The sequence below is a fragment of the Schistosoma mansoni genome, chromosome W (assembly GCF_000237925.1).
Source record: "Schistosoma mansoni strain Puerto Rico chromosome W, complete genome".
In the NCBI taxonomy this organism is placed as follows: domain Eukaryota; kingdom Metazoa; phylum Platyhelminthes; class Trematoda; order Strigeidida; family Schistosomatidae; genus Schistosoma; species Schistosoma mansoni.
In genome coordinates, this window is record NC_031502.1 from 39,692,026 (window position 1) to 39,764,114 (window position 72,089).

Below are 72,089 nucleotides of genomic sequence, written 5' to 3' on the forward strand. Positions count from 1 at the left end.
ATTAACATTCTAATACACTATAGACCGGGCTTTGGTTATTGAGTCGTTGAAAACTTCCTTACAGCAAGTAATGTCTATGAATGAAGCCAAAGGATAAAAAAAGATAGGTTAATTTCATTCATTGAAAACCAACTCCAAACATTAGTAAATAAAAGTTATGCATTCTTAAGTTGAACTTCAAATAATGTAACTGGAATTTTCAATAAATATAACTGTGGTTACTTTTTCTCAATTGTTCAAGTTCAAAAGTATAAATATTCTGGAGATATAGGAAGTAGTTAGGAAGTCAGTAACAGGAAAGTTCTATATCGCAACAGAGATAATTACTCAATACTTGATTTAAAAAATCAAGCTTTGTAACCAAAACTAACAATTTCTTATTAAAATGGGAAATATGATAAAGTTACTTACGCGCTGATGTTCCAGATTCTTGAGCATTAGAATTACAGTTTGGTGTAACCAAATCTTGTATAAGACGATTAACAAGTTTAACTAATTGTACAATACATCGATCAACAAATGCATGTGGATTAGATTGAACTTGTGTTGATGTGAACAGAAGAAATGCCGACTGTAATCGTGTTAGTAATGTTGCTTTAGAAACACTAGAAAAGTAATTAGTAGATAATATGATTTGAAGGTGAAATTGTATAAAAGTTAGTGAAAATAGCTAATTTATTCATAACCATAGCCTACAGCCATACATCTAGTCGATTTTCTTTCTATATAAGCTTAGCATACATATACAAACGTTACTCTTCGTAAAAGAATTTAAACACAATTCATATAAAATGACTAATTCATACTTTTGAAAAATCCGTACTTAACATCGTAACATAACTGAAACACTGTTTACTCCGTAGTTGCTTTGTGAATCCTATTTATAATTGATAACACTGGTTTTTAGTTATTTCACTTAGTGAGTCAGTGATGCGCTATGTAGAAGCTGACAAATATGAGCATCGATCCAGGGAGATAAAATTATTTGAACACAAGTAATAACAGTATTTACAGTGGTAGAACGGACCACGTGTACCACAAAAGGATAGGATGTCAGGACTCAGGTTATAAAGGACAACAAAGATTGAATGCCCCAAAGCCACTATGAACAAGTTTAAGTCCAATCGTCAGTTACTCCATGGATTGACTCCACATTTTGGTTAGGCCAATTCTAGATTTCTTCAAACCTACTCATACACTAGACAACATCATCCGTTCAGGTATGTGGTGATTTGATACATGTAACACGTGTCCCAGACATCTTAGTCGATTTGCTATCTTTCTTTACCTAGTACACATGCTCACTCGGTGATTCCAAAATATATAAGCACTGCTTCAAAGACACCTATGATCGAGTACTAGTAATCTGCGAATATCCTATCAACCCAGTCAAATGCTTCATTTCTTATCATTAATTCGGAAAAATTTCTAGAGATACAATTTTCTTTATTATATTTTTCATTTAAATTTGAACAAAATCGTTTTTGTAGTATGTAGCTTTATTACGATTTAAGTTTGTATGTCAGTTTTCGACTCTACTCTATTTAATAGACATATTTGTACTCCTGAAGTTCCAGAAAACAACTTAGCAACTGAATACGTAAAACTATATGGAAAAATAGTTAAGAATAAATTTAATAACTTACTTTTCACTAAACATCGTAAATGAATCTTGTATTACTTTTAAAACTGTGGAATAAATATCAAATAACTCAGGATAAGCAGTAACTTTCTGACGATGTGATGCTTCGGCTGGATAACGTTCAAGCATAGCACGTAAAAGACCAGCACAAGAACGAATTAAACGAACATTAGTCAATTGTCGTGTTAATACATTACATAACCCAACACTGAAATGTTTTACATTGATTAATAAAGTTGGGCTTTCCTATAATAAAAAAGATAACATTTGACAAATGTAGTTGGTGATTTATTAAACTTGGAAGGTTTTTAGAACAATCAGAAAGTCTGTATAAGTAAATTTATCTCCTTGAATATAGGAAATTGAAAAACTAATATCATGATTAAAAACATGTAAATAACGTACCAAAGTTGAGAACAAGACACGAAGAACCTCCAAAGTCATTAATAAACTGGTGGCTTGTGTTGCACCAAGAGCACCAGCAGATGATGCATTTGTGTGGGGTCCAGACGGAGTAGATGTCGGTGTAGTGTTTGATGTTCCACTCATGTGTATTCCGTGTGTATTGAGACTATTAGCTGGAACTCCTCCAGATGAAGTACTCAACGTCGAGTGTGAAGACGATGAATCATCCGGAGTGAAATAACGGTCAATAAATGCAAGTCTAAGTTCACAGGTTTCACCACCCCATACATCAGAGCGAAGAGCGAATTCTAGTTGAGCTAGTGTTCGGGATACAGACTGTTCAGATAAGCTTCCACTTTGACTAGCGTCAATAGCCTAAAAAATTGCGAAAATTAACGGATGTATATCACTGGCATCTATTAGTATATACTTTAGTTAGAAAATGATTCCATTTCTTTGGAATACGCTTACTAAGATCCACATTTGCAGAGAATGCTATGATCTACCGATTTCGCACATCATTAAAAAGCTTTTTACCGTCAACTATTTACTGAGTCCACAATTTCCATTTAAGGGAATGCTAATTAAGAGATCTAATATTTATCATTTCAAACTAATCAGGAGCTAAAAGTACGAAACATTGGTGTTTGAAGCGATAGATATTGGGTTCAAGTCTTCGTGTAAAAATCCGCACTCAGATACATGTATATCTAACTGATGAGTTCAAAATATGACGAAAGGCTCTTCCGCAGTTTATCCATTCTAATACATTTATTGTTGCATTGTAAAATCAGTATAATAACATTGATATATTACAGAAACAATATAATAAAACTTACTTGACAGGCGAAGCGAATTAAGAGATTCACAAGTTGATCACGCTGGGGCTTATCCATAGGAGAGTTAGTTGGTTCAGTCTACAATGAATTTTTAGGAAATACACGATCGAATATTAGTAATAAACATACAGTAATGAAGTTTACGTACACCTTAGATGGACATGTGTTTCTGTGGTTAATATCATACTACTGAATTTTAATACAGTAATATGTTGTTTTTCACTAATCAGCCATCCTGAGATGAGTTTTTCGATCAAGACAGATATCTATATAAGCGTAACAAACCGAAACTTTTAACACTAAGCTAACAAGCGGTCCATTGAAACTTACGTCTTAACAACCTGTTTACCAATGCAAACTTTGACAAACTAGATTGTAGGTTTGGAAACAAACATTCCATAAACTTTCCGATACATAACAGGACTTAGATTTATCAAATTAATGACAATAAATAAATACTCTGTAATTCGTAAAGCAGAAGTGTAAACCTAATAATCTATAAAAGAATATTTTTCTTCATGTTGATTTAGGCAAATTTAAGAATTATTGAATGCAAATCAACACATGCAAACAACATATATATATACTTACTTTAGCTGACGTTTGGATATTCGAATTTTCTGTTAATGACAGATTATTATTATTATTATCTACTGGATTTGAATCATCAGTTATCTCCTTTGAATGATTCTCAGTTATTTCACGGCGACACCGCACATCCCATTGAGCTGTAGTATAGATCATATCTAAAGCTAATCGTCGTTGTTCAACGGGTAACTAAAGAAGAATGTGAAACGAATAGCTCTTCATAATTAAATATAGTATGTTATTGCAATCAGTAATACAAACATTTGCATATTTTTACGTTGATGTGAATCAGTAACTTGAGACGATGGACATCCGAACCAGGTCCCAAGTATATTTTTCACTTACTGACTGTATATCAAAAAGTTAGAACAACTACAAAATGGAACTAGGGTTGATTTACTAAACTTCGAAATATTTATTTTGTTAACTAATGTTACTGTTCGACTGTCTAAATCACAGCAGTTATGAAATTGTTTTAGCCTAGAATATAATGTTATAAAATCAATCACCTTATTAATCGGAGATTTCCATTTGTCATAGTACAACTAATAAATAAATAAACAAATCACATTTTCAATATCAATACTCCAATACCTCTATATGAGTTGTGTGAATTATTAAAATAAAATAATCAGTAAAGGAACTTATAGAACAGATATTTCATAAATTTTGAAATAACCAGTTAAAACGTATTAAGTTTAAAAACAAAGAAGAAAACTGTAAACCTAATTTACTCACCTGTTGAACAGATAGTCGAGATATAATGAGAATAATATGAGGTAATATTTGATGGCGTATTGGATAATACAAATCTGAATGTCGAACAATTATTCCTCTTTAACAAAGAAAAATAACAATAAAAAAGTTAATTGAGTAGCAAAAAGACAATTGATATTTACAAATAAACTACTCATAATGTGACAATTAAAAAAAGAATGAAAGAATACGTTAAGATAAATAACTAATACCAAAACTCTATGATTTCCATAGCATAAAATTGTAATCAGTAGTACAGCTAAATAAAAAAAACATGTGTATGTGACTATGTGACAAAGGAAAACAAGCTGGTTAACCAGTCACAGGATTCTAAGAACCTGACCAAATGTATACTGATCCATTACTCTACCGCATAGTATCACTATTAAGCGATGAAATTATCACAATGAACACCAAAATAATACAGATTATGGTAGTAACAGTGAAAGTAACAAAAAAACAATAAAGATAGAGGATATGATTCAATCAAGTAAAAATGGAGTTGTGGAATAAGTAATTGACCGTCAACAACCAATCATAGGTAACAAAGAACCTGGCACATATTCGCATCACTCCACATCGTTACATTGAAATTGTCAAGACAAACAACAAACATAGACGAGCAATGCTTTGAAGGCACATATGTCAATCAATCGTCTCAGACTTGATTGTTCCTTTGTTTCGGCAGCAACTATTCTCGGTTCTCGTTCTCTTTTCTTTGATCTTCTTAGCCTTCCGCCATCAGGAATTTTACTATCGATTGATGATACATACCAATTAAACCTGTCGAAATCAGTAGCACACACCACAATTGTATTCTATGAATACCATTTATTTTCACAATTATAAGTAATTGAGGATCTATGCAATTTATAGACTAGAAAAGTAACCACAAAGCATTAAAATCGTTACGGATATCCGTGGGATAAGGTAAGGTGTGCATTTCTAGGGTCGACCTCTACTAATTCCACCTCTCCTTGTTGGAAGGCAACATCGCTGTTATGCTGGTTGTCTGAGGTAAACACCATACTGCCGACACACCTCTGTTTAGTCGGCAGTACGACTTCTTCCTTAGACCTTGGGTTTGCTGCTTTTAGTCTTACCGCTCTTCAACCGATCTGCCTGGCATGGTAGGACCTTGAGTATAGCTTGATTGGTTTATCACGATAGGCAAGCCTGACCATAACGTCAAGGTAGCATCAGCGGTCGGGGCCATGAATATGCCGTCCTAGGAGTACCGAACAATCAAAAAACAGCAATCCAGTAATCTTTAAGTTTGATGATATGCTAGTTTGTGGTTACAAATTATTTCTCTACAAAAACCGTCTACAAACTATACAACTACTCCTACAAAACACCAGAGTAAATAAACCAGCGAAAGCTGGCACTAGGAAGAAGGGTATAAGAAAACAACTTACAGAATATGAACACATGATTGAATACCATGATCTTCTAGCATAATTTTTTTAGTTGCCAACGCAAGTGCTTTCTGGAATACAAAAAACAACCAAAAACATTGTATTTCTTCTGAAAATGATTATTTCACAGTTGTGACTATATATCAAGTTTCAAGACTCTACGGCAATTCATAAATACGAATGACTGGGATATTCTTTTGACATGTAAGTGGATCTACACGGAGTTAACAAACCTAGTGACTGCCACACGGTACTTCAACAATAATAACCAAAGCGATGGAAGATAGATACAAGTCAGGAAAAGAGAAAAAGCGAGATATTTAAGACGGTGAACTTGAAGTAGAACAATTCTGTATATATAGAAGTAGAAAATGATCTTGGAACACAATAAAATTAGTAAACTAAGCGTGAGGAAAATCAATCAAATAACAGCAGAGGTCATTGCAAAAATATGAATCAACGCTTGAAATCGAGTTAATTAATGAAAATAAACAATCGTGATGCACCTTCAGAAAGTTGTTACTCTAAGCGTATCTCAGTGTTCATTATGTAGAAAATTTTCAAAGTAAGCAACAGCAGGAATATATATATATATAAGACTGAAAAATAGTACTTCAGTAAAGATCATTCTTACTATTAATTAAAAACTACGGAAAATGAGGAATTATGAAAAGTAGTTTATTAATCCCTCTCCTCACCTCTTCCCCGATCTCGAAGAAGCTCCTCAATAGTATAAACAGATAATCAATTTCTGTATTACATTCAACATTCTATTAGTCTATGCAAAGGACTGTATAGCTCTGGAATTTAACAAATGTTACTTTCAATTATGCTTAAATCTTACATGGACATAATATCGTCTTCACCTAGTTGAAATGGTTTGTTTTTATTATAATATAAAAATTTACGTTATTATAACTACTTATCAAGAGGAAATAAAGATTGAAAACGAACGCTATACAAAAGTATTCCTCCCATCTGTTTTTTACCTGGTCGTCAGGTCCCTGTATCCAGGCTGGAATTAAAATATCTAATGCAGGATTAACAATTTTCTTTGTTTCTGTATGTGCGCCTTTTGCTAAACATTGAAACACTTGTACAGTAGCTGTACGTAACACATTGAATTTTGCAATTAAATGAGATAATAATTGAAGACCAGTATATTTTTCTTGAAGATCCACAGCAGTTAAACTACTTGTTAAACAAGGACGGGAGAACTCAGTGAATTTACGAAGGCGATAACTTTGTTCACTGAAAGACGTACGAAGATAAAAAGATACTAATCATATACTACGTTATTGGTTCAATTACAAAAAAAATAGAGTACACGTACCCATGGAATGCATTTCTGATACATATTTCATGAAGTTTTTGAATTATTTCATTAGTTTAATAATTAATGGATAGGTATTAATAATTATTTGACGTTAACGGTCGTTAAAAATCTAATAATCTAGTGACATTATATTTTAGGTATGATAATCATGTACTTGCATCGAATCTACCCCTCCGAATATCTGGCTTTTTAACAAATTACTTTATTAACAGAGGTAAAAACTACAGTGCCTTTTTTGTTCTGTTCAGATAACGTAGAAAAAAGAGACAACACAAAATAAATAACATTGCACTGAACGAGCAAACATTATTTTCTTTCGTTCTGCTCGGATATATAATAAGAGGATATTTACCGATCAGAAAGTCCCTTAATTCATGAAGGGGGACAGAAGTGAGTTTATCAGTATATTAATTCTGTTTACATTAATTTCTTGTCGATAAAATGATAACATTAGACTGACTTAGCAAAAATTTCTTCTAATTACACATTGAACAAAAGAATACAAAATGAGATAATTCACCTTTGAACTCATTAGAAGAACTGATTCAGAAAAAAAATTAACTTAGTTTACTATACTAGTAATAAACATATGATTACTGTTAAATCTTGGAATTTCCCATAAATAATGTTTTGAGTCAACTTCAAGAACAGTGGAAATGCAGTTTATTCAGAAAGTCACTTATCAAGTACACGTTTATGTACTTGGTGTTTATCCAAACTGTTGGTATGATGGCTATTAATACTATTCAGCACATGGTAGTGCATTATACGAAACCCATGACTTACTAGTTAAAAGCTAAATGCTTTAACGACTAAACTATCGCTCTACCCTCTACTTATAGAGTTTGTTTAAAGGGATGAAGTAGTCAAAATAAACTGCTTACCAAGCACTTCCCATGTGAACATAATTCGGTATATGATAAACAAATAAACTAGCCATTTGATAATACATAACACGAAGTTCAGTACATGTTTGAACAGCTGGATCTTCTAGTAAAACTGAGACGAACAAGTGTACTAAATCATAGTCTAAAAATATAAAAAAAGATATAATTATGAAATTCAATGTGAAAGTCGAAACAATTTATGTAGCGAGAAACTAATAGTACGATAAAAATTGTGCTAGTTGAGTATGTTATCGTACAATTTTTAAGGTGAACAATGTAAACTAGGTCTCAAACATCTGATGACTCAATATATATAGAACAATAGGTATTGATGTATGTCTCTGACATTTCATACAAACAATCTAATAGGTTTAAAAGAAGATTAAATGATTAAGTGGTTGTGTATGAGTGTGAAAGACAGAGAAAGAAATAAAGCACTGTTTGTATTCTATTATAGCACCAAATTAAGCTGATCTTTTTTCTTTTAACGTTTTAGACCAACTGGAATCCAACTTATGTGAAACACCTAAGAAAATACCCTAATCAGAATTCTAATTATTGATCAGTTCGCTTGAATCGCCAGTAGGATCGATGAACCAAGTATCAATTGACACACCGATTAATGAATAACAACCAAGATATTAAAGCTTATTGGTCTTTGAGTACTTTACGACCCAGTGGCCAATCAGGAGACAAAGAAAGGGAACAGATTTGCTCTCTATTGTACTCAATTCAGTCATGACTTAAAAAGCATACAATAATATAAAGGAAAATGTGGACTGAACATCAGCATAATTAGGAAATTTCAATGACGGAATATCTACGTCATAAGTAGATGGACATTGAGTAATATCGTAATTAACGGTACCTCAGGAAAGGTGCCACACATAACAAGTCTGTGAATCACGAAAAAAGCTTCTAAGCAGGAGAATTTAAAAAACAATGATTTTAGTATTTAATGATTAAGAAAAAAAATACAAACAATAACTTCAAGCAGGACAGTTTCGGAAGTTCAACTTTTTCAGTACTAATCCAAAAAAACACAGATCGACCACTGATGCTACCTTGACGTATATCTATATCTATATCTATATCTATATCTATCTATCTATCTATCTATCTATCTATCTATATATATATATATATATATATATAATGAAAAGCAACTTACGATTCATTTCAAAAGGTTTCGGAGGTCCACCAAGAAATATTTCATTTTCTTCACGTTCCAAAGCATTTGATAAGCATGGCAGTATAAGATGAGCTAATAATTTATACATATCTTCTGTTGAAATTGAATTATTTATTCCAAAAGCAATTGGACTGAATTCAGGTGAATTACTTCTATCCATGAAATTCAAACGGTTTTTCACAATAGTGATAAAATGAAGGAATAATTGACGATGCCATGTAAGATCAGATTCAGAAATTAATTGAACTAATAAACAACGTAGTGGATAAAGATCTGCCACATACCGTAAACGTGTTACACCGATTGTAATAACAAACAGTAGATCAAAATCATCTGGATGAGATCTTTAGGAAAACATAATATACATCACAACATAGAAAGTAAACAATGATAATATAAATAATAGTTACTTAAAAATAAATAATATCAGACTAAAAATGGATAAAATTCATGAACATAATGGATAATTTTTCTTGTAAAATGAAAACCCACTGTTATGAAGATTTCATAGATTTTAAAATACCACATTGGTAAAACAACAATAATAATATGACTTTCTGACAGATATCTCGATTGTAAACCACGCAAATTTCAAAAATAGCATCTGTTTATGATTTTGGCGAAGAAATTAAGTTAATAAATAGGTGTTGGACAAAAAATCACTACGTTTTCACTACCTCCTATGTCAGCTCGTTCCATAAACTGAAGTCAAATATATTGAAATGAAAATCTACACCGAGGTAGAGGGCAATAAGAAAAGATGAAAGAAAACACGTAATGCATAACTGAAGCCTAAACTTGACATGAGATGAAGTTGTAAATATAAAAAAGTGCTTACTTAAGTTATAAACCAGAAGGAAATCAACTGAAGGAATAAAGAATAACGTAGACATTAATTAACACAATAATACAACACACTTACTTGAAACAGTCTAATAAACAATCCAACAAAAGTCTTGGTTCATCCCAATGAGCATGATCTGATGTACCTGAAGAGATTAATGAAGCAGGATCACAAGGTAAATTGTCTGTTTCAACTGGAACAGTTGATTTACTTTCAGTGGGTATATTTATTCTACCAGATATATTTGATGAAATTGATTGATTTGTTTCAAACATATTTGTAATACAATCATTTAATAATCCTTGATGTCCAATTGCATCTTTAGTCAAGGTGATTAAAGTTAAATTAGATTGTCGTCGAACGAATAAATTTGACTGCCAATATGCTAATAAAGATGAAACTAATGGATGATATTTGGTTTCCCATACAACACTGGATTGATTTGATTTGATTCTTGAATTATTTTTAGATAAATCATTAGATGAAACATTATTGACAGTTAACCAATTTAATGATATTTTATGAATTGTATGAACTGCACGAACAGCTAAATGTCTTGGACATGCAAATGTCAAAAGAGTTCCAACTTGAGGTAAACATAATTGTCCATCTGAATCATCTAAAGGTGAGAACAATAGGTATTAAATAATAGTTGACGTTCTATATAATAATAAAAAGGTTAATTATCTTATAAACTAGTCGATAAACATCAGTATTGAGATTAAGAGAGAAACAGCAAACGAACTCGTAGTATCAATAAGACTGTTGAGATTAAAACAGTTCCTAATTTCAAGATTTTAAAAAGGGGTGGAAAAAGTAACCAACTTGAATTACTCGATTTTGAATTTACACCAGTATTCCTTTATCACATATTTAAGTAGTAAGTGTTTGTTTTGATGGAAAATATGTTGTTTACGATTTAACAATTAGAGAATGAAGTTATTCATTCTCATAATTTTAATGACTTATTCCATAGTGATGTTAAAATAAACAGTTAGGACTCTAACAGTTACAACCATATGAGAATTAATCCAGATTTTCAGGATAAATAAGGAGATTGTTTTGTACGAAAAGGTAAAAGGTAATTTTATTATTTGTATTAGACATAACAAAATAACTCTTCTAAATAGATTGCATACAAGTTATCTTTCATAAGAAAGTTGACTCATGAAAATATTACTAATTAATAATATAACGTTTTAAAAAGCACATACTGGGTAATATCCAATTTCTTATACGTCAGGTGCTTCTTAGTACAGATCGAATTCTATTGGGTTTCTTGTCAACTACTTTCAACCACCACCTTATATGGTCATTTACGCACTACAAGCGTATCATAGGCTTATTCAAGACTCCGCGCGCGCGAACGCTTAACCTCTGGACCACCAAGCCGCTTCATCAGATCTTGATGGAACTCATTTACTAAGCAGAGATTTATGCATTTGGCTCCGAGTCACACGCTCTAAGTGTAAGGTCTAATGATGCTATTAATCTCCCCGAACAGAGGTGCATTTTCAGAAACCAGACGCTTTAACTCCTTGCTTATCGCTACATAAAGCTAGTGATAGAGGTAGAACCTATTGAAAGAAGAATAGACATCGCAGAAACAATACAGATGTACGATCCTAAAGTTCATCATTACTTGCCATATATTTGATTAGTAGAAGGCATCTATAATAAGAATGAATGAATAAATAAGAAAGTATACCGAAAACAGATATTTGTGACTGTTCATTACGTGATGTCTTAAAATTATTGAAGTTTAAACCAACCAAACATATTACTTTGACTTTGGATTACATTCATTTACAAACTATTGGTAAGAAATAAACGGACAAAAATCAGAAAATAAAGTTTTCACGTCAAAGTAAGATGAATTCACATTTATGAACACTAAAAGACATTCAGTGTCGATGAAACATACAAAAAGATTATATCAGGACAAAGTAAACAAATAATTTATTATTTCATATTAATTCAAACAAAATTTCTGTAATGCTACCACTGTGGTGTGTGCTGCTTATATCGACATAAGTAGTATATAACGCTAGTCAGGAATAGAATGTCTGGCGGCAAAAGGTCGAGAAGGAAAGAACAGGAACAGAAAGCGGCTGGTATGGAAATGAAGAAACAGTGAAGTCTGAGACGACTGAAGGAACAATCAAGTTTGAGACAATTGACTGACATTTTGCAAATTGAGTATTCACTGTATGGTTCTCAGATTTGACTGAGATGTTCTATAATTTTGTGTTCAAATACATTCGATTGTCCCCACTTCTATTGTCGTTCACTACACCACATTAAAGTATATTTATGAAGATAATGAACAGGAAAGAAGAATACATCCATTAAATAATTATTAACATGATAAATAAACACATAAATACAATAATTTTTTTACTTTTTTGATCACTAATTTCGTCTGGTTGAATAAGATCCATAAGTATATGATAATTTGTTCTTAAATAATCCACTATAGGTTGACCTTGTGAACAACTAAGAGCAAACTTTAAATAAAATGGGAAAGTAGTATATTAAAAAAGAATGATAAATTAAACTACCAAGTTACATGAAAATATATTCAATCACTAATTGATTTAATGATGAAAATAAAAATATAATGGTAAATACATTTCAATAAGTATTTACTGAACAGAATTAAAATTAAAATCGAACAAAATAAACAGAAATTTAGACCTACATATTTACAGTTCACTGATTATTGGTGAATATAAATAGTGTGGAAATCAAATGATGGAGCACGTAAGTGATCAAAACGACTATGAAGCTCATCATCATCCACTTATGAAAAAAAAACTTATAAGTGAAAGAATAATTTTCAGAAGGGGATTTTGTGAAGATTTTAGTAATTCTATATAGTTGTAATCATGATTCAATTGAAGCTAGACCACCATGGAAAACCTGGAAGCACTGGACGGCTGTTTCGTCCTATTGTGGGACTCCTCAGGAGTGCGCATCCACGATTCAACCTCGCGAGATTTGAACCCAGGACTAGCTCCATGAGGTATTTTCTGGAGTTTTAGTGAGAAGCAGTAACCAGTGGAGTTCAACCAAGTCTGTTGGAAGATATCAACTCACTGAAGACATTGGTGAATGGTTGCTCAATTTCGTGGATTGGTTGATGTTAGACATTAACACCGTTGGATACCGGCCAGCTCAGTGGTCTAGTGGTTAAGCGCTCGCGTGCGAGACTGAAAGGTCCTGAGTTCGAACGTCACGAGGAAGGATCATGGATGCGCACTGCTGAAGAGTCCCACAATAGGATAAAACGGCTGTCCAGTGTGGTCTGTCTGGTTGGTATATAAACCCAATATGTTTAAAATAAGTGATTCATACTTCAGAGGCCGAGATTGATGTTCTGGACTTATTATTTATTTATTTATTTAAACACATATATATTGGTACAAAAGGGCACCAGGTACATATGCGCCACACAAAATATTGAAAATAGGAAGAGAAAGGATGAAAAGATAAGGGGGACTGAAATGTACAATCGGAAGACTCTTTCAGTTAAGCAAGTTATAACCACTCTTTATGAAGAAAGTAGAAGGTTACAGCAGGATCGCCACTGGCTTCTATTCTGAGACATATCTGGTAACGTCTCTAGCCACTGTGTTGCACCATCTCTCGGATCCCAGCCAGGGAGTCGTGAAGGACCAACAGAAGCTAGCCCTTTGCAGCTTTCTTTCATACCACGACACCATGCCATACACTGACCACCTCTCCGCTTTTTCCGACCAGTCCCAGAGTCGGCAAATAATGCACGACGTGGAAGTCTCTGGGACGACATTCGTAAAACATGTCCAAGCCACCGAAGTCGGTGTTTCAAGATGGTGACATCAATTGAATTATCGTCTCGGCGCCCGAACACACGATGCCGAACCTCTGCATTACTAACATGGTGTTGCCACTGGATGTCAGCAATCCTTCGGAGACAACGATGATCGAACACAGAGAGACGTCTAACATCCTCAACTCGGAGAGGACAGGTTTCACAAGCATAGAGCAAAACTGCTCTCACCGACGCGTTGTACATCCGACCTTTTACAGCCAGACTAACATCACGAAGGCGCCAAAGATGGCCCAGATTGGCATAAGCCGCTCTGGCTTTCATTATACGTGCATCAATCTCATCACTCACGCCACCATCAGCACTTATGTAGCTACCTAGATACACGAACTTCTCAACTACTTCAATCTGCTCACCATCTAGGATGAGTACAGGATTAGAATCCTGCCAGTCTTGTAGGAGTACCTTGCACTTGGAGGGTGCAAAGCACATGCCGTGCCTGCGGACACTGATTGCCAACTGATTAAGTGCTGATTGCATGCCTTGGGCATTATCGCACAGTAAGACAATATCATCCGCATACTCAAGGTCGAGAAGTCGTTCTCCAGGCAGCAGATCCACACCGCCATTACTTACATCCATCAGAGCTGTTTCCAGGATGTCGTCGATGGTAAAGTTGAAGATGAATGGTGAGATCGGGCAACCCTGCCTAACCCCACTGCTCGAATGGAACAGTGGAGAAAGGTGGTTGTATGCCCTCACTCTGCCTGAGGTGTTCGTATACAGGGCCTTTAAGATGTTAATAAACTTCTCAGGCACACCCTTCTTCAATAGACAATCCCAGAGAACAGTCCTGTCCAACGAATCGAAGGCCGCCCTGATATCAAGAAACACTACGATTGTTGGCCTGCGATAAGTATGACGGTGTTCTAACATTTGGCGGAGGGTGAAAGTGTGATCAATGCATCCTCGACCAGAACGAAAACCAGCCTGCTCCTCGCGAGTCAATCGTTTTCGGGTTTTAAACAACCTACGAAGAATGATAGAAGCCAACAGTTTGGATGCAATCGGAAGTAGACTTATCCCCCGATAGTTGTTACAGGAACAACGTGAACCCTTTTTAAAGATAAAGACAACTATCGACTCATTCCATGATGTTGGAACGCTTTCTGACTCCCAAACCTTTGCAAACAACACGGTCAATTCCTTAGTCAGAAAGTCACCACCATCTTTAAAAAGAGCCGGAGGTAAGTCATCTGGGTCCGGTGATTTGTAGCGCTTCAAGAGTTGGAGTTCCTTTCGGACTTCCGCCTCGTTTGGTAGATCAGTCGTCACCGGCCATGGGGGGCAGGACAAACTGGTTGATGTTGCCGGAGCAGCAGGCCAGTTGAACTGCCCTTCGAAAAATTCCGCCCATCGTCCAAGACGTCGAGAGATGTTAGTGATTGGCATCCCATCATCCTCGTAGATTGTTTCACTCACACCAGACTTCTTGCTGCCAGTGGCTCGGATGAGTTGGAAGAGCTTCCGGCAGTCACCAGATGCAGCTGCTGCTTCCATCTCATTAGCACGCTCCGACCACCAGGCTTCTCGGTCCTTACGCAAGCTTTGCCCAATTTCATTACGTAACAGCTTTCGTTTGTGGTCATACTCACGGTCACCCGGAGAAGACCGACAGGCTTCCATCAGTTGTAAGGAGCCAGAAGAAACCCAGTGCTTGTAAGCGAGACGTTTCGCGAGGCCGCAAGCGGCTTTACTCGCCATTTTCATGGCGTCGTGAAGATGCAACCAATGCTCATCTATACTTTTCGGTGGGGCGGTAGCTAGCCTAGAAGCTAGCTCCGCTCGATACTTACTTGCAACAGAAGTTGCAGCCAGTTTACTAACATCGGTCCGTTGATGGCGGTCAATCCTTCGGCCACTGAAAAGTAAGGTGAGATTGGCGCAGACCAGGGCATGATCAGACTCCAGATAGGTACTCCAAAAGGAGCGGCAGTCTTGTACACAACCACGCCAGCGGTAGCTGATCGCGATGTGATCAATCTGAGTCCAGGCTTGGGATGCAGAGGGAGGACGCCAGGTGGCACACCGGCGATGACTGTGCCGGAAGTTAGTGCTGGCCAGAAACAGGTTGTGGTCTGTGCACAGTTGCAGCAAACGGTCCCCGTTATCTGTCCTGCGACCAACAAGTCCCCATCGGCCACCTAAACGACTCTCTTCTGTGCCTAGACGCCCGACCTGTGCATTCAAGTCTCCGGCTAGTACTACAATATCTGTCGGACGCGCTTTCTGGAGAAGAACTGTTAACTGAAGGTAAAACTCATCCTTGATTGCATCCGGGCTGCAATCTGTCGGGGCATAAGCGGAGATGACGAAAAGACACCGTTTCTCACGCCGATTTCTGCTCACTTTGATGGAACTTTCTAATCTAACAGCACATAACCGACTGTTAATGGGGATCCAATCGATTAGTGCTGCCTCAGCCCTAGCGCTTAGTGCGACACCAACGCCAGCAAGACCAGACGAAGATGCCACAGGGTCCCTGGATAAGCGCACGTGGAACAAGCTTTTCGAGGCAGCAGATGGAGAGCGGATTTGTAGTACTTCACTAGAGTCTTGAATACGGGTCTCGGATAGACAACAAACATCAACATTAAGACCTTCCAAAGACAAAGCCAGCCCTATCTGTTGTCTGATATGCATTAGTGTGCGAACGTTGAAGGAAGCCAGCTTGAACGGCGTACGTGGTTTCAGAAAGACTGCTTCAGTATTCATAATTGGTGGAAGCATTCACTTTCAACCAGACAGTGACTGGAGATCGTTTAGATAGGACAGATTTTCCACCAAGAGCGAGCTGCTGCATAAGTTGAAAAGTAAGGTTACACAAATTGGGGATAAAAGGGGGTGAGTTAGCGATATGGTAAATAATAATAATAATAACAATAATAATAATAATAAAGGTAATAATAATAATAATGTAAATTGTCTTGCTTTTAGTATGAGCAGGGATATAATCGTCAATAGAGTTCATCATTTCATTCATTTGTGTGTGGGCTGTGATACTGCGCGGGTGCCCAAACCGAAGCAGGTGGTTTTCTTAGGGGACCACACCCCGAGCCTTTGACCTAGAGGTCTGACCCACAAGGCAGTGGAGCATCGTAAGAAGATGCAGTCCCATGGTAGCCGGTGACCAATAACTGGTTCATTCGCCATTTGTTCCTTCAGGATACGGGAGCCCATGTGCACCATTGGTTTGGAATCAGGGTTTTCCAACTCCCCTAGGTGGATCCTTCATATCCACCAACCCGGTTATAGCGCCGGACATTCGCTTTTCGTCCTCTCACTTTCGTAAACAACACCCCCGCCACGAGAAGGCAGTGAGTAGGACTTCCCTGGCAGAGGCTATTATATTCGCTGGCCATGTGAGAGCACTTCGAGAGGGAGAGCGGACTCTCCCCACTCTCGGCCGTACCAGGGCATTTAGGGGTGATCTAGCTTCAATCGACTTATGATTTCAACTAGATAAAAAGATTTATTGACTTTTAGTAACAGCATCGATCATCTAGAAGTCCTGTTGATACGTTTAAATCAATGTTGTTACAGCAGATCTCAAAAAACATCTTGAGACATTAAACAACATACTATCATTACAAATTAGCATGTATTCATCCTTGAGATGTATTATAGTAAATTATTAAACACACAACACTTTCGTACACAAAAGCATCAGTCAGTCATCTGCAACGTCGGACCAGGAACATATATGCATCGGTCCAAGTTGCCATACCTCATTAGCAGAACAAGATGATTACCGAATTCATAGTAGTTAATTCAATAGTATTGAAAAACCGATTTCATTTAAGGATATGGTACAGGGGGGACAACGCAATGTCCTAACCACTAGACCACAGGAAGCAAGAATTAGTTCGTAGAAAGAATGGTATTAAGTAATTTTAATCTCACGGTTTAAGGGAAGACGACGAGTGTATACACATACATCATTATTATCTATTCTGAACCATGTTACCCAGAGTCTCCAACCACTGGATACGATAGTCGCCCGGACTCCAAGCCAAGTAGTCTTAATCTGTCAACATGACTCAGACTACAAGTTAGTGACTTTATGGATTGATGCCACGTATGGAAATACTATAAAATGACAATATCACGCATATTTATTTAACGACAAGAATTGTTTTTCACCTAACCGTTAGCAATTCAGAGTCTGGACAAACGTGTCAGTTACCGGTAGGTTCAAAGCATAATTCCATAGCCTGTTACAATTCTTCTTCTGTTGAACAACTACCACTAGCAAACGAGACGTTAAAAGCAAAATAAGCCAACTAATAATACCAAATGGATAAAAAGTTAAAGAGACGTTAATAACAAAACATATATTCGATATTAATATAAATAATTACCAAGAATATTCTATTTGCATGTGAATTATAAGGCCATCGTGAACCAGTTAGTAGGAGAGCACATGTTTCAGCTGGATAACGAGATAGGAAGCGTGTTAAAGGTAAACGTAAAGGACTAGTAGGTTCAATGTTCAATAAACGTTCAGCGTTGACTACAGACTCAATCAAAAGCGAAACATATTTTGAAGTTGCCAAAGGAATCAGGTGAAATAAATCCAACAATAATGTACATAATTCCAAGTTCTGGAATTTAAAGGGGAAAAAATAACGTAGGATGAAGTAGAATAAATCAAGTATCTTTACAAGATCAAATATATAGCTTTGATATTGCTTGGCAACGGAAACGTAAATAATTATTGAAGCCATGAGAGTTATAACAACATCAGGCAATCAAGTATGTAATCTTTTAGGAACTAATAGGCTTGAGTTACATCCTGAAGGTTCTCTAATGACTAAAACAACTATTTGCTTTATCTAAGAAGAAAAAGACATTTTCATCCAATTGAAAATGACACTCAATTTAATCGTTATCTTTTTTATGACTATATAGGCTTCACAAATCCTTTTTAAGCAGGTTGTTCAAGTCATTTCAGTATCTGAAAAAATACTACTAAGGTCACTACTACTAATCTAACAGTCATAAACCTTAAATGACACTACTAATAACTATAATTCTTCAAACAGTTGTTTTTGACTGTAAAATATAGCTGTAGTACAGGGATGAATTTCATTGTTTAAACACCGACATGAACAGAAAATGAGAACTGTAGTTTGGTAAATGAATCCATAAATATTCATCATTAATTATTAAATACTAACTTTATCACTATCCCAAGCTATTTTTTAAGTGAATTAAAAACCGAATATTTAACTCCTTTCTACATAATGTAAACATTAAACAGATAAATAAGAAAAGTTAAACACACAAGAGTCTACATGAGACAGTCATTACTCACAGATGAAGTGAACGTGGAGATTGACGCAGAGTTTTGTTTGTTAACTGCAGCTTCCAAAGATGTGTTTAAATGTGACTAGATATAAATAAAAGAGCGAAATATAGCCAATGTAAGAAAAAATATTACAAAACTAGATAAGCAAGAACTATAATAAATTAAATTGTTTGAAGAAAAACAGATAGATACAATAACGTAAAGTTTTGCATCAAAGTGTATCGGTTTAATTTTCTACATTTTGCGATATTGTAAGTGAATTGAGAGTCAGCTTAAAGATATCCCTGTTTGCTGTTTTTACTCCCTTTTTTGATGGAATGATCTAGCTACAGACTAATTACATGAATACGTGGAAGACCAAGTAGTCATTATGCGATCATTATTTTTCTTTAGACAAGAAAAACATATTTAACTTTACCAGTGGATCAAACAGGTATGACTACAACATTAACTAGTGCGATGGACTGAAATATTAATACATTTCACCGACCGGCATAAAAATATCAGCAGAAACTATACAAATTATTTAAGGAATAGAATTTAAGAAGAATGAAAGTATTGAATGTCTACATATAAATGTATTGGGGGGAGCCTCATGGCTCTATGTTAGGCGAGAATAACAATATAAATGTATTGAGTTTATCGTATAAAATAAAAGCAAGAGGAGATTTTACTAATTTTGATTACTGGAAAATAGAAATTAAAACTGTTAGCCGTATGATAGTTAATCATAATATGAAATCCAGTACAAAAAAACGTATCAACTCAAGAGTATAAAGTATTGTTAATTTATATGGAATAAACTAGAAGTAAAAGTTACTTCAGTACACCAAAAGAGTTCAAGAAAAATAATTCAATTTTTCTATATGGATCACATATGTAAATGTTTGTGTATTTAGTTGTAGACCACAGTTTCTGTACAGTGAGTGATAACAAATTATTTATTTTTCCAGATAGATCAGATATGGTAGATGATTTAAGCTTGCAGTTACTAAACCAAAGTCAGTTTCAATGAATAATCAATATAGTTAAGATTTGTGATAATGTATTTTCTTTACCATTGAAGGACTAGATTTTCAATGTATTCTTTTGAGAAGAAAAAACTGACTTAATTCGAATTTCCATTTCAAATTTATCAGTTAAAGTATGCCAAATTTTATTTTTCATCCTCTTCCATTTAAACTGTTCACAACTCATACAAAAAGTCTTTTAAATAAATTTTTCTACTGGGATTAATGGTTGGTATAGTATATGTACTGCCGAAGCGAGCGGCGGCTTACCCTCCTCCACGACGGGTAACAGGTGTAATTAAGTAAGGGATTAATGATATTGCCTAGTTTAAAATGGTCACAGTCAATATATATATATATATCGTATGTGTGAATTATGAATACAGAATGATATGAAAAGTTAACATGACACTTTTTAGAATTATCAACTTACATAAATTGCATCACATAGTCTTTCACTAAGTGTACTCGGAAATAATTGAGCACAATAAGCTAGTTGTCGAACTGTATGAATACATCGTATAGAATTTTGTCGAATATTTTGCACAATCTGTTTCATATTAGCATGTCTTAATTCAATATCAATAGATGTCTTACTGATAAATTCTCGAAGACATGAAAAAGCTGTTTCGTGAATATATTCATTCTTACAAGACATACCTGTAGTATACAATTAAAATAAACTTAGTAAATAATGCAAGAATAAGGGAAAAGATGATGTAATAGCTTCGAAAAGATTAAAATGTACTGGAAGTGTTATATATACTGATTGACTCAGTATTGATCATTATCATGTTTACCTATTCCTTAGTTCTAGTTGAATTGTACTAACCATGTTATAATGTATCCACTACTCTAAGTGAGTCAACATCAATCGCACTAGATTTTAAAATTAAGCGCTTCGAAATGATCAACGGAAAACTCTGAGCCTACGTTTTATCCCAGATGCTACTTGTCAGAAATAGGGAGTGATCTACAAAATTGATTTCGTTCAGTTACTTCTAATATCTAATGGTACATATTTTTATGTAAATATTTGTAAATAAGCAGACTATTTTCTTACATGAAAAATCAATTTAGCTGGGTATCTGTTAGGTTATTTAATTGGAGATAGATACTCTAATAACCCAGTCTCATGATTAATTAATAACTCAAACAATGTACATCACCATCAATGTCAAATGATTTTATGCTTAACAGAACTAAAACAAGCGCAAATCAAATCATCCAATTGAATGTCTATAATAAACACTGATAAGTGTTCCGTTTAAAATACAGTCACAGAAACATTCTACTATGAAGACTAGTTTTGCTCGGCATCGATTACCAAATGTATGAGATAAATATTTAAAATCTATTGATGTGACAAACTTCCCTTGATGAAACATTGACTATCATTAAAATATCTAACGATATAATTTTCAGTAATCATGTCCCATTCTGATGATCTATCGATATTTTTTTAGTTCTTAATATTGAAGAAATAATTTGGATACATTTTAAACCTTTTTACATGAGAACTTATCAGTTTGCCAAAAAAACTTAACAAAAAGTGTCAAATTGTTTTAAATAAAACCACAATCGTGTATGAAAGCAGTGAATAGTAACAAATAATAAACTACATACTAACCTTTGAATAGTGCTGTTATATTTCTTGCCTTTTGTGTATCTAAATACCACGTGACAGATAATACTTGACAAGCAGCTGCTCGAAGATTAATTAATCTCATAAAATTATTCGAAAGTGGTATTACAGTTCTAGAGTTGGAAGATGTAAACTTGGAATATGAATAAGTTCCGTTGAATGTACCTTTTTCTTGATCAGAATTTATTGATGAATTATTTTTGACACTAGTGTTTACAGCTCTACTACCAACAGCTATGTTGTTGGTAGTTGTAGAATTATTAGTACCAACAGTGAAATCATTATTCAACTCAAATTGAGTAAGAAGTGAACGTACATCGGATAGAAAGATACAATCATCTCGTTTTGAAAGATCATAACGTAGAAGTCCTACTCCATCATCGTTATTATCTATATCAAAGTCAAAAAGCTTAGAGCTATCTGAAATTTTAGATGGATTTTTTGATTTTTCTGACTGACCAAAGAAATAGTTTGCTTCCTAGAAAGAAAACAGAGAATATTGTAGTTGGCAAATAATTGTGCATAAACTTATCACTGCCACAATATTATTTGTCTAAATTGCATTTAAAAATATGTGGCTTTAAGGAATAGCAAGACGTCCTAAAATTCAATTTGCAGATTTGAATCTTGCTCGACCTACTAAGTCTGAACAGTAGAGTAAAGCCTATGTATTTTATATAACCACTATAATGGCTTAGGATCTAATATACAAACACTGAATGTTGGACTAAAGTGTCTTGGTAGGCGCAGACACCTAGGTTAGGGTTAAGTGATTATCGTAACTAATGGTTGGAGTAGTTGGGTAACATGCCTTAGAACCAGTCGCGATAGCGCAGATGCATTTAGTCCTTGTTATCTTTTCGATTATAGGTTTTAAGACTATTTTGTTATATTCCACACATTCTTTCTTTCGAATCCTGTTATGTACAACAACTGACGCCTTTACTACTTCCACTACTCTGACATTTGTCTTGATAATTACATCTTGCTATGATGATACGGTTTAGCAATTAGAACCAATTCATACATGTGTAGGGTTTCACGTTGCATATAACTGATTGGAATAAACGAAATTCAGAAGATCATCCAGCCTTAGATGAATATACGAGACAGTTTACAAGAAAAACAACAAATCTTATAATTTCTGCGCGGTCGCACACATATTCATTCTGCATTCCACGTTTAAGTAACAGTTGTAAGGCGCCACTCTATATGGATCAATTCAAGATTATCTTCTGAAATTACATAACAAAAAAGACTTACAACTAATAGTTAACATTTACAAGCCATAGAATGTTAACTGTTAAAATACAAAACTTGATTTACACTGCATTATATTAGGAGTAAGGCTTATAACAATGAAAGCATATTCACACAATCAGTAAAGTTAAATTTTACATACCAGTACAGCTAATTGAGTTGAAATAGGTAAATCCAGTAGACGATTTGGTTGTTTCGGAGGTAAGACATGTCCAATACGTTTATACCAATGTGGCGCTAACAACTTACATAATGGTTGTTCAGTTGTATAAGCAAGTAATCTTAAAAGACAACGTGCTTCGGTTCGAACAGAATCAGTTTCACTCAAAAGTGAATCTAATAATTCTATGATAACTGCATCCAATAAAGCTGTCTAAAGTGAAAATAATAATAATAATAATAATAATAACATAAAAATACAATATTTTGAGGAAAATAACTAAAAAAATCACTTCATTAAAAATATTTTATTGTAATACAGGTTAAAAATGTTGGAGCCAAAAATTTGAGATTGAAATATATAGTATATAGTTTATCATCCATACACTAAAAGAATACTCAATTTGAATGACAATTAAGTAATTTTAGTTAATTTGTATTAATCTACGTGAAAGCTCATTTTATTAATCAACTCTTACCAGAGACGATGAGAACTTTGGAGTGAACTCTTTTTCATTATCTTGATCATCAATTTCCATTGGTTCATCGACTACATTGGTCGATGCTTCACTATTTAATGATTCTGAAGTTGTATTAGCTGCACTACGACCACGTCTAACTTGAACTGTACGACGTTGTGAAGTTGTTGAAGAGCGTTTACGTGTAGATACTGGAGTGGATTTGCCTGATTTCACATCTTCCTCTTCAATAACAGTTGAGTGTGAAGAGTGATTAGTTTCATTTGAATCTTTTAAACTTATAACAACCATGCTAATAATTATACGTGTGCAGTCACGAGCCATCATTAGGGCTCCTTGATTCATTTGATTTGATAAGCTATGAATGCAATAAAGTAAGCCACGTAGTAAACTGATGAGATTTGAACAGAACCATGAAGGGTGAATGAAACGAGCAAGATAAAGAATGGAAGCACAAGCACCCCATTTGACGTACCTGTAAAAGAAGAGAAAAAGTTGAAAAACTGACCCACAAGATAAAGCATTACTTCAGATTTACGATATATGTAGACTACATATATAAGAACTTTCGTCTAAATTAGAGCGAATAGTTTCACAGTATTTGGGCGCCGAGTTGATGTAAGACATTAAATAGGAATAATATATTTGTAAAATCTCAGCGAATGAATTTGAAGTAAATCCAACGTTTCGCCTGGCAATATGGTCCAAGCTTTTTCAAGGAAACATATGTATGTTATTGATATCACTTTGACTATCTTATTTGAATTACGTGTTAGATATCCCAAATATCTGACATTTTCGAAAATCTCTTTGTTTAAATTACTGCATAGTACATCACGATCTTGCAGCTGAAAACTTACTTTTCTGACCATACAAAGAGACAGAAGTAGCCACTTCGCTACCATCGAGCTACGGATATTTCAAAACAATTTCTACATATTGTACGAATTAATCTGTTATCTTACTTTAAGGACTATTCAGTGGAAAACAAGAACATATTACAATGCAAAAAAAGAAAGGTGAAAGTATTGTCAAACACTTGCAGGGAAAATAAAGAATGAAAGATATAGGAAGAAACTCAGCTAGTTTCTACTGAATCAAAAAAACAAGTATGAAGTATTTAGCTTTAGTTCACAATTACCGTTGAATAGGACCAATTTAAGGAATAAATAGCACATAAAATAATGTCATGTACTGGAACCATTTAACTAATGGTCATGAATATCACTGACTGGATAAGTAAAGACTACCTTTATTAAATATCAATATAATCACTAAAACAGAATGTTTATTGGAAACCTATGAAATTGAGATCTAAAACGTTTGTGCTTTTAAATTAAGAAAATCATTTTTGAAAGAAGACACAACGTCAACTACATTTCTGGGAATTATTAGTAAAAAAAGTAAATAGTGCAAGATACTGCCATAAAACTGTCAATTTAAGACTTTAGAAGTATTCTAGCCTTGCTGTTGATCACTGAGGCTTTTTAAGTAGTCAGTATTTCCAGTAAATTATAATCCCAAACTGTGAAAAGACATTATATATATATATATATATATATATCAAGGCTTCCAGATACACGAAGTGTGAGTCCAGTTGGTTCTTTATTTTGACATGGTAAGGTCAAATTAATGACACTACTCGGATCCTGTGTGAGCGTTTCCGAGACGCAACACACATCGATGGTGTGAGATTCTAAAGTCCTAGCTAAGGAAGCCTGTTGTTCTATTTGGCACAGTGTTCGGACGTTAAAAGTTCCTATATGTAGTTTAGAGCGTGGTTTCAGGAGACCAGGAATAACGTTCCGTGTACTTGAATCGTTTGCCCTTTCGGTGCGAGGTGATAAAAGGACGTGGGAAGGGTTAGTCTTGGAGATAAGAGAGCTATTAAGAGGTGTAGGAAGGATTTGAATGTGACCAACTTGGTCTCGTGTGCTGTTACAGGTATGAAGGCTGATATCACTTCCCGGCTGCCCACACCGTGGAAGGGTATTTCTTGAGGGGTCTGAAAAGGAAGTTGGATTAGTGTTGGTCTTAACGACCTGGGAGGGTGACCTCAGAGCCCGAGGGACAACTGCTTGAGGCCGGTCACTCACAGCCTTCTTGTGAGAGGTTTTTGACGCGTTGGCTCCGTTCTTCAAAGAGCTTTACCACCGGAGACAGAAATCCATGAGATAAGGTGAGGTGTGGTATTTTTAGGGTCGACCTTTTCTAAACCCTTCCTTCCTTGTGAGAAGGCAGCATCGTTGCAGATGATGGTTGTCCGAGGGAAACACCTTACTGCTGTCACACCCTTCTACAGTCAGCAGTCCAACTTCGCCCTCAGACCTTGAGTTACTGCTTTTATTCTTACCGTTCTCCAATAGACCTGCCTGGCATGGTAGAACCTACAGGAGCATATGTTCCAGCCAATATAGCTCAGTTGGGTAATCACTATAGGCAAGCCCGACCACCACGTCACGGTAGCAGCTACAGTCGGGGAGTTCTCCTACTAAATAGTAAACAGTAACGAAAAACACTTGGATATAAATAATAATAAAAAGCGGTTAAATAAAAGAATTACCAAGCTGGATGATATAACATATCAACAATAACATGTCCAATATGCTGGAAAATTTGTAGATTTGCAACAGCTTTTTTAATCATCTCTATAGTAAAATGATCTCCACTATTTTCTCGAGATGTAGTAACAGCGGATAATATAGCAAATGCTGTGTTATGTATAATTTCTAGAAATATGCACATATTTCGAGTAAGTTGTTTCGCTTCATGACCCATAACAAACATGATAGAATCAATGATTATATTCGGATTTAAACGGGAAGATGAGTTATTTGGAAGAAATTCGTGATTCGATGATTGAGGTTCGTTAGCAGTAGGAGTAAGTGTATCAGGGTCTTGGCTTATACTAAATATATCCAGCTGAAGATTAATAAAACCCAGAAAATAATTAATACAAAGAGTACAGACAAAACAACAATACAAAGAGCACTATAACCAAGGTCATATAACTCAATGAGGACAGAATTTAAAGATCAGAGTTAAAAAGTGGCTATCTGTGGAATCCATGACGCGCATTTCGTCCTGTTTAGGACTTGTTAGGCGGATATACCTGCACTCCAGTGTTGATGGTCACGAGGGGACCCGAACCCAATACTAATTACTTCAAACGCCCAACACGTGAGTGACCAATTGTGGTTCAACACATCAACAGGGAGATCTAAACAACTAATACAATGAATTTAAAGACCATAGTTTTAAAGGGTAGTGAAAAGTTTCCCCTTACTGGGTAGTCTGGAATATAGTGATTTAAAAGTAATAGTTGTTTTAACAGCCAAGTTTTGATATTTAAATAACCATATTCGAAAGTATACTGCCAATACTATGCAGAAAGAGATTCACTAACAATATAACAAACTGTTCAACTTAATATTGGATTACCTAGGAAGAATGAAAGTCAATAATGATAGATCATTGATATTGAAGTGGTAATCGTGACTCAAGGATTCATTGACTAACATAGTAACATAGGTAGTTTCTACTAAACGGTTAATTTCTCGTCGATAACTACAGGTTCGTTCGAACAAAAGATATAACCAACTTACCTCTAGAAAATGGCCATCTCCCGAAGTAGTTACATCGTTAGAGAATGGTAATTTAGGTGCAGCATCAACTTTACACAATGTTTTTGATTCGCATGAAATATGGTCACGATTGATCTCCGTATGAAGTGAAGTGAACTGTTGCATAATCGATAGAAATGTTGCATGTCTAACAATAAACGCGAAAAAATCCCCATGGGTATTATATAATTCTTTGCTCAGACCAGCCAAAAATAGCCCAGCTATAGTCATTATCATAACATGATTACATAAATCTACAAAGGTATACATTGAAAAAGGTTGCCTTGATAGTTAACTGATATAATGACTAGATAACTTTGTCAAAACATACTGCTAGATAAGTCTCTGATCATACATTTAATAAAACTCTGAATTAGTTTACTTGATATCTGTAGGATTCAAGAAAGCAACGAGAGCAAAATTCATGTCCATTAATTTACAATGGGATATTCAAGAAAATGTTTGAATGCAGAAACGAATAATTCAATTTCTAAATTACTACCTTATAAGCATGCCAATGTAAAGATTCAACTTTTCCGCATACATTTTTATCTTTCGTGCATATTAAAATTATTAAAAACATTAAGAACAGAAACAGAGACTATGGGACAACTAAAGAACTGATAGTTTGAACATTAAACACTTAAAGACTTATTCACAAGATTTGTATGCTGGTTTATTCATGTACGTAAGTTTTCAGACAACACATAGAATCCCCATAACACAGGTATTTACAGTTCATAATCCTTTACAATAACTCTTTTTCATACGTTTCACTATCAAGCAATGAAGTTATTGAAAATTAAACTAAGACTATGATCAATGTTGGCTTCTTAATAGAGTCCTATGAGTGGTTGAGAATACTAGACAAAGTTCTGACTCAATGCTTTTTCATGCTAAAGTTCAGATCCGTCTTCGAAATTCAGTATTTAAACAAGAGACTGTTAGGATTTTCTGCCAAGGATCTCGACTTAATGGAATTAGATTACAATTTTATGTTATAAAAAAGATAGTTTACACATGAAAAGGGAATAGAAATTAAACCAAAGAACTGAATTATTGTTTGTTTTGACAGTGATATAGAATTATCCACATTAAATAGTCCAGACATCTCAATAAATCACAACACAATAATATTGGACGCTCACTAATCTTGACCATCATTGGCATTATAGGAATTCGGTAAATGGCAAAGCTTGTAGAATCAATCCTTTCCACATAACAGGTAAAACTCAGTGTACGAACCAGTGTGAGTATTATGATAAGCGATTTCAGTGATTTATTCATCTTGGAGCATTCCCAACAGTCCTTTGTGTGATAAAAATAGATACAGTGACTACTGGGTCGAAGTACGCGATTCACCCTGACGGCTAACAGACACTAATGAACAATTATTTGTAACCATATTAAAATGATACTATGAAATTAATGATGAACGAAAACATTCATCTTAAAGGTGGACGGTATTAATTACCATCAGCAATGCAACAACTTGGACGAATTGACTGAATGGAAGGATTTTCGGAATAGGACGTTAAACATATATCATCAATATACTGCAATATCATATTATTGAGTCCTGTATCGCCGAGGAAACAATAATAGAAATCTTCTACACCGACTGACGATTGTTGCAAGTGGTTTAAGTTCAAAGCAGCTACGCATATTGACTGGAGAAACTCCCATGAGCGAAGTTTACTAGGCTCATCAGAAGAGGAATCCTAATTGGAAAAGTAGAAAGGGGGAGAAAGTATCAAGCTAGTGATTGATATAATTTTTTATTGTGCAGAAAATATGATATGATAATGTTTTATTAAATGGTCTGTAGCAAGGGCTCATCAGCATAAAAAACAACCTTTGAATGTCTTTTATGCGATGGTCATTTATTGTGGAGTATTATCTTCGTTTTTTTAACCTTACTATCTGTATCAGTAAAAAGGGTGTATACTATCTTCACGACCGTAGTTTCCAATTTGTCTATCCATCTGTTAGAAGATACCATTACTAGAAATGAAGCAGCTGCAGTCGGGGGGGGAGGACATTTATGAGTCTGTGAAGGTTCTGTCCTTAAGAAGGATGCTCTGATAACACATAAAAACTGAAATATTTTCAATGGAAATCATAATTCATCGTAGGCGGAATCTGACTCAGTTTAAAAGGATTACACAGACATTAATTCACTGGTGGATGAGATCTGAGTATAGACATCTTAAGAGACTATTGACTTACAGTTCTACTAGTGTAAAACGTGCACTATTGAATGGAACTGTGCTGATTTTTTGTTAGGATTATAATGATATAGAAATAAGATTATCGCAAACATTCTAATTTTTTAATACATTATACTGAGAAATATTGGAAACAATGAAATTCTTACCTGTAATACTTCAACAGCAGCATCAACAAGACATCTAATCGGTATATCAATAGGCTGATTTCGAAATTCATTCATGTGAAAACGTAGTTGTGGACCGGCTTCACCTTCCGCTGAGCTAATCCGTAAACGTTGTGTTTCAAGCAAATTAGTACGATTAAATCGACCTAATTTTCCAAGTACCTAGTAAAGATTAACGGAAAAGGAGTTTTGGATATTTATTTTAGCCAATGTAGAAGAGTGAAAATAACAAAAATGAAATCTAGAGGACGATAGTAGTAGACTAGGAAGGTTAGAACTCTAAACCATAAAATAGTACCAGAGACGCACGCAACTTGGGAGGAGATGAATGCAACCAATTTATTCGACACAATTCAGTAAAATCTCTCATTGCCACGGATTTAAAAATATTGTACTGAAAATCCAATATAATATGTGGTGAAATGAAACACCATACAAAATAGAAAAATCTCCAACTGTAATCTATTGCGTATTTACAATTTATACTGAATAGCATATGGAATACCGAATATTCCGCATAGTACTTTTGCGAAATAAGAACAAAATTTTAAATGCAAGGTTTTCAACATTAGCGTGTTCGTCATTTACACTCTAACTTTACATTACCAAAACAGTTCAAGCTGTAAAATCTAAAATCTACAAAACCCACATAACCTGAGATGTCATCATATCAATTATATGATAATATTTCAGGCGCAAATTAACTAGGATCACTTAGAGGTAATATGATATGCAGTTATTTACGTAAACAGTATAATTAGCAGAAAGGAAAACCCTCTTTATCATTCAGGTAAAAAGAAAAGGTTATTTCTAAATGTACACGGAAAAATATCCAAAAATGGTCGATTTTGTGAAAGTGCAAAGACTTTGAAACAAAAATAAAAACATGCAACTTATTGTATGCAGGCAACTGTGAAAAATATGCAAATTTATTTATTTGAATATTTATGTGATCAGACTAATGATCTTCTTCATATACCTGATCTATGTTTCAAATTCAATATTTCAATAAACAAGTTTAGAAATATGAGAAAGAGTGAATATGTGTAAAATCATATATATATATATATATATATATATATATATATATATATATATATAAATGAGCAGTAAAACTTGAATAAAACAATTATCGGACTGAAGAGATTTATATTTTTAGTATCATTATTATTATACACCAAAAGTGAAAGATGAACCAACCTTGAATGACATTTTTTGTACATATTCACTAGGTGAATGAAGTGAATTGTACAACGCCAATAACATATCTCCACGTACTTGATATAAGTGATCATGTAGAAAATCTGGTTGCATATTATCAACACAAAGCTCAAGAGTACGAAGACCCTAAACAGTTACAAAATAATGATGAATTGATATAAATCAAGATTGTAAAGAAATAGTTTATCTTTTCATTTATTTCAGACATTTAATATTAAAATTACGAACTAACCAATTAAATGTCCTCGGGTTTTAGTCGAATTCTTTGTGAGGACTGACGATATTATATGCTTCTTTAAATAGAAGTAGATGAAAACTGGTTTAAAATCTGCACCGACTGATAGAAAGTCAAATGTTGTAAGCATTCAGCTACCGCTCAACATAGAGCATAGTATCATTGCGTATTATTAAATGAACCAAACAGAAGACTCCATAACCCTAAAAGCAAAACGCTTCAGCACCAAAAACTTGAACACAGATGGAAAGTGAAAGGCTTGGAAAGATTAAGACTAATTAGTGCGATTAAAGATGAATACGAGCTTCTTCCATAGACCGCAAAACATGAGAAATTTATCAACAATTTTTTGATAAGTCATTGAAGTTAGGAAAGAAAACATCTGTTTCATTGTCTACATTTTTAAAACTTAGATTTTATAATTGGATTACGAAACTTATAAATATTTTTGAACATTAACTGGAGACTTTTCAAGTGGAGAACAGCAACAGCTATGAACTTATCTTTAACACAACATTCAGGCATATTGTAGGATTCAAATACCAAACTACCTCATCTGCATCCTCCTAATGGAAATGAATTCCAAAAACATATTATTAGAAGAGATTGCACACGGAAAATTGATATGGTTTTTCTAAGAGATGTTTTCTAAACCGTATTTTAATCTTATTTCAGTCTACAATGGACGGTAAGCAAGAGAAATAACAAAACGAAATTTACCTGGTTGACAGTATTACAATTCAGCACATAAACTAACGGTTCCATCAACAGAGACAAATAGGGGAGTAATGTGGACAAACGAACTGGAACAATAACACATAGTTCACCCAATAGATCACGAGCATTTGAACGATGTGGTGAACGCAATAAACGATTTAACGTCGTTAACATTTCAGGTAATAAGGGAAAAAATTCAAGATAAAGTTTGTCATGTGCTCCGCCCCCTATTGACCGAAATAGAGTTCGTAACAAAGTGAGATATGCTGTAGGCTCTTTAGCTGTAAGGCAGTAATGCATGCTGCCTTGAACAATACGGCGTAAATGAATCTATAAGATATAAGACAAACAAATTGTTAATAACTAATCCCAGCTTTATTGACTAGAAAATGTTTCAGAATAGGGCTGTGGGCTAATATCTATAAAATTAAAAACATAAAATTAAATTTTTAATACGGTTTTCATTACAGAAAACCAGCTAACGTTGGCTTATTGTTTCGTCTTCATCTAAGACTACTCAAAAGTGCACATGATAAAAATCTGTAACATATCTTGAACAGGACATATAGTAGACATGAAGCGGTTAGTAGTTCGCATTTTACATTTTTACAGTACACCCCAGTTATCACTCAAAGTAGACAGTGGAAATCTGTCTTTATTCTTAATTTAGTCAACTCTATTGAATGGTAAGCAAAGATGGATAGTGGCTAGCAGTGGAATCCAGGACGCGCGTTTCATCCTATTTGGGACTCGTCAGCTGGATGTACCTGCATCTCAGAGTTGATGTTCACTCTGGGACTCGAACCCAGTACTGTTCGCTTCAAACGCCATCGCGTTATCCACTCGGCCACTGAGTCCTGATAGCCACTTGCTTGTGCAATGGGGTGAAGTTGAAATTTACTTAGTATTGTTTGTTTGGATCTTCCCAATACTAACTCTATTGAACCTTGAAATATCTATGAGCGCCGAATAAAAATGAACCGCAACTGACTTTAAAATCCCAATAATCAACTGTTTAGATTCGGGAACGGTATGTATTTCTATAAAACATACATGCTGTCAGCCACAAAACTAAGTGCCATTCCCTAGGGAAATTTATGCACAAAGATCATTACCCAGAAAAACATAATCTTTTGGTACTTCTTGAAAAATAATAAATGAAACGCGAAATTTAATTCTGTAGATTCAAAAAGATAAATAAAACTATAAAATATCAGAATAGCGTAAAATACCTTCATAACTAATTCATTTTCTGTGCCAGACATATTTACAGAACTGAAACATAACTTTAATAATCGCATATAAAGTGCAGATTCATTAGTACCATCTGAAATGGACAAAATGATAAAGTTTGGTAACTAAATTATTCCAAGAACAGTTTTATGTAACAATACGACACTGTTTAAAATAACTGATTAATTTTTTATAGAAAGTTTGAAATAAAAATGTGTATTCCTATGCTTCTATAGATTCAAGGACTTTTTGTAAAGCTGTGCCGAAGACAATAATTAAAATGACAATGAAACGATTGTTTCCAAGGAATTTGAACTTCAGAGCGATAACACCAGAAAACGTTACCTCTGATATAATAGTTAAAAGTGCGATAAACTCAGATCAAAAAGTTAGAGAAAAAACATTGTTTACCTCCCAAACGTTCTAATCTATCAACTAGATAGGATAACAAAATATAACCAAAGTATGATGTTTTATTTGGTTGAGAAAGTAAATGTAGCGCAATATTAGTGTAGGATGCGCTGTGATTACACCAAACAACATAATCCTAAAAAGAAAAATACGGAGAGAAGAAAAGTAAGAAAGTTCAGATACTGACGAATTAAGAGAAAAACTTCAAGATTTTACAAAATATGGTTACAAATCAACACAAAAAATGAAGAAAACATAGTGATATAACATGATAAAATATTATAGAAAGGGTTGGATCTAATATGGCGTCAAATATATAATAGAAAGTTACCTATCTTGGAGTTCAAATAGACTAGCTGCTTTCAGCCGAACAGTATATGTTTTGACAAATATCTAACACAAATTACTATAATCAATGACTGATTACCGCTTTACGTAGATATGAGTATTAAACAAAGTTGTGTCATTTTTCCATCGGATGTAAAATCAGAGTCAAGACCACTTACTACCATGGATGTGAATTGTGATTTATAATGAAGAAGAGAAAGTGAATGACTTTACTGATAATCAGTAGATGAACGCAACAACTGATAATTACACACACGACAGGGACAATCGACTTACACCCTTAAATAAACTGATACCAGAGATAAGACTACTAGCAAGAATCTGTTTTTTCTAGTAGAATAAAATGTCCATACACAAGTTATTCACAGAAAAAATAAACTTAAGTATTATCAATTTTGTAAGTTACTGTTCAGGGACCTGACTGTTAGGTCAAATTCTTGCCCATAATATCACCTATCAACTGAGATTATCAAAGTGTCATCACCTATATGCTTGTCCCAACAATAGTGATTGGAATACAAAAACCAGGAAAAAATACAGGAGCCTAATGACAGTAAATAGGCTTTAGACCATCAACATTTATTGTGCTTCGAATATGTACATTAGGGAATATCAATAAAATCAATAAATATAAATACTCAAAGAGTGATCATAGAAAATGTGTTCAGCTCTCTTTTTAATTAAATAAACACAAAGAAAGAAATACTAACTTTATGTACGACATTGATAATATCACAGCATTAAAATACCTTCATATTTATTTAAAATATTGCCCTTAAAATATAAAAACCTAAACAAATCCATCAGTAATTGTGAATTCTCATTTTACTAGATTAAGTTTAGACGTACAATATTTACTCGAAAATGTGATCAGTAAAAGTAAAAACAACTGAAAGGAATAGTTCGTTTTAATGTATAACAGTCACAGTTTGTTGTAACTATAGAAACTTCTACCTATTACTCATGATATTACTAATTAGATGAGCAATGAAGCTTTCATGGTTATACTAAAAACAGTATTTACCATTGTAAACTTCTTTTTCCATAACTACAAATAGAGAAAACGAAACTTTTAACCGGTAAACTATCTTATCGAAAGAATCCAATGCTAAAACAACTTTTTTTCAATTTCTATTAGGACTATATAACTACATTAGAGTTGGTTGTAAACCTGATTAAGCAACCTCGAATTGAAAAATAATAACAATTTAGATTACGTAAAACTGAAAAAGGACAATCTTTGCCAATGAGGGATTTAAAATAATAGTTGGATTTGCGCGAATCGTACTGAATTTTATGCTTGATCTGTTTGCATTTTAATTAAAAGATCCATTTAAAGTATACTAAGTACATAAATATACAAAAGCTATTGTTTGATGATAATGATCCAATAATAAGGGAAAGATTTTTTCGACGTTACCTTCTGTGTAAAAGGACAGGAAAGACTCTTCCACACATAATTCACAAAACACAGGATAACTCACGTGAATTTTACAAGAAAAAATCTCATGAAATGAAATTGGATTTAATTGAGCGAATGTTAGGGCAAATGTCTCAATAAGTAGGCGTTCATCAGGTGATTTGGTACTTGGCTGGCTGTATCATAGAAATGGAAATATAACAAAATAGAATGAATTTAGTCAAGTAAGTGAGGATGAGTTGTGTTATCGTTATTTCCTGATTTTTGATACAATTAAATTGTTCTTACCTTCTTAAATATAGTCGACCATCTCGGCTAACAAACTGTACAATGTCGATCATACGCATTCCATATGAGAAATATTCTGTCACGACTACTAACTCATCTGGGCTGAGAATTCGATTGGAAATCGATTGCTTTGATGATGTTGAAGAAACTGATGTGATATTATTTGTCTGAAGTGTATTATCATGTGGACATTGGATCATGCTTGTCATTACAGTACGAATACCAGTGATAAGTGCTTTTACAAGAGTTCGGACATCTGTGTAGCTAAGTTGCAATTTAGTCAACGGTTCAACGATCCGGGGCTTTAGATAGAATGTAAAACAGATTTTAATGTAGTTGAGCACGAAGTAAAGTATACACAAAACTTTACATCATTTACACTCAAAATCCTGTAAATAGAATTTCAAGAAAGGGTGTAAACTTTGGACATGGTATGTATTTTTGGATTACGTGAATTGTGTGAATTTCCAAAATATTTAAACCAAAGAAATATCTTGAAGTAGAACACATTAAATTCTTTTCTTGTCTTATTGAATCGACTACTAGGAGATCTATGACTATTAATATTAGTATACCAGTAATTACAAGTGTGTATTGACTTTAAATACTTAAAAGTGTCGCATAACAATTGATTTTAGTGTAACGACAAGGAGGCTAGATAAACAGGTACCGAGAGAACATAAAACTGAAATTACCTCGCACCAACCTGATAAAATCAACAAGCCAGTAGTTAATAACTATTATTAACAGTTAAAACATTCGTAAAGTGGTCCAAAAATAAATATAACGGATTTTATGACTAAGTTTTACAACTAATATACAGATGAAACTTTTTTGCAAAACTTTTCATTTAGATTAAAGATCTTTAGCATTCTAACAGAAATACATCAATATATTGAATCTTTTACTTTATTGTAGCTCAACAAATACAGTCTTCTAAAAAGATAACATATATCGAGAAAAACACTAACTTCATGCACTTTTGATGCATCGGTCCCCGAATTTAGAATATTTGAAAAATCTGAAGCAGGGACACTTTTATCAGTAAATGAGCCAACTTCGTTTAATTCACTCGAAAAAGAGGAAATATTGGCAAAAAGATAAGCATGTATGGACCTTGGACGCTGTTTTGCTGAATTGGACGTTACTTCTTCACCTGTTTCCAACACACTAAAACAAAAGAATGGGTAACAGTTAGTTAATTTGAATGTGAATTTCGAGGCATAAAATCGATATTCCATGTTTAGTGTTCTTGAAAGTTAAATCCTATGGTGAGATCCGGATAACCATTGCACTTAGTGCAAAATTATATCAATACTGGTCTGTATACATATATAGACATATATACCATTTATTGTTTATTTACTAGTCCTTATTTCTAATGATTTTCTGTTTATCCTGATGAAAATTGCGGTAATTCTATTCGCTGCACTTTGTACGAGGTTCTAAATCATTACATATGACTACCTAATTATGTGTCACAGCGATTTTATCTTACATGACTCAAATGATTAGAACTAGTTCAGTTCAATTTGTTGAGTACGGAGACGATATTAATCCGAAACCTAGATGTAAAAAAGAAACTTATGTATTCAACGGTGATCCATTATTAATTTATTGGAGGTATATTTTCATTAATCGAGAGTAGTTTTGCTATCATAATATTGTTTATATCAGCAAAATGATAGGAATAATCACATCTGAAAGTTGATATAACTAAAAGTTTCTCAAAAATATTTCGTTATGATAAAATTAGCACAGAAAAAATTACCCGAAATTTTCCAGTAAATTAGCATCTTATTTTTATGGAAATTTTAAAGAATAAAACTTACCATGTAGACTCTAATGCAGGTATGTAGTGATCTGCCACCACCTTAGCTTTTAACACACACAAATGTAATGTCTGCAAAAGCAGACGTCTTGCAGTTCCGGAAAAAACTTCATTATTCTGGTCCTCAGCATTTGTGCTTGATGCCCCTTGATTAGCAGATGTGGCTGAAACTGCTCGTTGTCTTATACACTCAACCAGATTTAGTATCAAACGTAAGCTCATCTGCTGAATTGAAAAAGGGAGTGTATGGTCATGCATATTGCGACCATAGACATCAATGGCACGAGCGATTTTAGAAAGGCTAAGAGAACTACGAATATGATGAGTAAGATCAGCTAATGTGCTGTAAGCCAATGGTCTAGAAGGAAAATTTACATGAATACATTGGGTGATATGATTAAGGTAATGAAACGACATCTTTAAGTGAACTGTACTATTTGACAATTATTGAACTTGAGAATACACTTCCGCCTATCTGGACTTGGTTAGTTTAAGCTAACATTATAACGTCAAAGTTACAAATATTGCTATATATCTATTCTTGACAAAAGAAACTTCAAAGTCAATCCAGGTATTAGTTTTAGCTTCTAAACTGAACAAATAGCTTATAAGTAAATATTTTTATGTTTTTTAATGAACTTTCGAACTCCAAACTGACTAGTAGCGTTGAGATCAGCTGAACTGCAGGTTTAGTCTGAAGCAAATATCCAGTTGTACGTATACTGGTTACCAAAAACTAAAATACGCTATTGATTTCAGTTCCAGTATGATAACACCTTCCAATCCCCGGTTTATAAGACACTAAGTAGTGAGATGTAGTTTATATGAATTATGCTGAATATAACAAGTGCTGTCTTTTAGTAGCGTGACTCTACCTTAATAATTCTTTAGATACTAAATCCCATAGAAATAATCGAAACCCCTTTCACAAGTCATGATGTACTTAATAGTATAACATTCATTTATTTGACGTTTAATTACCCAATAACAACCAATGTTAATGTGTCATTTGAAAACGAGTGGTGACTTGTTGCTGAACAGAGATAGACGGCCCTTCTGTAGTTTTTGATATAACTGCTTTATCGTGTAACTCGAATTCGTACTTTAGTTTTCACTATGTGAACTACTTGTATTTTTATTAATAAGACTATTGTCTGGTTCTCAACCGTTAGTTTGAATTTTTAACATGTATCAAGTGATATAATATTATAATCTAGTGTGTTCAGTCTATTACCCACCTAGTGTTAACTTATCAAGCCGCGTCTATTATCAAGTGCGTGATCACAAAACATCCTCCTTTAGAGTTATAACAAATATATTACCTCAACGCATCACGAATGGTATATCCTTGTCCAATTAAAATCTCTTCATTCATAAGTTCATCCAGAACTTGAAGAAATTCTAAACAGATGTGAGAGAGTTTTGAAAGGATCTTTAAAGAGCCTGGTCTTCATAACAAGAAACAAACTAGCAAAAAAACTGAAATACGCATAGTTACCACAATGAATCTATATCAGATATAAAACAGAACTAAAATTGGACAGTCAGTCAGTCAGTCAGTTACAACGTAGAACTTCGTACGTACGTACATCAGTTCGAGTTGCCATACCACATTAGCACAGAGATGAAGTTGTCGATTCAAATCCCATATTGGTAGAAGTAGTAAGAGTATAAGTATTATGTGAAAGATAAGGGTTTGAAGATGTTATTGAAGGAGACTAAAATTGAACACATATTCAGTGATCATTAGTTTTTAATGGCTTTCCCCGGATGACGTCAGTTTATCGTGAAAATCATTTGCGCGTGTTGAAATACTTTGAATTGCAAGTTAACAGTAGCAAGTTTCCCCGTATATACCAATGTTCTTTTTAATCGAAGTTGGAGAGGGATAACTAAGAACGATCCAGGTGGTCACTAGTAATTGTCTTAATTATAGAGTCATAGCTTAAAGTATGAATACCAATACCTTTGCTGAAACATAAATAAGTGCGACTCACTGGTCATGATAAGATGGACGTGCCAGTTTATGGGTCACGTTCATGATAGGTACCATAAAAATATTCAAAGACTACATTGAAGCAGATAGAGGAGAGTTTAAATAAATAACCTATTACCAAACACTTATTGATCCATCTCTTCGGTCAACCATAAAAACATATATGCATCGAACCAAGTTATCAAAAATTATACTGGCACAGAGAGAAGGAATCAACAAGATGCATACCATAAGAATTGTAAAAATGGTAACTTAGTAAGCAGAGTAATAGATTGATAAGCCAAAAATGCCTCATTTATGTTGTGGAACGGGAAATATTTTTTATACAGTAGTCATTTGCGTGTGATATTCGATCTATAATTCAGGGTTATCTGAATCTGACTAATAAGAACAACATTTATGGAAAGAACTTACTAGGACGTATTTCCTGAGCACTGAGAATATGACGAGCGGCAATAAAAAACTCCTTACGCATATTCGTTACTGAAGGAGGACAATTGACCAACAAATTCATCATGCCTTGAACAAGGCTAACCGAGTGTAGCTCAACCAAATCCTAAAATGGATATTAAGTGAAGAGCAATAAGTCGTAAGTTCTTATCAGTTATTCCCGTGTGGATAAAATAGATACGGGGACAGAAAACAAAATAAGGCTATGGTTAAAGTGGACGGTTAACTATTAATAATTCTGACTTATTTTTATTGAAGACAAAACTAACATATGTGTTTTCTATTCAGACCAGTCAGAACACAGTGATAAACATACTTGGTATATTTTAATTACGTAGGCGAGGAACGATAAAGTTTTCACCTGAGCAGCCATAAAATCAATGAACACTTCTTGACAAAAGTTGGCATTCTTCCTGGAAAGTACATTAATAAAAACAAAGATAATCAGCAGAAAAGTGTGATCGGAAGTATAGCTACAGAGAGAAAACCTATTTAAAATGCATCTAACACTTGAAGTTCGAATGGCGTTTGATCATCCGTAACATTGTATGGACAGATAATTTCAGTGGGTACCTTTAGTATAAGCATACAACCACTGGACAAACAAAACAACTAATGAAGGGACTTATTTCTAATTTTGCTTGTCTTAAATATTTCCATCATTCTCAGCTTATTTATTTCTCAACCTATTACTGTTTTACTATACTCTTCCAATTCTCCGTGATTTTTTCGATGTTATTGTGAAGTATAATGACTTGAAGTGATGACCATTTTACAAGGCTCCACGCTCATATAGGTTACGAATAAACAATAACTGAGGTAGTTGGGGCATCGCTTACACATGCATAGTTACCACCAATCACACAGAGCTGCACTGGCTTACATAAATTAGCGAAAACGTGGGAAGTCAGTCCGTCAGGCCGCTACAACATAGGACCAGGCATATATATGCATCGGTCCAAGTTGTCATACCTCATTAGCACAATGAGCAGTCACTTCGACGGTAGTAAAAAAATTATATAAGGATATAGTACAGGGAGAAAGGTATAAATTTTAATCGCAGGGTTTAAGAGAAGATAAAAAGTGTATACACATACGCTATTGCGATCGATTCTGAGCCACATCATACAGTCTAGAACCATTGATTACGATAGTAGAGGAAGAGATAATCAAGAAATGGTATGAAAATTGTTGTTGAAACTTTTCTGATTAGTACCTTTGAAATGGCTTTTGTAATTTTCACATACTTAATTCGTCCTAACGTTGGTGTTACACATTGACAATGACTCTACAAGAAACTGCCTATAACACTTGCGATGAAAATACAGTCAATTTTCTTGAGCAAGTCAACACTATTACACTTACTAAAACATAAAACGCCAGAAGATAAGTGTTGTAACGGATTTCAGGAGTTATTGAAAAACCAAAGCTCAATTGGAAAAGTGTACGGTAATAGGAAAATAGGTATAATTAGTGACATACTTTTGTTCTTCTGTTGGTTTGAGGTTGATAAAATCCATTATTAATGGAATGAAATCAGAAACATCTTGGTGGATATGTTGCTTGAATAGCTGGTACATTAGGACCACTAAAATGGGAATCTCTTGCATGACCTTTAAAGAAAACCCAGATTTAGGGAGAATGTGGTACTGAAATCCAACAACAATTAGGTCGACTCGAATACTTACAACCATGAAAGAACCATCACTCTTAAGCTCCTGTGTGTAAAACACTTGTGACTGTGTATGCATTTAAAACTTCTGCCTCAAGATCAACGTCAGAAATGCAGGGAACCTCCAATTTTAACCTTGGTTCAAAAATCTTGTTGGCTCGAAACCGTAGGTCGCTGTACACCTCCTTCACAAAGTCCAAAAACCGTGAGACCTAATAAACAATAAAAACTCTAGCCGAAACCCACATCATTTGAGAATGATGGTCGATAAAATTTATGGATGTCTATGATCAGCTTCACACAAACAAGGACGTTTTCTTCATTTTCAACCTACAGTGTAAAATAGTAGAAAGAGGGATTCATACTTCTACTAGTTTAAACAACATTTCAAGAAGAGACCGAGCGAAAGGTCTTAGATGATCACCATTTGGGATTTTCTGGATGATTTCAAGACACAAACGACGAAGCTGTTGAGTGTCAGACTCTTGTAAGTTATCTGGCGCTGTTGACATCAAATAATATTGTATCTTATCGTGAATCACGAATGTCAGATCCTGAATTTCTCTCTCCGAGGCCGCATTCTAGACTTTTATCAACATTGAGAAAAGCTTACCTCTAAAGAATCACAGATTTCATGACCAGTTCTTAACTGTTCATCCAAGTCTAAATACAGTAAAGTTGAGCTAAAAGATGACCAACCTGTAGTTTTACAAAAAAGCTTATTGATTTTTGCCGATATTTTGCCACAAAGGCTGTCAGGTCTCATTGTGAAACGCGTTTATTATATTCGAAAACGAAAAGTAGCTCACCATCCAAATCGCCCTCGCTACAAAGCTAACAAGGATAATGTTGTCTAGAAGCCACTTCAAACTTTGTATTTCAGAAATCCAAATTTCAGGTTTGTGTCTTAAGAACCTAAGACTGACTTTCTGAGTTATCCCTTTCCTCTATTAAAAGAGATAATTGAAAATTTGTTTTAGTTCGGAAAGGACAGGAGGCTGGATGGCCTATGTCCACCTTCTCAGTGGCGATTTTTCAGTTTATCCAACTTTCCTTTGAAATTTTAGACAGATGGAGCTTCAATCATGTGTTGAGACAATAAATTCCATTCGTTGATGATTCGATGGAAAAATCGTTAGTCAGTCTTCAGTAATAAGGATACGAGGTCTATTGACCCATATTAATCCTTGTAGTTTGTAACATTGTGGTGGTCTATTCTCCTTTCGAATATATCAACTGAAGACGCCGAAATCACGTGTTATGGAAGAGGATTCCAGCAATTCATTACTCGGTGCGAGAAACGAAACTTCGACGTAGACTATTTGATCTCGGTTTTCGAACTTCATTCGAATGTCCTCTCAAATGGTCAGTCCTAGACGGAAGGAAAATATAGGACATATTAATACCAAGGTCATCGTTCAGTATACGATAAGCCAATATTAGATCACCCCTTATTATACAGTAAGATAATGGAAATAAGTTAAGGTGTCTCAGTCTGTCTTCATAAGATAAGCCAGATAGACCTTCTACCATTTTAGTTCCTCGACGTTGGACTCGTTCCAGAATATCCTCCACATACTTGAAAATGGACTCGCTGCTTGAATCCCATATTCCAAATGCGGTCGCACGAAAGTCGAGTATGATAATCTAAACACTTCCTCATCCGGATCTTGGAAAGATCTACGATTAGACCATAATACCCTTTTGCAGCAGTAGCCTTACAGTGAATGGTAGTTTTGAGATCATTGCTTAGTATGACTCCTAAATCTTCATGGTTTCTTACTTTGAGTAACACGAATCCACATATTGTGTAGTAATACGAATCATCGTAGTTATTTAATTGTATCACCACACACTTGTTAGGATTCACTTCTAGTGACGACCCGTTCATCCATGCCACCAATGACTTCAGATCATCCTGTGATACTATTCCATCTGACATGCTGTATATGGGTCTTCAAACCTTTATGTCATAGGTGAAGAGTAGAACGGATGACTTTGCTACAGTTGTTAATTCATTTACATAAATCGGAAAGAGAAGAGGACCGAGGATTGTGCCTTGAGGAAATCCACTTTTTACAGGTTCCTACGATGAGAGAGCTCCATTTACTATTGCCCTTAGTCTCCAGTCATAGAGAAAGTCACCTATCCAGTCTATGGCCGTATAACGAATTTGTTCTGAGCATGTGAATCTATTTAGAGTGTTCTCGTAAACTCTCTGTTTTGGAAGACGAGAAAAACCAAAATATGTCTGATGTTAATTTATCATTCAGTAATTAAGAAATTGTGATCAAGTCACCTCTGGTCTATATAACAAGGGAAATAGGTTTGATTTAGTTGGTCTGTCGTCATACGAAAGCTTTGACATCATAGGAATCAAATTACTTGCAGTTCTTTGAACCTTTACCAACAGCTTGGTATCTCTTTTCAGACAGCAGCTAGCCGCTTGTATGCAATACGCTACTTTACAACGAACGAACAATGTAACCAAAGTCTTTAAGGTTTTAGCACTAATATAGCTAAAGACTCCATGTATAGACCATGGGGTTGCAAAACATTTGGTAGCCATCTCACGAATGTTTGAAATAGTTTATATGTCTGGGTTTACGATGACTTGTAGGTCACTATGTGACTGAACAACAGGTGGCACATCATTATTTACCACATATTTGTCTGTGACTTGGTAATCAATATGTATCATGAAGCATTAGGAACCATATTCTAGACCATTCTTTTGATTCCTGCAGATCATTTTATGGCTTTGAGTTATCACCAACATTTTTGACCGCTCTCCATATCCCGAAATCGTCAGTATATAACAAAACCTTTGATAATAGGAAATTAGAAAAGTCATCAACGTACAGAAGGAGCGATATTGACCCCAAAAGTGTATCCTAAGACACTCCACGATGGAAGGTTACTGGAGCTCCTTGGCATAGTCCAATAAATATGCGGTGTATTAGCTTTTATGAACAAATTTATGAAATTCTCACGAGCCGTTTCAATGTGGATCCTGGTTTTATTGTCCAATCCACTGAAGATGCTGATTGAATAATACCTCGTACATTTTCTTTCCAAACGTTTGATTTGGCTTGAGCTGACATATCGATATTGACAACTGTATGGATACCAATGGCTAGAACTGAGGGGGTCACTGTTATCTGAGGGGGACATATAATCGAGGTTTGTGACGTCATAATAATAATAGATCAATACGAGATCCAGTAAAGATGGTTTGGAGTCCGTGTAGGACCTAGTTGTTTCTTTCGCATATTCCACTACGGCACATGTTATAACACCTTCAACTATTTTTGTGCATAAGAATTCCTGATAACTCAGTTCTTAGATTTTCCATGTCTATTATACTTACTTACTTACTTACACCTGTTACTCCCAATGGAGCATAGGCCGCCGACCAGCTTTCTCCAACCCACTCTGTCCTGGGCCTTCTTTTCTAGTTCTTTCCAGTTCTTGTTCATTCTTCTCATGTCTGTCTCTATTTCTCGGCGTAATGTGTTCTTTGGTCTTCCTCTTCTCCTTCGACCTTCAGGATTCCATGTGAGGGCTTGTCTTGTGACACAATTGGGTGATTTCCTCAAAGTGTGCCCAATCCACTTCCAGCGCTTCTTCCTGATTTCTTCCTCCGCTGGAATCTGGTTTGTTGTCTCCCACAGTAACTTGTTGCTGATAGTGTCTGGCCATCGGATCCGAAGTATCTTGCGTAGACAGCTGTTAATAAACACTTGTATCTTCTGGATAATGGCTTTCGTAGTTCTCCACGTCTCTGCCCCATACAGAAGAACTGTCTTGACATTTGTATTGAAAATTCTAACCTTGGTGTTGGTTGACAATTGTTTTGAGTTCCAGATGTTTTTCAGCTGTAGGTATGCTGCTCTTGCTTTGCCGATCCGCGCCCTCACATCTGCATCTGATCCACCGTGTTCATCAATGATGCTGCCCAGATATGTAAAGATTTCCACATCCTCCAAAGCTTCTCCGTCAAGTGTAATTGGATTGGTGCATATTGTATTGTATCGGAGAGTCTTGCTTTTCCCTTTGTTTATATTGAGACCTACTGCTGCTGAGGCTGCTGCTACACTGGTCGTTTTCTCCTGCATTTGTTGTTGCGTTTGTGATAGGAGAGCCAGATCATCCGCGAAGTCTAAATCGTCAAGCTGCATCCTGCCTGTCCACTGTATCCCGTGCATTCCTCCAGATGTTGACGTCTTCATAATCCAGTCGATGACCAGGAGAAAGAGAAAGGGTGAGAGTAGGCAACCTTGCCTAACACCGGTCTTTACCTCGAACGAGTCGGTGAGTTGTCCTCCGTGGACGATTTGGCAGTTTAGTCCATCATAGGAGTTCCATATGATGTTGACTATCTTCTCAGGCACGCCGTAGTGTCGAAGAAGCTTCCATAGTGTCGTCCTGTCCATGCTATCAAATGCCTTCTCGTAGTCGATGAAGTTGATGTAGAGTGATGAATTCCATTCGATTGATTGTTCCACAATGATACGTAGAGTTGCGATTTGATCTGTGCACGATCTATCCTTACGAAATCCAGCTTGTTGATCTCGAAGTTGAGCGTCCACGGAATCCTTCATCCTGTTTAACAATACTCTGTTGAAGACTTTTCCTGGTATTGAGAGGAGAGTGATGCCCCTGTAGTTGTCGCACTTGCTCAGATCGCCTTTCTTTGGTATCTTGATTAGAAGTCCTTCTTTCCAGTCTGTTGGTACATGTTCTTCGTCCCAAATCTTACTGAAGAGGATGTGGAGTATCTTGGCAGTTGCTGTTACATTTGCTTTCAGTGCCTCTGCCGGGATGTTGTCTGGTCCCGCTGCTTTGCCACTCTTGATTTGTCTAATGGCCATGCTGATCTCTTCAATTGTTGGTGGGCCAATATTGATTGGGAGGTCTGTGGGTGCTGCTTCGATGTTGGGTGGGTTCAGTGGAGCTGGTCGATTCAAGAGTTCTTTGGAGTGTTCTACCCACCTGTTTCGTTGTTCTTCAATATCGTTGATCACTTTGCCTTCCTTGTTTTTCACTGGTCTTTCTGGTTGACGGTAATTTCCAGCAAGTTTCTTTGTTGTATCATACAGTTGTCTCATGTTTCCCTCTCTTGCAGCCTTTTCCGCTGTCATCGCTAAATCTTCCACATATTTACGTTTGTCGGTCCTGATGCTCCTCTTCACTTGCTTGTTTGCCTCTGTGTATTCGGCTTGTGCCTTGGCTTTTTCTGCTCTTGTTCGGCTGATATTGGTTGCTGCCTTCTTGTTCCTCCTTGCTTCAATTTTATCCAGTGTACCAACAGTGATCCATTCCTTGTGATGGTGCTTCTTTTGGCCCAGAACCTCCTGACATGTTGAAACGATTGCCTCCTTGATACCTTTCCAGCTGCTCTCTATGGTGGTTCCCTCTCCATTGAGGAGGTCATGAAAGGCCTGGAACCTGTTGCTGAGGGCTATGTTAAATTCGTTGAGTTTGTCAGCATCTCGAAGAAAGGCCGTGTTAAACTTTTGTGATGTTGTCCGCGCCATTGTCCAGTGCTTCTTGAGTTTTAGTTTCATCTTGGCGACCAGCAAATGGTGATCGGATGCTATATCAGCTCCTCTTCTGGTTCTCACATCCTCCATCGTCCTCCTGAACTTTTTGTTGATGCAGACATGGTCGATTTGATTTTGTGTAGTGTGATCCGGTGAAATCTAAGTGGCTTTGTGTATGTTTTTGTGTGGGAATATGGTGCCACCTATGGCCAGTTTATTGAAGGCACATAGGTTTGCAAATCTCTCACCGTTTTCGTTCCTTCCTCCCAGTCCATGTTGTCCCATGACGTCTTCGTATCCAGTGTTGTCCTTTCCAACCTTGGCATTGAAATCTCCCATTAGAATGGTCAGGTCCTTGGTTGGGCACTTCTCGAAGATTGACTGCAGCCTATCGTAGAATTGGTTTTTAGCGTCTTCATCGTAGTCGTTGGTCGGCGCATAGCATTGGATGAGGTTCGTTGTAATGCCCTCTCTCTTTGTTTTGAAGGAGGCTTTGATGATCCTCGGTCCATGAGATTCCCATCCTATAAGTGCATTTTGTGCTTTTCTAGACAGCATCAGTGCCACTCCTTGTGTATGTGGGGCATTTTCTTCTTCATGACCGGAGTATAACAGAAGTTCCCCTGAAGACAGTCGTTGTTGTCCAACCTGCGTCCAATGTGTTTCACTGATTCCAAGCACTTCCAGGTTGTATTTCCTCATTTCCGCAGAAATTTGGAAGACTCTGCCGGTCTCCCACATTGTCCGGACATTCCATGTACCTATAAAAATTGTCACTCTGGTTGTAAGAAGGTGCATCGGCCTCATGACTTCCGAAGGAACTCGGCTTTCATCATGAGACGTCATTTTTCCTTCTACTCCCAGGGCAGAGTTTGAATGGTTTGAATGATTTTTTCTGGTTAGCGTTTTTTTTAGCGAGTTGATTTTCTACGGGATGGGGTCGCTAACCCCATGCCCAACCCTCCTCCTTTACCCGGGCTTGGGACTGGCAGTAGCCCCTGGAGGAGCTACAGGCGGAATTATGTCTATTATAGGCACATTTAAATATCCTAAGAATAAATATTAGCCACTTAAAGATCACGTGTTGAATCCGTCTAGCAAAGTCTCACTAATCTCATAGTTTGGAGTGCAATAGATCAAACCAGACAGGAGCCCCCAGCCTTTGCACTTCGAGCAGCAACTGATTTGCACATTCCACTTTCACGTGATATGTTGTCGATTACGGTAAATGGCATAATGTTTCTAACGGATTGAGCCACTCCTATATACTTCTGGATTCTGTCAGTTTTTACATATGTGAAACCTTCAAAACCAGGTTCCCTACAGCCGAATAAGCTCCAGACATTTGTGTAACAGATTAAAAGACCATTTAAATGGCTTCGTGTCGCATTATTCTCTATCAAGCCTCACCATTAGAAAATTCTCAAGTCTCAGATCCTTTTTGCCAGATATAAATGGCACTTCTGGTGGGTTTGTTTCATTTTCTTTCAAATCCGTTTAGCTACCTAGTATGTTAACCTTCAGTAAGGTGACTCTGGAGATATCTTTGCACCTAAGCCTGTTGATTCCACCTTTTCATCAACCCTATTTCATAATCGAAGCAAGGTCTGTGTTCTGATCCCTCACTCTCCTTGGCTCTGCGAAAGAAGGCTGACCTATCACTACAGTCGGCTTTTTGTTTCTCAACTGCTGCTCAGAAGACTGGTTTTTCTTCGACAGCATTAGATCGTCTCCCATTTTTGATCCTTGCTCACTGAAATAACAGTCAGAGTAGCGTTAAACGATCTGTTAAGTCTTGGATGATTGTTGACGATTTGGTTGTTCAGCTTGTTTTTTACCTGCTAGAGACAAACAGTCTTGTGAATAGGTTTGCTAGGAGTTCCCTGACTGCCGCCACTTGGAGAGATGGCCTCAAAATAAACCTTCTTTGAGTTTCGGTTTCTATCAATTTAACTCAGCGAGGAAAATACCACTATCATTAAGGTTCAAATTTGTCAGAGGAAAGTGAGTAGGAAACTTTATAGAATTCTACAAGAGAAACGATTGAGAACGATTCTGAGATTACATAGTGAAAGAATTTACCTGACTCTTTGAATGATGAAAAATCGGCAATCAGAAAATATAAAAATATAGGCTTCATTTCTGAATGATCTGCCAGTTGAATAGAGAAAAAAGAGGTGCAATATTCGGAAATGATTTTAAGTTGTTGGAAATGCAGTGAGAGTTCAAGTTTCGGACTGGTATAACCCCAGTTACTTGAAATTCATGGAACTAGTATGAAAATCGAAGTGAACTTTGATCATAAGACAGAAATGAGGATCAGGGCCTTAGAAAAAGTCAAACGTATAAATCTCTTCATTATGATCACTCTATGAGGTATGGCAAAGAGTAATTTTATTCTACTGGTCCACATATTCAATGATGACACGTAAATCTAATACTGCCGGTTTAATTTGCAACTGCTGGTTTTCCTGGTCAGACAGAATGTGTGTGTACCAATAAATTATTCTGAAAATACCTGTGTTTACAAAGTCAGTTCAATCTTATAAATTCAAAGAATATTTCAGTCGTAAGACACTCATATACCTTTATATATACGTATGAACGGTTGGAATTATGTACAAGTTTACATACTTATTCCTTTTACGTCAGTATGGCTGCAGTTTTCTTACTTGGTCATTGCCAAAAGAAACTAAATTGTTAGACAACGTAAGAAACATTAATATCTAGCTATTATGTGTTCTGAGCTTTGATTACACTAGTGGTACCACAGCAACAAGTTGTAATAGTTTCCGTTTGTGTTCTATTTCAGATTAACAGGGACAATTGTGTCTTGTTTCGTTGATTAAATCTTTCAAGCGGATCATCAATTTACACAGTGTAGCTGTAAACTGTGGACTGAAGATAACATTGTCACACGAACCTCGACAACGACAACCGGTTGCACCCATATACGAACTAGGAATCCCAGAAATAATGCAATTTAAACCAAAGAGAACTAAATGATCACTAACAGACGTATTGTATCTAGAACTCGAAATCAAGAAGTATCAAAGTACAAAGGAACCATTAGTTCATACGATATGAACATATCGTACGATATGTTCACGTCAAAAATATCGTGAGTATTGTACTTTAAAAAGTTGAATAAAATGAACGAAAGATAGTGAATATGAATATAATGGCATATTCAATGTCACTCAAAGATGAAAGATGTAGTATTTCGTCGTGGTCATAAAAATTATTAAATCTAGGTGTCATTTTATCCTTGTTCCCCTCGAACAGTAATCAGTATTATTTTTCTGAATGATTTGTTTAGTCACTTTCGTATGTTGAACGTTCCAATTTTTGGGATACAGAATAACACTTTCTGCTTGGCAGGAACTTATGATTTCCAATCACTGTATTGTACCAAATCGGTCTGTATATTTTCGGTACTAAAACTGTCCAGGAGTTTTTCCAAACTGTATACTGTTTATAACTCTATGTTAAACAGTACTCCTGCTATAAGTGGATGGTTATATTTTATTCAATGAGGATGTCGATGTCAAGTTTATATTCCTTCCTTGTCCGTTCTTGAAGCACATTCACTTGATACACTCGTAACTTACGACCCAAGTAACAAGAAAACCAAGTTCTAATTCAGGTACCAAAGGTATATTCGTATGTTACGAGTAGTCAACACAAATATATCATTCTAATAATAATTGTCATAAATTTCACAAAGAAAATTCTATTTCCAGTTTTCCAGGGCAAAATTTAAAAAATAGAAAACTAAGACAGTGTACAACCCATTGAAAATAACCATTTTCACAACAACAGTTATTAATCAGAAAGGGGTTTGTGGAGATTTCAGCGTTTTCATAGTTGAAATCATGAGTCAATTGAAGCTAGACCACCATGGAAAACCTGGAAGGCCACTGGACGGCCGTTTCGTCCTGTTATGGAACTCGTCAGTAGTGTGCATCCACGATCCGTGCAAGACTGGTAGGTCCTGCGTTCGAATCTCGCGAGTGCGGGATCGTGGATGCGCATTGCTGAGGAGTCCCATAATAGGACGAAACGGCCGTCCAATTGTTAATCATCTAGATATTTTGAATTACTATTGTAGAGATCGGTAAGTGACGAGCGCAGTGGAAAGGATATACAGAACGTACGTGAACCTCGGTAATTCCATTTTCTTAGATCGCATCACATGAACCTTAGTCATATAATCACGAACCTTTAGTATAAGCAATCAAATTATCACTTGGTAATATGACAACTGATAGTTCCAGTTAGCTCAGTGTCGTAAGACAAACAAAATTATTAAGGAGTCTCTCAATTGGTTGACCTGGATAATACTTATCTACGTTTCTTCAGGGAGTCTATAATCAAGAATATTTTATGAAAAATTCCGAAGTACTGTTCCATACAACTAGTAAAAGTGGATAGAATAATCGAACTAATTCATTGACGTAGAGTTCTAGATAGTAACTCACATCTATTCACTCAGCAAGCAAACAAACGTACGTTCTGGAACGGTAAAGAGGATTTGTAGCTCAGCTGGATAATTTGTGTGGAGCGTCATTCTCTGAGCTGGATGGGTGATTATGAGGCACTGAAAGTTCTTCTGAACAATATAATCTGCACAAACTTCAGATGGAAGAGAGGTGTTCGAATTTTTCCACACGTGAATAATAGCTTTTCCTGTTTACCTTAATCTTAACTGGTCATTTTTAACCAGGAATTTAATACTGCGGTCGGATATGCACTGGAGACTTATAACTAGTATCACAACGTATACGTTGTAATGAACTTGAATCTGCAACTGACCTAGAACTAAATTTCTTCCTGAGCCTGAACCTTGCCAAATATATATCCACCAGAGCATTTAAACAGTGAATATTGTTAGGTTTGATGCAACGGAGTTTCTTTAAACATGAGTATAGAATCTCTCGGTTGAAGGTTTGTGTTAGACCGATCTTTAAATACTGCTCTTTCGCATTTAATAACTTACACCTATCTGATAATCTAAAAAAAGAAGGAAATTACTTAAAAAGGACACAGTAACTGACTATAAATCTGGGTACGATATCCTAGAATTCAAACCCCTATGGGGAAGAAGTCTTAGGATAAACTTCATTATTTTCTACAAACTGACCCACTTGCTATATAACTCTGCTTGTATACACAAATGACTGTGGCCAAAGGAATAAATTACCTGAAATTTACGTTGGAGCTGTAGGATAAATTCTATAGGAATTCCTGACTTGGTATGCCCAGCTATGGAACATTCTACAATCTAAGGTAAGAATGGAGGACAAACTTTCTGTATTTGTTAGACTGGTTAATAAGGCTCTAAATCGAGTAGATCTTTGAGAATACGTAACTAACTCATGAACAAACTCAAATACAATCGTTCACTTTCTATCGTTTGGTTGAATCCCCCGATTGACTTCGAGGACTGCAATTGATCAGTTTCTTATTGGCATATATGCATACTGTGAGTATTGCCTCGATATAGCCTTAATTCACAAGCATCATAAGTGTTGTATCCCGTGGAGATTTATGAATGGTAACTTTCAGAACAATTTATGGACCAATATGATATGTGTATTTCCTATTGTATAATTTTTAAGTAACTAAACTATTCATATTCGTGTCCCTCTTATTATAAGCTTTATTTTGACCCATAGACTGTTATTATACGATTTACCATTCTTGAGTTATCCATAGTCCATTAATTACTGTTCCCCCTATTCATAGCCACATTTTGCTAAATCTTGTACACATGCTATTTTCTATTTTATGGTACGATGTGGTCAGTTTGTTTGGTATATAAACTCAGTATGTTTAAGAATAATGATTCATATTGCAGAGGCTGTTATTTATGTTCTGGACTTAACTGGCTGGGATAGGCAGATAGCAGCTTTTGTGTATCATTGGGCGATCAAAAAATTTCACTGCTCTCCAATTGGTGGTCGTGTAACGTCATATATATATATATATCAAACAGGGCGTGCACTCACACGTACGCACCCAGTCGATATAACAATAAGCAAAGGTGGACAGTGACTAGCACTGGAATCCAGGACGCGCGTTTCATCCTATTTGCGACTCGTCAGCTGGATGTACCTGTATCTCAGAGCTGATGTTCACTGTGGGACTCGGACCCAGTACCGTTCACTTCAAACGCCATCGCGTTATCCACTCAACTACTGAGTCCATCTCTGCTTATAATGCTTGTGAATTAAGGCTAAATCGAGGCAATACGCACAGTATGCACATATACCAATAAGAAACTGATCTATTGCAGTCCTAAAAATCAATGGGAATATTCAAACAAACAATAGAAAGTGAATTCAAACTTCACCTCATTGCACAAGCAAGTGGCTATCAGGACTCAGTAGCCGAGTGGATAACGCGGTGGCGTTTGAAGCGAACGGCACTTGGTTCGAGTCCCACAATGAACATCAGCTCTGAGATACAGGTACATCCAGCCGACGAGTCCCAAACAGGACAAAACGCGCGTCCTGGATTCCACTGTTAGCCAATATCCATGTTTGCTTCAAATACAATCGGTTCGATTAGTGTCTAAAGGAGTATATATACAGCATTATCCGAAACTAAGTACCATGCTGTGATAGAACAAGAAATAGAAAAACAGCTTTCTAATGACTTGAAACTTATTCTAAGTCGTGAGATAAAATTACATTGAAAGTAACCCTAAATCCTTCACTTATACAATTACTTTCTCTCAGGTTTCTTGTTCGTTCATGCCTTTATCAGCAACGCGCTACTCTATGTAAATAATCTAGATCACATAGCTCTTAAAAAGATAAACTTAATTATGTAGCATGTGGTAGATCCCAGTAAAAAACTTAATAAATAACAATACACACGGTTACTAACTATATACCAAAAAATATTAACACTACAACCTGAAGTGTCTGTTTACGTGTAATGCAAAATGGTAAAAAATAGCATTTACAACAAAATGGTACATAAAATAACTAAACGATAACAATTGTTATGGAATGTATGTTACGTGTAAGCTCCTTTTGAGATGACTACAAATGAGTTCACGAAGGTATCTCTGCACGTGGTGGCACCAGCAGCATGATGAGAAAGATAAATCTGATAGTATTATTCAATAATGATCCAGGCCGAAACGAAAAAGTAGTGCAGAATTGACTAAAAGGATATCATAACACTATTATAACCTTCAACCACAGGGCGTGGCCAACAAAGTAGAACAGACGACAGAGATAACACTTATTTGAATAACAGCCATAGCGTGTGTGTTAAAATAGTCAAACAATGATGACCGTTTTTGTAAATAATACAGAGAAACAATGGATATTGAATATAAGTGTGATTACACATAAAGTGTCACAAATAAAGAAAGAAAAATAGTGGTCTTTATTTTGTCGTTACAAAAATCATTTAATATACATATTACTATAACTAGCAGTATAGCGACGGTCCAATACTGTCAGTACTCCTAAATCATCTAGTGAAAATAGAGTATTTTTGACAGCTGAATACCAAGGGCAAGCTTAGATGATCATCTCTCGCTAAATATCTTTGTTACGCAAGGCTCAAACTTCTAGTCTATAAAACTTCTCATGAAAATTCATGTAAATAAACTCTCAATATAATTTTTTATTATTGAGGTTCTATCGACTGCAGATATCCTACTGGCTTCAATATATTACTGTAAAGAACAAAGTATCAATCAAAATGTGGTGGACCAAGAATATACCGACTCCAAAAATAATCATAAAGTTATTACGTCTAACACTAATGTATTATTATAACCTATACACACAAGAAAAATATACTGGACGTTACTTAAACTTTCAAGAATTAGAGTGTTCGAGTTTCTTTCGGTTTAGTAATCCACAATTATAGGTGGTTAGTAATTCCAATCACAATTGTTATAGTTTGAGATGTATATCCAGACGAAGCATATAATGAAAATATCACTGTGATCTGTAAACGTAGGTATTAAATATATTAGAGTTCTGTTATCATAACAATAGGTAATTGAGAACAAGAGGCAGTGTATCTGTTAGTGGCAATCAGTGTGTCATGCCATAAGGGGTTCAAAACGAAAGCGGAAAATCCAAGGTCATGCATTTTTAAACAACTGTTTTACAGTTACTCATACTGAATGTACCAACTATGAGGATTAATGAAAGAAATGCAAGTAGTAGCAAAAACTAATTGCAAAATAAGTCTGTCCTAACTATTTCCACAAAAATCATTAAAAAAAACCCAGCTACTAGGGGAACCTATGATTCCACCAGCTTTTTCACGCACACCAAACTGAATGTCCTATTTTGATCGAATTGTAAATATTTTGTGTTCAGAGAAGCCTGCTCGTACTAGACTTTAGTAGTCTGATTCTAGAGCATAACGATGGCACTGGGAAAAGTACATTCATCTATTGTCTGGTTACCTATCTATCTGTTTGTTGATCACATTCCATACCAATACAATTCAGATTAGACCAGTTTAATTCAGTCGTGTATTTATTTCATTACAATACAATTGCTGGATGTTCTATTGTCACTGTTATTTGTATTCAAATACAATTGCTGGTGATTCTAAGTGCCGGAGTCAACATATATCCAATCAAATAACTAAGAAGTTTAAATCTGGTGTTAATCCAATACTATTGTTATTCCAGTCCACTTGTATACAATCAGTCCAATTGTACTTTGATTGTTTATTACTACTGTATATGTTAGTGAATTCACTTAATGAAATATGTATTCAAGAACACTTGTATTTTATTTCTTACTTGATTCATTTATCTTCGGCTATCGATTATAATGATAACGAACATAAAAATTACTTACGGAGATATTATTATTTTGGTTAGCGGACAGCTCGTTAACATTCTGAACACAAATTATATTTACCATTCATCATTGAGTAAACTGAACTAATTTAATTTTAGTTCATACATATTTCACGATTGACTCTTCCAATTGATATTTTAGTGTCGTAATCGATCACTCACTTAGCCTATGTTCATTCTGTGTGGGTAGTGCTGAATTCCACCGCTAGCCACCATGCATTTCTGCCTAATGAACTAACATTCTTTATGTTTTGTCCTTATGGACTGTTATTATATCACGTGACTAAATCGCCAATCAGAACATCGACTTATGGATCAGACTAATAACGTGTAAATCAATACGAGCAGCTTAGAGTAAACTCTGAGTTCTTATTGATCCTCTGAGATAGTAGCTACTCTCGTAACCCAAATGGTTCATTCCAGAACGCCAATATCAGCCTCTGTTATATGAATCATGTATTTCAGATATACTTGATTTATATACAAACAAATTAGACCGCATCATACCATAAAATAGAAAATAACGATTATACAAGATCAAGCCATTATTCTTCGTCCGGATATAACACTTTACTATGCTGATAATATTTCAAAAAAATCTTTCGCGGTACAAAAATTTCCAAAATAAATAATTCTGTAAGTCATCGACATTGATGCTGACCTCATTGGTTTAACTGGATAAACTCTAGCTGAAGTGGCTTTCTCAAGCATCCTCACCAGTTCAAGCCTGAGTACACTTTGCAGTGCATCTCTTACAACAGCTGGTCAACTTAGATCAGATAATTCTCAACGCATCAACCACTTTGCAAACATATTTTTTAACCCTTTCGTTCCTTACTTCTGGTGTGACTGGCTTTAGGATTAAAAAGGTAAAATGGAAAACAACGTTATCAAGCACTGGATATCTGCGACGACCTAAAATCCAATTATTCAAGTAAATATGACATTATGTTATGATGACTATTCAGTTATCGATGTACCTGAAGAATAATTTATTAGGATAGCAAACTCTATCTAGTTCTTTAACCAATGTACATATACCGACGGAATAAACCAGACCAGATTACCACGTTTCAGCGATATCAGTGACCAAGCAATTCTGAAAAATTGATTTAATAACTGTTAATTGAAATAACCAAGATAGTCTAGGTGAATAGAATCTGAAATTACTCAGGCGAATGATAAGGATAATGATAATGACAGTTCAACTTGATAGGAGACCAGAATGTTATGAAGGACTTTCTTGCAAAATCTATATCATCAGCCAACCGAGTCTCATCACATTGATTTATCAATTTAGTTTAATTACTCAAATCATAATATCAGAAATAATTATTGTAAAAACAGTTAGTAATAAGATCCTCACGTGAAGCGAATTGTTTGTGTATGATTAATTGACTTCCTATATCATCTGACGTGATGGAACAACAAACTCACGATACATAAGAAAATACAGTTCAGAAAACTATTTTCATATCAATAAGTAACTATATTAGCTCAAAGTCACTAAGCTACTTTACGCTCAAGCTTTTTTCATTCACCTAATCCCTTAGTTATTACATTCTAAAAGTTAAAAATTAAGAGCAAAATCGTTTGTATTACACTCAGAAATTCTCAGCGCATAAGTTGCCTAAGATTTCACTTTATTATGCTGGTGGATATCATTGATTACACTCACACCAAAACCACCTATTTGGAGATACATTGCAATTGAATTCTGAACATCTCCTTTATTACAGTCTTTCCCATAAAAAGTATGTAGTATAATAATTTGTTGTAACTCTAACTGGTCACTTGACAATAAACACTACTATTCTTTAATCTAAACTATTGACTGAAATCTTCGCATTAAAATATTTTTAGGTGACCTGTGAATTAATACGACATTATGTACTGTCACACTATTTTTCAAATACTTGGAGCAATACGAATGTTCTTATTACTGGTTATTCATCATTAGTACGGTAATAAATCTAAGTCACGTGTATGACTGATTTGTAATTTTTCGCCTCTTTCCGTTTGTATCCTTCACTATCTAATTATTTACGTACTTCTTATTACGTAATGATTTTAATGTTTTGTGATGACTATCCTAAGTCTATTTACCCACATTTGACCTCCTATTTCCAATGTTTAACGATTGATAAAACTTTTGTTATCATAATTTAATATTCCTACTACTGTCAGTACACCTGTCTTCCCACTACCAACTTGTACTTGCTCGGTGACGTATCCTATTTCATTGTGATTATTAACTCAAACTGCCTTGATCGGTATAACATTTTCGTATAAATATTCATGTATATTAGAGTAAAGCTTGATAACGATCTAATTGAAAACAATTGTTCACATACATATGTTCTAAATATTCGTTAACAAGTAATTGGACCCTTTCTTTCTTTATTCAACCTGTTTATTTCACATGAATCGTTATTTTGACTGAAATTCAATATGAGTTATGTCTAGCAATACCATTATGTATTTGATGATTCTCATTATACATGCACATTAATGATTCAGAAACGATCTTTCAACCTTCAAATTGCACTTTTATTTTTATTTCATATAAAAACATTAACACCGAATATCATTGATTGATAACTCAATCTTACACATACGTACACACACACACACTTCGTCCAGTCATTTATATTCACATCGTGAACTTTTCACATGATTCGCACTTAACTGACTCTTGTTATCCTATTTACTAAAGTCAGCATGTAAATATGAATGGATTAGCATAGTATAGGTTTTATCTGATTTGATTGTTAAACGCTATATAATTCTTTGATTTGTTATTATTCTCCTGAAGAAGTCCAGGCAAGTTTACTGAACGAAACGTTAGAATTATTTGAATTTCAGTCGCTGAGATTATTTCAAATATAATTTTTACATAGAAGCAACGGTTTATCTGACGAATAATAATACATTCAAACTTTCTGTTATATCGTATACCCTCGTAATATATATGAACGTGCAAGTAGAGAGGAGTGAATTTATTGATCGGACGCAAATGATACTTGAAATCGTACGAGCAGTCTTAGGTGCTATTCGGTCCTGCTATACGCCTAGCCCAGCCAGTTGAGTCCAGAACACAAATAACAGCCTCGGCAATATGAATCATTATTTACAAACACACTGGGTTTTTATACAAACCAAAGTAATCAATAAACTGATTATAACTCAAGAATCGTATGATAATAAGTCAAAGGTCAAAATAAAGCTAATGATAAGAGAAATACGAATATGAATAGTTCAGTTACGTAATAATTTGTACATAGGAAATAGGCATATTACATTGATCCATAAATAGACCTAAAAGTTACCATTCGTAATTCACCGGGGGATATAACACTTTCATATACATATATCCTCTGGAATAAATCGATTCAGATAATAACTTCTGCATAGAAACTCAATATCAAAGAAGAATAAATAACACCGTTAATCGATCTTGATAAATTTCCATGTGGTGAATTTCCATGAGAATTACTCGCTTAGTGACTGAGATATTGAGGTTCCAATCGATGTCTCTGTACTGGGTTGTGGAGATCGTCGAATTTCATTGGAATCATGGACCGATTTCAGGTCTAAGCCTCCATTAAGAACAAAATATTTAACGCGATAATTTAATTACATTTATTGGTTAAAGCAGTTAAACTATTGATTTTGCAAATTATATGCATAAAAAGAACGATTGATTAACTAGTGTCAGTTCAATAAATTCACCTTAAACTTTTGATCGGGCGTTTTAAATGACATAAGTAACATTGTGAATTTTGTTGTAATCCTGATCATTTGTGAATCAGAGGTTAGTGTATAAATGAATCTTTATCCACAGTCTTGTATTTTTCTTCGCATCGAGCTGTGTCATTCATGTCCCGTTAAAGAGGTAGTAAATGGTAGCTTATTGCGCAGTCATAACAAACATCCATACGATTAGCAGTGTAACAATTATATTACCATATCGCTTCACCTGCCCTGATTAAGACAGCTGGGTGGTATCACCAGCCGTCACACCAACAGTATGTTTCAAAACCAAGTACACAATCATCTACTTGTGAATGAATCCTGAAATAGCCAGTTCTATAATATTTAACAATAAATATGGGATGTGTCGTGTTTCCACAGCACAGGTTTACTTTTATAAAATCATGGACACGCTAATCTGGTATAATTTAGTTTTGGTATCACTTCTAGTCTACTGTCTCCTTTATGCTATTCAGTAATGTGGATTGAATAAAGTTGGAAGGCTACTGTATTCGTCTGATATACTATGAGAATGAGTCTCATGGACATTTTAGTTTTAAACTAATTTGGTCCTATCTTCCAACAAAGGGTATAGAGAAATCAGAGGTGTAAGTTTCAAAAGGAAAAAACAATACTTTGTATTGAGCATTAAAATGAGTCGTTTACTAGTTTCTGTAGGCCAGTTAAAACTTCGATGTCACATGAATTCAATGTATACAGGCTATAGAAAGTATAAGAAACGCTAAATTCCCCATTTTAAGCATTTTCTATAATGTTCAGTATGGGAAAGCCTCATATAATTACTGGCTAGTCGATGTTGGTTTTCACCAGTTATCACAATCCATAGTCATACATACTCAGTACACAATCCATTTGGATATATCTTGCAGTTATGCAAGAGAACCATACGACTGAATTCATTACCAACAGCGCAGATAATGGAAGTTCAATATGATTAGCTACTTAACACTTATCCATTATTTTTTCCATCAACAACGGTGACGGATTTCTCTTAGAACTCAGATAAATTTTTGATCAACGCAAACACAAAAAATGATTGACATCACGTATGGCTTTCCGATTTAACCACGGTCGGAACTCATCGTATATCATAGATGTTTTATTTCATGTTGCGCACAACTCAAAATTTTCTAATTCGCTGAATTGTTACTAACACCATCCATCAATGAATGTTGAAAGACAAGTTACCGTAACATGGTGCTCAATAGTGTGGATGAATAATTACTGAATTTTTGCAGAACCAAGCTTTTATGTAGTGGAATTAAAATGTAGATAAATAAGAAATCATTCACATTGATCTAGTGATTAATATTACATCGTAGAGAAGGACTTGTCCTTTTTGTGATCGGATACACTGGTTCACAACATGTTCGACTGTGATTTCCGTTATTTATGACTTCTTACAATCATTATGTTCACTTTAATTCAACAAATGCTCTGGGTGTGATAATTATCATAGAACGCTTTCATCTTTCGTATATAACACACAAGCGAATAATGTACGTCAAAAAGTTATATACATTATTCAGCTTTGGAACAAATAGACTTAATTAAAATGTAAACTATGACGGATAAAAATGTCAGGATATTGAATTTAACAGTGAACTAATTCATATATAGTACATACTCAACGTTGTCAATATTACTAAACTATAACTACAAAGTTTATATAACACAATTTTATTTCGCTAGAAAAAAACAAGGAGAATATTGAAGGAGTGATTACTGACTTACTTAATTAGCGTTGGATGAAATTCTGTTGTTTTCTCTACGAGACTATTAATTTTACGTTTCTATATTTGTGGTGTTGTAGTAAGCCTATTCAATTACCGTATTATTTGTGTGCTCGCTGTAATTTAGATGTAAATCTATGTGTCTTCACATTAGTTCTTTAGTCTATTCTCCCATTGGTTGTAAGAAAAGACAGTCAATAATTTATCTACAGTCCATTCACACCCATAAATATATATGGATTTTCAACGTACACAAACATATACTCGTTTTTCTTGTGTGGTTGTTATCTGTACGCTTTCGGATGTTATCAATCTTTAACAATCAACTATCTCTATAACTGGTGTTCGGGCTTTTGAATAATCTCGAGTAAATCCATAATTCTTTTAGATTTAGCCTGCATTAATTATTCAGTTAACGGGATATTATTTATTTATTGGAGGCAAATGTAGAGGCATTAACCCTCTACAGTGTAACAATTTTTCTAGAGAACCATACAATTATTTTTCGTTTGAGATAAATACTATAAAATGAACATTTGGCAAGAATTGAATCAAATGAATCTAACCTGTAGAATTATAATAGGACTTAATTTATTGCCTACTTTTATTAGATGAACATAAATTTGATCATCATCAGAAGGGGTTTTGTGGAGATTTTAACAATTTTATAGAGTTGAGATCATGAGTCATATTGAAGCTAGACCACCATGGAAAACCTGGAAGCACTGGACGGCCGTTCTGTCCTATTATAAGACTCCTCAGCAGTGAGCATCCACGATCCCGCCTCGCGAGATTCGAACCCAGGACCTACCTTCAATTGACTCACGATCTCAACTCTATGAAATTACTGAAATCTCCACAAATCCCCTTCTGATAATGATCATGTGCTCACTAGTGACTGGCTCCATGAGGTATTTCCTGGAGTTCTATTGAGAAGCAGTAACCAGTGGAGTTCAACCAGGTCTGTTGGGAGATATTAACTCACTGATTACATTGGTGGACGGTTGCTCAATTTCGTGGATTCGTTGAAGTTAGATATTAACACCGTTGGATGCCGGCCAGCTCAGTGGTGTAGTGGTTAAGTGCTCGCGCGCGAGACTGGTAGGTCCTGAGTTCGAACCTTGTGAGGCGGGATCGTGGATGCGCACTGTTGAGGAGTCCCATAATAGGACGAAACGGCCGTACAGTGCTTCCAGGTTTTCTATAGTGGTCTAGCTTAAATTAACCCTTCTGATATTAATTATATTTTAGTTAGAAAAGTTAAGAGAAAGAAAAATCATAAGACGTTAATCACTTTCAATAAAATGAATCAAAATATATTTTGATAAATGATATTCATACATGTGAAAGAGAGATTAATAAAGGAAACATACAAATTTTAGACATGTATTAATATGTATATAATGGCATCATAGAAAACTAGCTAAAACTGTAAAAGAAGGGAAGAAAGAAGAAAACAAAAACATGAGTGTTTACTCATGCTAAAACATTGAACAGATTTACATATACCTGTTCGACGCTATTTATTACATCGATGAAAATAGAGTTTAGAAAAGTGAAATAAGGCGTGTGTATGTGTATGTAAAATAAATAATAAAACAAAATAAAAGCCATAATAGAAACATTGACATTGTTTATTTTGCTAGAAAAAGAGAATGAGAGAAAGGAAAAAAAGAATCATGCATACTTGAAGAATAACGAATAAAGGACAATGAGACTCTGTGCTGAAACAATACAAGTTCCCCAGAATAAATATGAATACTTCATCATACATACGAAGAAATAAGTTAAGGTAATTGATCTTATAATGTACACAGAAATAGTGATAATAATCAAGATATAAGTTTGATCCATATTATTTTATTGTTGATGAGTAATACTGAACACTTTTATATAAAGACATGATGAAATTTCATTTACCTGGAATTCGAAGAGGAAGAAAAAGCAATTGGAAAAGACAAGTATTACATATGAGTAGTTATTAGTGGTTAGAGAAAAAAAACTAAAAAAATTGCCCACCAACTACATAGAATAGAAATAGTGGATACATATAAAATTCTTAATTTTAATACTGGGTGATCACTAAATTACAGTGTTATAAACGAATTTTTAAATTGCTAAATGGAAAAAACTGTTGATTGATAGATCGAGTGGTGGTTGGTCACGACGCGACTGAGTTATTAACTTAAACCTCCGAATGATTTGAGATCAAAGATAAGACAGACAATAGGTTTTTAAAGGTAATAAAATAACCTGCTTTTATATGAACCACTACCACGAAATAAATACAAAAAATTGTGATAGGAAATTGGAGGGAGTCGGGTTGCTGGTCACTTACTAAAATCATTTAATGTTTAAATATTAGGATTTATTTTAGCCCGTCATATCAGATTAGTAATCAATATTCTATTTTTTTAAGTCAATAGAGCTAAACAAATTTTACTTCGATCGATTTTTAATGTGGCTATCATTCCAAATGGCTCGACGTTGAGTGCATTGTGTTTTGATGCGTTAGAGAAATTAACTCTCATCGTGACAGTCAGTGATGTGAGTCTGAATTCAACGAGAAACCAACTCCTTCAATACTATAAATATCTCTTGCTGATTAGTAGGCACCCACTACTAGGAAACCTCGGTTTAAGGCTTGTCCATTAATTATCTATAAATATCTGACATTTCTAATGTGTTGTCGATATCACAAATTTAAAGTCTAATTGCTAATATATTATTATTTTATGTAATAACTGTTGACTTTAGGATCTAAACACAAGAAAATAATTGTCTAATTTGATCGGCAGTTTTATTCTTTAAGACAATGCTAAGAAGACGTAACTATTGTCTATGAAGATTAGTTAAGCACATGAATAAATGAGCTGATAGAGTGATAAGTTATACAGACTATGTTTAAGTGAAATGGAATAAGAACTCGTCTATCGACCATTATTGTGATTGTCGAGTAATTGTGGAATCATTTTCTAAAGGTGAGTGGTGCCAGCAAAAATCTCAACAACTGAGCAGTATTATTAGCTTTTATTCAAGTGATGGTTGTCTAGATCTGCCTAACTAAATATATATATTAGTAGCATTATAGTACTATCAGGACTATTGGATTAATTGAACATTTCAACAACAGAATACGTCAGAACAACATAATATAATAAGTTTTAATGTGAAAACATCAATTTCCGATATACAAACAATTTGTTAACATGTAAATTCTAGTCCTACTTACCCTTCAATGTTCCATGGAATAAAAAACCTAATCAACTAACATTCTGCATTTTGTTTTGTCGATAACATTTTTAAAAAGTCCAATCAGTCAAGTAAATAACACTACATTATAAATGACCTGATCATGCATAACAGTTCCAATTATCAATACATTTTTAAAATACTTAGACAATTTACTTTCCTCCCTCAAAAAGGATAATATAAAGGTCTCATGTTTCTTAGTCACTTTGTTTATGTAATTAACTTTGAATAGGTTGTCAACACAAAGATCAAAACACCGCCTTAATGAAAACCTTGTTCATTTTGAATTTTTATTCAGTGAGGCCTACATTAAAGCAGTTAGAAACGTTAATGTTATACAGTTGAATACGGTTTGGAAATGTATACTAATGAAAGGTGTAGTTTGTTTGATCTTTATGTGGGCTATTACGTGTTGAACATTATTTATAGTAAATTAACTAAAATAAAAGATACTAAACCGAGTCAGTTGTTAAGAACATTGGTCATATTTAAATGTGAAAATAAAAAGTACTAACCACTTGATAACCATAATGAAGATGATCCAATGTAACGAAACTCGTTATCAAATGGAGGACGATACATTCAACAGACGTATCTTTATTTATTGGGAGAATGAAACATATAACAAAAGTAATTATTGAATATAAATAAACTTCTTTATTATGCATTGGCGCCGGGACATGACATAACTGCGCGACGATCAAACGACACTAACAAAAAATAAAAAAGAAATTATAAGACATGAGAGTTGCTTATGAGTTAAAATATGTATGTATGTATTTATTTGAACACATAAAAACTGGTAAACGAGGCACCAATACATATGAACCACACAATATTATTATTGTGTTATTATTGATTCGTGTGAGGGCTGTGATACTGTCCGGGCTCGACTGTAGCTGCTAAGATGATGTAGTGGTCGGGCTTGCTTATCGTGATGACCCAACTGTGCTATATTGGCTGAGACATCTGAGGGCGAAGTCGTACTGCTGACTGTAGAGGGGTGTGACAGCAGTAAGGTGTTTCCCTCGGACAACCATCATCTGCAACGATGCTGCCTTCTCACAAGGAAGGAAGGGTTTAGAAAAGGTCAACCCTAAAAATACCACACCTCACCTTATCTCATGGATTTCCGTCTCCGATGGTAAAGCTCTTTGAAGAACGGAGCCAACGCGTCAAAAACCTCCCACAAGAAGGCTGTGAGTGACCGGCCTCAAGCAGTTGTCCCTCGGGCTCTGAGGTCACCCTCCCAGGTCGTTAAGACCAACACTAATCCAACTTCCTTTTCAGACCCCTCAAAAAATACCCTTCCACGGTGTGGGCAGCCGGGAAGTGATATCAGCCTTCATACCCGTAACTGCACACGAGACCAAGTTGGTCACATTCAAATCCTTCCTACACCTAATAACACTCTTATCTCCAAGACTAACCCTTCCCACATCCTTTTATCACCTCGCACCGAAAGGGCAAACGATTCAAGTACACGGAACGTTATTCCTGGTCTCGTGAAACCACGCTCTAAACTACATATAGGAGCTTTTAACGTCCAAACATTGTGCCAAATAGAACAACAGGCTTCCTTAGCTAGGGACTTTAGAATCTTACACCATCGATGTGTGTTGCGTCTCCGAAACGCGCATACAAGATCCGAGTAGTGTCATTCATTTGACCGCGCCTAATCAAAATAAAGAACCATCTCGATACACGCTTCGTGTATCTGGAAGCCCTGATGCTGTTTCCCGTGGCCTCGCTGGAGTAGGTATAGCATTAAGTCGTAGGGTAGAACTAGTTCTTTTAGACTGGATCCCAGTAGACAGTCGTCTATGAGCTGTCCGACTAAACGGATCAGTAAGGACCCGGAAAGATAGGGAAACTCGTCGTTGCCTCTGCCTACTCTCCCACTGACTGCAGTTCAGATGATGTAAAAGGTGATTTTTACAGGAAACTTTCCGACCTTCTCCGAAAAGCTAGGCGTTCTGATGTAGTAATAATGACTGGTGATTTTAATGCTCAAGTAGGTAAACTAAGCAAAAGGGAAAGACATCTGAGTGGATTTTATGTTGTCGTGGCTCCGAGAACAGATAATGGCGATCGTCTGTTGCAGCTATGCTCAGATGACCGCCTATTTCTTGCAAATACTAACTTTAAGCACAAGGAAAAACATCTTTTGACATGGCGACCCCCGAATTCGTCCCAACGTTGGACCCAACTAGACCACATCGCTATCAGCCACCGATGGAGGAGCTCGATAGAAGACTGTCGCTCATTCTGGAGCACATGCTTAGATTTAGATTATGCTCTAGTGCGAGCACGTATCTGTCTGAACGCAGGACAGACTCTGCAAGGAAGCCTCTTTAGGTTCTACTTAATGATAGGCAAGCTAAGAACATATTTCATGAACAACTAGAAAAAACGTTAGGCAGTCATGTAAGTTGGGCCAACCCCGAGGCAGCGTGGAATGACATTCGAAAAGCTGTGGAAACAGCAGTGATATCTGCTAGTACGGTAAACCATAAGGTTAGGGAGAAACAATGGATCTCAGCAGCATCTACCGCACTGATAGATGCTCGAAAACTCATCCCACTTGGTTCTGAACATAACAAAGAGCGGAGTCAGCTTAAGCGCAGGCTAATAAGAAGCCTATGCAATGATCACGAACAGTGGTGGGTAGCGAAAGCGAGATGGAAAAGGCAGCGCCAATAGGTAACAGAAGACAACTATTCAGACTTGTTAAAGAAACCGGTATTAGGAACCCAACTATCAGCGAAACTATCTCGGAAAAAGATGGACATATCATTCATTCTCAATCCAGGAGATTGGATCGATGGGCAGAACACTTTAAGGATCAGTTCAACTGGCCTTCAGCCATATATATATATATATACTCGAAGAACAAGATGATTTCTTGTTCAAAGCATTATTCAGATTGATTAAACGTATCACAAGTTTGCTGGTTAGATCACAAATAGGTCTAAAGTGTATTATATTTACTTAAGTTTCGGCAGTTGAATAGTACCATGCTGATAGAACTAAAAAAAGGGTTAAAAGCTCTAATATATAAGTCCCTACTTTGGTATGGCAGTGCATTATAGCCTGATAAAAAAGTTTAGGTCATCAAAGACAATAGTAACAGTATGGAGATTCTTGAATAAGACAACTGGTATAGTTGTGTGTGATAATTCATAACAATAAACGTTGGATTAAACGTGCATCAAAACAATATTGTATGATGAATAAAATAATACTGGACATTAAGAGAAAAATAGATTTCTAAACACAACTTAAATCGTACATAAATCATTGATAATGTTAGGCATATAAAAGAAAATAATCAGCATTTATAAACTGATATGTCAATTAAGACTGGAATCAGTACAGAGACGATTTACACTTCGTACTCTTGGAACTGATAGTGCATTGACATATAATTCTAGGTGTAGTGAACTCGGGTTTGACCCTTTATGGAAGAGGAGACTCAAACTTAACCTTATCTTCTTTTTCAAAATACTTAACAAACTATCCTTCACATCCAACCAGGCGATTCAATATGCTGAAGCTTCATATTACGACATTCGTAACTCCTTATCTTTAGCGAAACAAACATACTCCAGATCTTCTCTCTATATGAATTACTTTACCTGTAAGTTTTCTAGACTCTGGAATAATCTACCGCAAACTATCCGTACGTTAAACTCTCTCCCATTGTTTGTTCGCCCCATTAATACATATTGCTCCTCTGAAAATGCATTAAATGCTCTAGCGCCTGTAAGTGTATCTTACTCCGCAAGTGAGATTATCGGAGCTTTAAATGTTTAACCACTTACTTGCTGTCACTTTACATTAACACTGTCACTAGCAACTCTTACACGTTTGAATAATATCTAACATGAACAAAGGTAACCTGACAGACATATTTTGGCAATCATTGTTTTGTTGTTCCGTGCTCTTTGCTTTTATCTTACTTTCTCTAGTTGTAGATAATTATCAATAACTCGCTCGGGCACTGGAAATAACCTTACAGAACAACGTTCATAAATCATCAGGCTATCCACTTAAGAAAAAATTAAAAGTTCCCTGGTGTTGCATTGGCTTACCGTGATATATGCCATATATAAACTACTTATCAATTACTAAACCAGCAAACATAAAACTTTCTTATATTTCATGTTTGTTCTCTACATTAAATGTTGCTTTTTATATCAATCTGATCATACCTGTAAACTGGTGTGAATTCTGTAAATATTATTTTCAGAATATATATTATTATGATAAACAACATAACTAAATATAATGACAACAACTACTATTGTGTAAAATTAAAAAAATAGAGATTATGCCTCACTTAAGTTAACTAAACGCCCAATAATCAGTAAAGTTTGTGTTTGTACATCTATGAACATAGAGATGTGCATAAATGCTGTCTTATTTCGTGAGAATGATATCAACAGACAAGCGAAATTATTGTTCGCATTATAAAATACATTAATTACGTGAATGTTAAGTAATCAATCTAACCCCACAGTGATATATATTAAACGCGCGTTGTTGAAAAATTCCAGAAAGTTACTTAGCATAGTCTGAATCTTAATGCTATCTTTTTGGATTGATACTCCATGATGTAGAGGATCGTTTTTTTCGTTTACAAAATTCAATGATCTTGAGAACAATAAAACAAATAATCAACGTACAAAGAAAGTGAGGGACTGTTATAAACAAATAATACTTACTGTGACATTTGAAGCAATTGTTCCACAACAAAATAAAAATGTACGTGTATTTGTTTCCAGTAGATTTGATGGTGAATAATAAGCCCATATATATGAGCTGAATAGAAGTAGTCCTACAGGTATAAGAGGCCTAATTACACCCCATAATCCAAGACCACGATGCCATGGTTGTTTATTCGGACAAGTTCTTATAATATTCCATATTGTAATTGGTATATGAACAAAGTAAAATGAAACTGTTCACAATTCATCAATAAAAAATAGAAATGAGGGTAAACTAATTTACTTAAGTTTTATTACATTTAAAAATAAAATTACACTTTCTAAAATGTATGAGTTTTGGAATAGTAAACATTTATCACAATGAAGAAAACAGATATTTCAGTTGTTTCTTTTAAAAGTTTATTGATGATTTGAACTTTACACAAATATATATTTCAATTAGTAGTTTAATGAAAAAAAGTTTAGAGTGGGTTCTAGCAACAAATAAAAGATTAGAAAATATAAACCGATTTATCCATAGTTTGCAACAACTGACTAATATTTATTGAATTTTACAACTGTTTTATGATCATTTATGTTTTAATTTTGGGGTTGTAGAGTCTGTTGAACATCATTTAAATCATGAACCGATTCAATGTTAGACCACTATTGAAAATCAGGAAGCACTGGACGGCCATTTCATTTTAATATGAGACTCCTCAGAAATGCGTACCCACGATTCCGCACGTGGGATTTGGACTCAGGACAGACAGTTACCCGCAGAGGACAATGGAAGGTGGTTGCGTGACATAGTGCATGAATCCTAACCAGGAAGTCTGTACCACTCGATATGAATTAAGCCAACATTCGATAACTTCACAGACCGATTTCATGTTTTGGTTTGATTGTCCCTAGTTTTTAAATGACTCCTATTCCCATGAAATAGATTAGACATATCCCAATAACTACAGTTTGTGAAAATGTATGGCTTTGTCAATTGATTTATCATCTTTACCAACACTTTATGCCTGACCTTATCAATCTAAGGCTTAATTTTACTAGTAAAAAAACACTAGTCTTCCAAAAATAAAGTCACATGTTCGAAAAATGATGTGTATTATTTCGGTTTAAACAGCCGGATAGTGTTGATAGCGATTTAAAGCTGTGTGTAAGAATACGCACTTGGTCAACAAGTTACACAGTACAATTCACCATTTTTCAAGGATATACAAAAGCAAATAATTCAAGCATTGCTCAATATTAAAGAGGAAGAACATATATGTAAAATTTCAGCGATTTTTAAATTTATATGGAGGTTCTTATATATTGCTAGTCATCCGAGAAACTGATCGTATGAAATTTTGATTTTCATTACTCAGTCGTCGATTAGAAAACTAATTAACTGTCGTTTAAGCAATTCAAGACCATATTCGAACTTAGTTATAGGCATAATATAGGAACAAACAACTGACTACTCAATTACACTGGATATCACAAATATGTTGATGGATGATGTAAATACCTTCTAATTAAAGAATCAATTAGCAAATAGAACTTATACATCATAACTAGAAATATTCTACTGGCAATGTCTCTGAAAACTTGAAACTAACTGTTCGATTAAGCCTAGATTCTATAAAACAGATACATAATTAGCTAAGTAAAATTAGTTAGTATAAATCAAGTTGGACATTCAAAAAATAAATATGAATTTTTACATTTGTGTGTAAACGTGGTCAAAATAAAACTTGTCTATGTTTAATGTAAAGTTTGCACAGAATCAACAATAAATAAAAAAAACAAGGTCATACACACAGATCAGTGAGTGTACATGAATATAGGAACTACGTTATCAAGCTTGTTTACTACCACATAAACATAAATCTGTGACTGGCTACATTCCAATGTTGTGTACAATATCCATATTCATGTACAGCTGTTTTGATATATATATATATATATATAAATTTTTAGCGCTACTTACAGAAGAGTGTGAACTTGAAAATAGATGCAGTTGACCAACCAAATAAAAGTGGTTTCATAAAAATAGTAGGTGATCGCCAATAGGCTAGTAGGAATACCAGAGCAACCATCTAAAATTTGGAAAGACAATGATAACAACAACAACAAATAATAGAATATTCTCTCCCTGTTATCAGTTTACATGTGTATATCATTGTTGTTTAACTAACTCATTTGAAATAAATAGATCGATGAACTGACTAAAGGATTTTAATCCAAACGAACATATACACAATAACTATGAAGTACGTTTGTAAATTCAGGCGAAAATACCAATAAACAAATTCTGTTTTTAATTCAGTTTATTTATTGATGGCGCTCCAGAAATTCCAATCTAGTTCGAGTGGTAGGTGGTTAAACAACTCGATTTCGAATTGCAGTAACATGTGACTTACTGAAGTATGGTTGTGAATAGCATTAAACACTAAATTTTTTAAAAGGATCTTATGATAAATAAGACTGATCAACTATGGTAGTGGGACATTCATGAAAAGGATTAATCTAACGAATTTATATTAATGTGAACAAGCGAAATTCAAAATGTTCACAATTATTACAATAATATGTAGTATGTTCAAATTTAACTGGATTATTATATCGAGAGAAAATATCCAAACCAACCAGCTAAAAGAAGTCTTACTAACCATGTACAAGTACTCAGTTTGTAGCTATACTGTATATGTGAGTTACAGATAAAACGTGGTTACTTTAATTGAATTA

At 35.0% G+C, this 72,089-nt stretch overlaps 2 protein-coding genes and 1 non-coding gene across 3 annotated transcripts; all 3 read right to left on the minus strand.

Moving 5' to 3' along the window:
- Positions 1-582: 582 nt before the first annotated feature.
- Positions 583-42,248, minus strand: Smp_196120 (putative transformation/transcription domain-associated protein; the record flags this gene model as incomplete). Its single annotated transcript, XM_018789671.1, has 38 exons — positions 583-604; positions 1,647-1,888; positions 2,048-2,422; positions 2,887-2,963; positions 3,477-3,663; positions 4,213-4,309; positions 5,649-5,719; positions 6,638-6,899; positions 7,869-8,013; positions 9,043-9,194; positions 9,986-10,526; positions 12,309-12,414; positions 18,140-18,382; positions 19,096-19,170; positions 20,533-20,759; positions 21,119-21,134; positions 23,147-23,377; positions 23,643-24,117; positions 26,206-26,564; positions 27,248-27,519; positions 28,740-28,986; positions 29,643-29,822; positions 30,861-31,007; positions 31,837-32,163; positions 33,066-33,160; positions 33,478-33,613; positions 35,310-35,421; positions 35,534-35,835; positions 36,505-36,703; positions 37,366-37,722; positions 38,687-38,765; positions 39,775-39,916; positions 40,127-40,223; positions 41,293-41,459; positions 41,617-41,694; positions 41,729-41,812; positions 41,848-42,063; positions 42,096-42,248. 38 exons carry the CDS (start codon positions 42,246-42,248, stop codon positions 583-585), a joined length of 7,293 nt encoding a protein of 2,430 aa, XP_018655091.1.
- Smp_tRNA_00213_Gln_TTG.1.1 lies at positions 32,621-32,687 on the minus strand. The gene has a single exon. It is a non-coding gene (tRNA).
- Positions 42,249-63,246: 20,998 nt separating the features above from the next.
- Positions 63,247-71,440, minus strand: Smp_084320 (ethanolaminephosphotransferase 6; the record flags this gene model as incomplete). The annotated part of the gene is made up of 4 exons (XM_018789672.1): positions 63,247-63,306; positions 65,154-65,348; positions 69,366-69,601; positions 71,332-71,440. The coding sequence occupies 4 exons, from the start codon at positions 71,438-71,440 to the stop codon at positions 63,247-63,249; spliced, it is 600 nt and encodes a 199-aa protein (XP_018655092.1).
- Between the last annotated feature and the right edge of the window lie 649 nt (positions 71,441-72,089).